Source organism: Nyctereutes procyonoides, unplaced genomic scaffold (assembly GCF_905146905.1).
Source record: "Nyctereutes procyonoides isolate TBG_1078 unplaced genomic scaffold, NYPRO_anot_genome, whole genome shotgun sequence".
NCBI classification, from domain to species: Eukaryota; Metazoa; Chordata; class Mammalia; order Carnivora; family Canidae; genus Nyctereutes; species Nyctereutes procyonoides.
In genome coordinates, this window is record NW_026575146.1 from 77,816,795 (window position 1) to 77,888,215 (window position 71,421).

Below are 71,421 nucleotides of genomic sequence, written 5' to 3' on the forward strand. Positions count from 1 at the left end.
CATACACACCTTTCCCGTGGATGATGGATGCTGCTGTGCATGCCCAGTGTCATGGTTTGGTAGCTCAGACAGCACGCACTATGTGATTTGCAGTTCAGGTCACAATGCCCTTGGTGGCCTGTAGTCCAATATTCAGACTCCCCTGGGACACAGTAATAAGCCAGGAGCTGCCTTCCAAATGGAGGGTAGTTATTTGTAGATGGAGACATACCTTTGCTCCAAAACCTTTGCTCCAAATCATAATGAGTTTCTCATTATGATTATCCTATGATTTCTTTAGGTCACAGAAACTTTCAATGGACATTGGGTCCATTGGATTACGTGGCTTTCGTTAGACTCCTTTCCTACTCAAGGATCTACTCAAACCTGGTAGTCTTGTGGGATCTCGCAGAGATGACTAGGAGTCACAGGTTAAAATGCACTCATCCCTCCACCCCAACAAATCTTAAGTGACCCTTTGTCTAAAGACAACCACACGGGGTGTAGCAAATTGTCTCAGAAGGGATACAGCAGTCCCCCCACCCAGTTTCAGTTCCCTGCAGTAAGCTGTGGTCTGGAACCAGATGATCCCCTCCCCCCCCTTTTTAGAAGTCTTTTCTTTTCTTTTCTTTTCTTTTCTTTTCTTTTCTTTTCTTTCTCTCTCTCTTTCTTTCTTTCTTTCTTTCTTTCTTTCTTTCTTTCTTTCTTTCTTATTTTATTTATTTGAGGAGAGAGAGAGACCATGAGCAGAAGGAGCAGTGGGAGAGGGAGAAGCAGACTCCCTGCAGAGTAGGGAGCCCAACGCGGGGCTCCATCCCAGGACCCTGAAATCATGACCTCAGCCAAAGGCAGACAGTTAACTGACTGAGATACCCAGGTGCCCTGGATGATTCCTCTTCTTACATGTGGGGAAAGGTCAGGACTGGCTGAACGCTGTGTCACCAGGCCTGTGTCCTTCCCCTCCTTACGCCTCATCATGTGGGCATTTTATCATCTCACATCATCACACAAAGAAGGGTGAGTCCCGTACAATAAGATGTTTTGAGGGAGAGAGACCACATTCACCTAACTTTTATTGTGGTATATTGTCATAATTGGTCTATTTTGTTATTAGTCATTGTTATTAACCTCCTACTGCCCCTAACTTGGAAATTAAACTTTATCATACATATGTATGGATAGGAAAGAAGCATAGTACATATAGAGCTTGGTACTACCACAGTTTCAGGCATCCACTGGGGGCTTTAGAATGTCTCCTCCAGGGGCACCTGGGTGGCTTGGTGGTTGACCATCTGCCTTTGGCTCAGATCGTGGTCCTGGGGTCCTGGGATCAAGTCCTTCTCCCTCTGCCAATGCCTCTTCCTGTCTCTCTGTGTATCTCATGAATAAATAAACAAATCTTAAAAAAAAAGAATGTCTCCTGCAGATACAGAGAGGGGCTACTGTTTTGGGACATGCCTTAGAGCTAGGCTCCTATGATTTATACCAACATGAGGGGGGTGCTTGTTTCCCACACTTTGGCATACACATGTCTTATTCCTGAATCATCAAGGAGGCTTGCTACCTCTTTTTCATCCATTTCTCAGAATGGATAATATCCATCCATTATGTTATGATGGATAACATACATCCATCAATGATTTAGCACAGTGCAATGTGCTGTAGAAACTCAGATGAAAAAAAAAAAGAAACTCAGATGATCCAGGTCCCTCTGAACTATATTTTAGGACAGGGTGGGAGTGCTTCTCTGTGGGACCTTTACTGCAGAGATTAACGTCCAGAGCCATCATCCAAAGAACCCCTGCAAGTCCTGAGCATTTGAGCCTTTGACCAGTGCCCAACTTCCCTGCATCAATGGCTCCCTGTCTTTCTGGTCTAGGAGAATAGTCACTGTCTACACCTGTGGTTGTATTGCACAGTCCTTCTCAAATGGACCCCCACCTCCCAGCTTCAAGGCCCATGAGCAGCCCACGATGTATTGATCATCATCATTCATACTTTACAGAGGAGGATGAGGCTATTGGGAGAGGCAAAGTGAATGACCCAAGGCTACATAATCACGGAGCAATGGACCAGCCTGGTAGCAAACAGAGTTTCACATACCTACAACTGTAAGCTTTTTACTAAATAGCTCCATGCCCAGCCTTGCATTTGCCCCTTGGAATATGTGGGACGCACAGGAGAGTTGCCTGAATATCCTGACTCAGGCCTGCGCTGTCAGGCCCCTGCCAACCTCTCCACTCTCAACACCCATCACTTCCCCCTTCCTTCTCTGCAGCCGAGTCACCTGCTTTCTAATCCTTACATAAGCCAGGAGTGGTCCCACCTCAGGGCTTTTGCACCTGCTCTTCGCTCTGTTTGGAATGCCTGCCCGCATAGCTTCCATAACTAGCACTTTCTTTTCATTCAGTCTTAGCTCACAGGTCACCTCCTCTGGGAGGCCTCCCCTGATCCAGTTCAGTCACTTACTTTCACATCACCTGCTCTTCATCCTGTCTATTTTTTTAAAAAATTATTTATTCATGAGACACACACACACACACACACACACACACACAGAGGCAGAGACACAGGCAGAGGGAGAAGCAGGCTTCATGCAGGGAGCCCGACCTGGGACTCGATCCTGGGTTTCCAGGACCACACCCCGGGCTGCAGGCGGCGCTAAACCTCTGTACCACTGGGGCTGCCCAGGAATATCCTGTCTTTGACAGAGATTCATTTTCCACAATCACCTCTCTCCCCAGCCTGGAACTTCAGTTCCCTGGTGGCCTGGTGGTGGTGGGGCACCTGGGTGGCTCAGCTGGTTAAGCATCTGCCTTCAATTCAGGTCATGATCTCAGGGTCCTGGGATCTAGCTCTGTGTCTAGCTCCCTCCTCTGCCTCTGCTCCTGTGCTTTCTCTCTCTTGCTCATGCTTTCTCTCAAATAAATAAAAATAAAGTCTGGGGCCTGGATTGGGCTTGGAGTGGGGAGAACAGAGGAAGAGAAAGCAGGAGGGAACATCAGGGTGGGGAGAGGGAATAAAATGGCAAGCAATGCAAGAAGGAAAGAGATAAATGAGGAGCAAGAATCCATGGCAGGCAGAGGTTAGAGCAGGGAGTTGTCAGTGCCCACAGGGGCCACCACACAATGTCATCACAGGTAGTTGGGCCATATCCCCACCTGGGGCCAGAAGGTGCCAGACTGGTGTGAGGCAACTGCCTTGCCATACTACCCTGAAACAGCATGGGGGTGGACACCTGCCTAGTGGGGCTCAGGAGGAAAGGGGACTCGAGAGCTGGACCAATGGGGCCTGGGGTCTGCGATGTTTCTAACTGCTGGGGGGGGGCGGTCAGGGGGCCTGGACTCCTGGGTCCAGGGAAGGAAGGAGGACCCGATTTCTTATCCAGTGAGACTCAGGCTGGGCCTAGACTTCCTCTATCAAGGCTCTCCCTCCTTCCTTTTTCTGGCAAGATATAAAAGGTCTGGGTACCCGGGAGAAAGCCCAGGAGCAAGAGTTCCAGCTGCCCTCATCATGAGCCCTGCCCTGCAGCTGGCTCTCCTGGGCGTGACCCTCATGCTGCCCCGTGAGTGAGGACCCCAACCTGGGAGGGTGTTTTCCTAGAGGATGGGCTCAGACGGATTTCTCTTCCCATCTCAGGAGTGCAGGCCCTGACCTGTCAGTCGGGGACACATAATTCTTTGAGAGATGTGTTGGAACTGCCCCTTGAGTGGACGGCTGGCCAGGAGTCATGTGAAGATGGCTGGGGTTGCCAAGACACACTGATCCTCATTGAGAATGGTAAGAAGGGCCCTGTGGGCCCCATGCTCGACTTCCACCCTCTTCCAGGAGAGACATCCCTCCCTGTCCAGTCCTACTGTACTCTGTTGTAGGGACTCAGAAGCCCCCCTGTCCCCAGCCAAGGAGCTGTCCTCTCCTCAGCAGGAACAGCCCTTGGGGCACCCAGTCACCTCTCCAGCCTCTCACCCTAGACCACCATGCAGACTTTCCCTCTAGGACCCCGGAGTCCTGATCCCCAGCCCCCTCCTCCCTCAGACCCAGGGGTCCACGCCCCCAGCCCCTCCTCCCTCAGATGCAGGAGTCCAGGCCCTCAGCCCCTCCTCCCTTAGACTCAGGAGTCTAGGGTCTGCCTCTCTTTCTTGGTGCAGGACCCCAAGTGAATGTGGTGATCAGCAAGGGCTGCACTGCGGCGGCGGATCAGGATGTCCTCATCAGGGAGCACAGGGCAGGCCCTGGCCTCTCCATCCTCTCCTACACCCATGTGTGCCGGGAGAAAGACAACTGCAACAGCCTGTCTACCACCCTCCCACTCTGGTCCCTGCCCTCCACCACAGGTATAAGGGGAGGTTGGGAGGTGGAGGCAGAAGGGAAGAGAAGGAGCTGTCAGGGGCAGGGGTGCAGCAGGGCTGAGGAGTGGAAGTGAGCACAGAGGCAGCATCCATTTAGATCCCTCTTCCCTCCTCCCTCCCTGTCCACTCTCCCTGGGACTCCCTCCCTCAGCACCCCTTCTTCTATTGGTCACTGAGCAGCAAACCACACTCATTTCCTACACCTAGCTTAGACTGTAGCATGGCCCTAACCTGGTGCATGCTCTTTTCTTCTTCTTCTCCTCCTCCACCTCCTCCTTTTTCTATTTAGAATTTGATTTGCTCATGTTTTGTTTAGGGTTTTGGCAATTCCTCTTCCAAAGTGAAATTAACCTGTAACTTCTTTTTCTTTAGTTTTATTTGAGTCTGGTTGACACACAATGGGACATTAGTTTCAGGCATACAACACAGTGATTGGACAGCTGTGTCCAACGCTGTGCTCACCACAAATATAGCTCCCGTCTGTTACCACACAGCATTATTACAGGACATGGACTATACTCCTATCCTTGCTGGTATCACAAATCAGGTTTGGGGCAATGTGTTGTGTTTCCTTTACTCTTTGGAATGATTTGTGGACACCAGGGTCTGGTGTTTCAGGGAACCTGCAGGTGAACTCACTGGTTCCTCCCAGGGCACCCCTCCCCAACCTCGCCCCACCCAGTTCCCCAGCCTAGGTGCCCGTCCAAAGTTCTCCTGTCCCTCTCCTCCCCCGTTGCTCTCTCCCTTGCCACCTGTCCCCGATTCCCTGGTGTGCCTGCAAGAGAGGAGCCAAGGAGAGTGCATTTGTGGGAGACGGGGGAGGTTGCTTCTAGGGACCAGCAAAACAGGGATGGGGGTAAGGGAAAACTGGCTTCCATCTGAATCCAGAGCCTTCTCTCACTTCCCCAGGCCCGGGCTCCCTGCGATGTCCAGTCTGCTTGTCTACAGAAGACTGTGAATCTGCAACAGAGCTGACCTGCCCAGCTGGGAGCACACACTGCTACCGTGGGGCAGTCTGGATCAGAGGAGGTGAGCCAGGACAGCAGGTCCCCCATGGGGTGCTGAAATGGTGGAATTGGGGGGGTCTGAAGACCAAGATCTGGTTCTCTGGTGAAGGACAGAAGCTGGGACCTGAGGAAGGTGGGCCTGGCTTCCCAGAGCTGCGCCTCTCCCGAGGGTGAGGTGGTGCCAGCAACGTCTCCTTTACTCCCTCCCTGCTCCCGTCCACAGGGAATATCTTCCAAATTCTGAGAGTCCAAGGATGCACGTCCCAACCAGGCTGCGACCTGCTTAATGGGACTCAGGAAATTGGGTCCATCAAAGTGAGTGAGGACTGCAGGCCTAATGGTGAGTGTCAGGGGCACAAAAAGCACAGCCTGGGGCTGGAGGACCCACTAGCAATCTGAATGTTTATTTAAGCCAGATTCCGGAGCCTTTACAGTCAGTTTAAATTCTAGGAATTTTATGCTGAGAAGGATGGGGACCTTATGGAGTCTTCTGAGCAGAGGAGCTACATGAATCAACTTACCCCTAATGAGGATCCCCCTGGCTGCTGGGGGTGGGGCTGGGAAATCAGGGGGAAGCAGGTGAGGGCCAGTGGTCTTGGCCCTGGGGGAAGCAGTAGAGATGGTGAGAAGCTGGCAGGTCCTGGTGGTATTTTGGGGCTGAAGTCACAGGACTTCCTGATGGGTGCAACCTAAGAGGAAGGCAGTTGCCAAAAAATGATGGCAATATTTTACCAGAGCAGCTGCAAGAGAGGAGATGCCATTGACCAAGATAGGGAAGTGGGGGCAAGGCAGGGGAGGGGGGTGGAGGCGTGAAGTGGGACAAGCCTTGGAGCAGACAACAGAGCGTGGTTGTGTCATCTGTATAGTGGGGAGATGAGCAGGCCTCCCTCTTGGGGCTGGTGGAGGTTGCGTGCTTGTGGATGCCTCCTCACCAGCCTGGGTGCTTCTGCGTCTAGGAAACCATCCCTGCTGGCCACATGAAGGCTGAAGACAAGATCTAGGCTCATGGTTTTCAAATTGACTCCCAAGGGCTCAATACCTTGGCCCCAGGTAGCCGAGGATGGTCAGCACCCACCTCGAGGAGACGGAACACCTGTGTTCTGAGCTCAGCCCTGCCAATTACTTGTGGTGGGACACAGGGCAAGCTCCTAAACCAGTCTCTGCCTCTATTTCCCAACTTGATGGTGGGGTGATGATGATTATGCCACCTACACTGGAGGTTGCTGTGAGGAAATGAGGTAATCCGGGTGAAGGGAGCTCCCTAGGAGGCTTACATGAGCTAGTCCGTGGAAAGCAACCAGTATAGCCAGGCACATAGTAGATGCTCAGTGCACACTAGGCATTTGAGTATTTTGGCCTGGAACATAGGGTTTCCAGTGAAAAGAAATATATGGTGGGGGCGCCTGGGTGGTACAGTGGGTTGAGCATCTGACTCTTGGTTTTAGCTTGGGTCGTGATCTCAGGGTTGTGGATTGAGCCCCACGTCGGGCCCCATGCTTAGCAGCGGGGTATGCTTGTGTTTCTCTCTCTCCCTCTCCTTTAGCCGCTCCCCTCTTTCTCTCCCTCTCAAATAAAGAAACAAATCTTAGAAAAAAAGAAAATATGGGGATCCCTGGGTGGCGCAGCGGTTTGGCGCCTGCCTTTGGCCCAGGGCACGATCCTGGAGATCCGGGATCGAATCCCACGTCGGGCTCCCGGTGCATGGAGCCTGCTTCTCCCTCTGCCTGTGTCTCTGCCTCTCTCTCTCTCTCTCTCTCTCTCTCTCTCTGTGACTATCATAAATAAATAAATAAATAAATAAATAAATAAATAAATAAATAAATAAATAAATAGAAAAAAAGAAAATATGGAAATATATGGTGGCTGACTACCCTCCTCATCCAGATGGGTAAGGGAAGTAGAGTTTGACTCAGGCGAAAGAAGAGCCATTGTACCTGTCACACCCAAAGGGAGGAGGGCTCTTCCTTAAGGATCATTGAGAAAGGCTCTCCAAGGTGTTCAGGCAAAAACAGGGTAAAGAATGGGGATGAGACCCCAACTTCCAAGGTCCCTTCTAAATCTGAGATTGGGGGACTCTGTGGCCAGGTCACCTGGAGAATGACCCAAGAACATGGCCACCTTCTCAAGTATGGTATCCAGAGGGAGAGACATGGCTGATTCCCTGGCTTACATGGACCCATACATACCAACTCCTCCCTAGCTTTTCTGACCTGTCAACGGGGGATCATGTTGCACAGCCATCAACATCTGTCTCAGACACCCATCAAGTGGACTGCAAATAACTACGAGCTTTGTAACATTGGGGAGGTGTGTCAGGAAACACTTCTGCTCATCGACGTAGGTACGTGGGCTGCTCAGGGTCCCAAGTGTCCCCATCCTGGGTCCTGTCCCCTGAATTTCCTGCCACATTCCCCTCATGCCTCACATTCTAAGCTCAGGTCTTCCTCTTTCTGGGGCTTGGTTCCCCCTTCTGGAAATGGGGTGAAATGACAGCAGTAATAGTACCTACCTTGCCAGGTGCTTGTCATAGTCTGTGCGCAAAGGGCTGAAAACACCCAGCACAGAGTAACCTCACTAATTTCATCTGAGATTTACTGAGCATCTGCTGTGTGTCAAGCACTGTCAAAGGCACCATGGACGCCTTGAGTCTGCCTTCCTCCAGCTGTACACGCCAGTGGGGAGGTAGCAAAAAATACAGACAAAACAGAGTAAGGTGCAGATGTGAAGAAAAGAGCCACTCCGAGGGGAAAGAGGTAGGGGGAACTAGGTGAAGGTTGCCAGGCTTGAAAGCGGGTGTCCGGGGAAGCTGCTGGAGCAAGTGACGTTTGAGGGAGAACCGATGGAAGGCAGAGCTGGCTCGGGTCCCCAGCCATCCCCCTACACTCAGTGTGCCCTAGAAATCAGGCATCTGCGCTTACCCTCCACCTGCCTGCTGAGGGTTGGGGAGTCCCTGGCTCTACCTTGATCATAAGATCCCCCTGCCCCAGCCCAGCTTTTGCTCTCTCGCCCCTCAGGACACAAATCAATCATAGTAGGAAGCAAAGGTTGCAGCAAGGGCAGGACGCAGGATGCCCCAACTATCACCATACACTCGGCCCCCCCTGGAGTACTGGTGGCCTCCTATGCCCATTTCTGCTCCTCCAACAGATGCAACAGGGCCAGCAGTACCAGTGTCCTGTTGAACTCTCTCCCTCGTTCAGGTATGGAATCCCAGTGGGTTGGGTGGGACCATGAACACTGAGCCATGGGGAGACACAGGGACCCCAGGGATAGAGGGGGGTGGTTACAGCAAGGAGCAGAGCTATCGACCCTCACCTTCTCTATACTTTTCAGCTGCCCCTGCCCCGGGAGATTTGCAGTGTCCCGTCTGTCTGCAGATCTTTGGATCCTGCCCAGAAAACCCAGAAAAAGTTACATGCCCCAGTGGCACCACTCACTGTTATAGTGGTTACATTACTCTCCGGGAAGGTGAGTGCTGATGGCCGGGTCCCAAGAATGCAGGGTTGGGGGCCTGGATTCACTGGTTCTGAGGTGGGAGGGTTCTTGAGGCCCTGACTCAAGGGTTTGAAGGGGGTGGTGGTAGCTGGGAACTCGATTCCTGGGTCTGAGGGAGGAGGGGATTAAGCAGGGTCTCTAGATCTGAGGGTCCCTGGAGGGATCCTGGATTCCTGGGTCTTCGGACTTTAAGCGTGCTGTCCTTTGACTCACTCTCTAGGTGGGATATATTCTGCATTGGACATTCAGGGCTGCATGACCCAAGGTTCCAGCTCCTTGTTGAATCATGCCAGGACAATTGGGGTCTTCTCTGTGATGGAGGACTCTAAGAAGAGCCGGACCCAGTTCTCCAGACTGGGGAGGTCCCTACACAAATGATGGTGCTTGAGCTATCCCTAGCCCCTGGTGTGGGATGCCTCTCTGCTGACCTCATTTCCCTATGGCTCTTAGCTCCTTGCTGACCCCTAAACTAACCTTCCCTCTGATTTCATGAACAAACAGCCTTGGACACTGAATTTGTTTCCTTGTCCTCTCCATGAATTGCCATCCCCTGGTACATCCAGATACTTCATGGCCTGATAACAACAAGTGGAAGCACCTGGGGGTAGCTGAACTTGCCCTCTGGGTGAGGGGATAGTTAAGCAGTGGTCACAGGTGTCTGATGATAAAGATATCGTCCTTGGGGCTCCTGGGTGGCTCAGTGGTTGAGCATCTGCCTTTGGCTCAGGTTGTGATCCCGGAGTGCTGGGACTGAGTCCTGTGTCAGGCTCCCTAAAGGGAGCCTGCTTCTCCCTCTGCCTATGTCTCTGTCTCTCTCTCTGTGTTTCTCACGAATAAATAAATGAAATCTTAAAAAAAAAAAGACATCGTCCTTTCCCTGAATGCTGAGATTTCTCTGTGAGGGGAGGGCAGGACATGCAGAGATCTGGCATGGGGATAAGAGGAGCCCAGTGAGAGATTTGCCATCTCAGGACCTTCCTTCACTGTTCAGGTGCATGTCCCCATTCCACCTTGGAGGGTAGCAGAGCCTCCAGGATGCTTGGGCTAAAGGTACGTGGACATCACCATGATCTGGGAGGTGGTGTCACACCATCACACCACCAATGAGACCTCTCTCTTAGCAGGGAGGGACTCCTACCCAAGGGGGACTCATCCTACCCGAGAAACTTGACATAGGGTTTGTGAGGAATAGAGAAAGAAGAGATTTTGCACAGTTTCTCGAGGCTGATTTTTTTGGTCTTTGTAACCATTCTGGGCCCAAGAAAGGTGAGGAAAAGTCTTTACTATTATTGGAATCTGTAGGGGGAAGGGTACGCGGGGGAGGTTTTCAGAGGGCTGCCTGGTAGGTGCTCTGATTTCAGGCTGAAAAGGCCACCCAGTCTACACCGTAGGGAGGTTGCTAGGGAATTATCACCCCAGTGTTACTCAGAGTCCTCCCTCTTGTCTACTAGTTGGGGCTCCTCCTGGAACATAGCTGGAGGGCAGGCAGTTGCCCCACCGATGCAGCCCCAAAGATCTGCCACCCACAGCACAGAGCAAGGGGAGGACACCAGGTGTCCCGCCTGGTCCACCCTCTTCCTGCTCACACCCACCCCCTTCCCTTGTCCAGATGAAAACCAGAGTCCTCGGTATAGAAGATACACAATTCCCATCCATTACTTAATCACAGCAACAACATGGCATGCTAGTGATAATGAGTTGGATGCCCACAGTGATGACCAGTTCTTCATATGCCATGGTGAGAGGAAGATGGGGAAGAAAATAATGTAAAAACAAGGCTGCAAAGGTCCTGGATGTGTAGCCAGTGGTAACCAGAACTGGCTCCTTACCCCACCCATTCCATATCATCTTACTACCTGCCAACACCTAGTCTAAGCAATTGTCGTGTGACACAAATCTTCATTCTTATGAGGTGTGGGTGTTTGATGATCTTTATTGAGTGTCTGTAGTTTTGCATGGAGCAGGGCCACTGGCCATGGAAATATGAAGATGTACCCCTTACACCTCACCTGGCTTCCAAACATAGTCCTCCCTGACCCGGTGACCCAACCTCCCTCTGGCGGTCACGCTCCATCTGGTGATTAGCAGGATGCTCCTACTTTTTGCTTTCTGTTATAGCCACGTGGGGAAGCACAAAATGACTGGGCTGAAGTGGCTTCCAGTTGACTAGAATTATGATGGGTTCTTCACCCACCTAATCTCAAGGTCAAAGAGACCAGAAGTGGTTTATTGGGTACAGTAGTGGGAGGGGCTCTCCCTTATTCTCCTGGAGTTTCATGGATTCTTGCATTCTGGCTATAGGGGATGTGGCACAGTAGACTGACTACCGATTTAAGACCTACATTCCTGATGGATACCAGGGTACCATCTCTCATCCAGTGCCATCAGGGGCCATTCTATCACCCTGATAAGCTAACTGTCTCCGTGTAATGGGACACCTGGGAAGATTGGTGAGCTCCATGGCTGCGAGTTAATTACCCCACTTCCTCATGGGACACCGTAACAATACAAAAGACATTTTCTAAGTTCCTAAATGGCACTGTTGACAGAAGCATTGGGTGTCTAAGGAAGGTGAATGGGAACCCACGCATGTGGATTCAGGCATGTGTATATTCCTGTGAGGATAAAGCTCAGTCCTCTTCATGATGGTGCATGCCTTGTGTAGTCCTGCTGTAGAACAACACCATAATGGGCTTAAACTGGCCTCTGCCTCTGTTGGTTTGGGCACTGAGTATAGTCAACAGCCTGGTCAGCCTTGCAGAGTTAGCCCATTTGTTGTAAACCATGTGGAGCTTCCACTCCTGCCCACATCACGCGGCTATTCCTCACTGCATGTGTTCTGGTGGGCATCAGCGTGGGTCATGAACACCTTCACACTCTGTGTCTACCTCCAGAGGACCATCTACATATCCTCCCTGTCTTCATTTTATACTTTTACTTTTTTCTTTTTTTTCTTTATACTTTTATTCTTTCCAAGTCCTTGATCAGGTGGCTCATATGGATCCATGCATAAGTGGACCTAAGGACATCCATCTCTCCCACAAGGTGGACCCCTGAAGTTTCACCACCTGAAGAAATTCCCTACATCGCTCCTTCAGGGCCACATGGATGCAGTGCTAACCCAGTATCTATACATTGCCTGGCACCATCCCATCATACAGATCTGTTCATAAACCTGGTCTGTTGTTTCCCTTCTCTATAAACAGATCACAGGGAATATCCATGAGCCCATAGGTGTAGGTGGAGGGGAAAGCATCAGGAACAGGTGCCATGGGTATCTGAACCATCTGAGGTGTATGCCTGTATCTTCCATTCCCACTTGTCTGATCCCATACACATATTTTCCATGGATGATGGATGTTGCTGTGCACACCCAGCATCACGGTTTGGTAGTTTGCACCCAGTATGTGATATGTATTTCAGGTCACAGTGCCCTTGGTGTTCGTGGCTCGGTGACTTTGTCAGTTTGACCTTCTACAACAAAATACCATGGCTTATCAGCAACTGAAGTTTATTTCTCACAGTTTTGGAAGCTGGGAGTTCAAGATCAGGATGCCCTCTTGTGGGCTACAGATGGGATATTTCTCATTGTAGCTTCACATGGCCAAAGGAAAGCTAACTGGTTCCAAAAGAGTGCTATGATGGTTGATTGACTGATTGAGTTCTATTTTTATTTTTAAAAAAGATTTACTTATTTATTTATGAGAGACAGAGAGAGATTGAGGGAGAGAGGGATAGAGAGAGAGATGCAGAGACACAGGCAGAGGGAGAAGCAGGCCCCATGTAGGGAGCCCGATGTGGGACTCGATCCCAGGACTCCAGGACTACGCCCTGAGCTGAAGGCAGATGCTCAACCACTGAACCACCCAGGTGTCCCTGTTTGATTTTTAAAGATTTTATTTATTCATTCGTGAGACACAGAGAGAGGCAGAGACATAGGCAGAGGGAGAAGCCGTCTCCCAGTGGGGAGCTCGATGCAGGACTTGATCCCAGGACCCCGGTATCATGACCTGAGCCAAAGGCAGATACTCAACCACTGAGACACCCAGGTGCCCCTGTGGTGGTTGATTTAATCTTCAACTTGACTGGGCTCAGGGATGCCCACATAGCTAGTAAAACATTATTTATGGGTTAACTGTGAGGCTGTTTCCAGAAGAGAACAGCATTTGAATTGGTGAACTGAGCAAAGATGGCCCACACCAATGCAAGTGGGCCTCTTCCAATCTGCTGAGGGCCCAAATAGAATAAAAAGGTGGAGGAAGGAGGGATATGCTCTATGCTTCAGCTATAACTTCTGTCTTCTTCTGCCCTCCAACATCAGCCCTTTAATTCTCTGGCCTTTGGATTTGGACTAGGATTTACACCACTGGTTCCTTGGTTCTTAGGCCCAAGGTTTGCATCAGAAGGACACCACCTTGGGACTCTTGGGTGGTTCAGTCAGGCATCCGACTCTTGGTTTCAGCTGAGATCATGATTTCAGGGTTGTGAGACGAAGATGGGCTGCGCACTGAGCACATGGAGCCTGCTTAAAATCTCTTTCTGTCTCCTGCTCCCTCTGCCCCTCCCCCCACTCTCTAAACAAACAAACAAACAAACAAATAAATAAAAGAATGACAACACCTACTTCCCTGGGCCTCCAGCTTGCAGACAGCAGATCATGAGGGTTCTTAGCCCCCATAACTGCATAAACCAATTCTTCATAATAAATTTCGTTCTATATATCTATATACATCCTATTGGTCCTGTTTTTCTGGAGAACCCGGACCACTATGGTGTGAATGGGCTAATCCCATTCACAAGACCTCCACCCTTATGATCTAATTATCTCTCAAAGGCTTCAAGGTCAAACACCTTCATACTAGGATTAGGGTTTCAACATATGAATTGTGGGATGGGACACACATATTTAGTCCAGTGCACCTGGCATCCAGATTCCACCTTGGGCCCAGTGACAAGCCAAGTGGCCCTTTCCAAATAAGTATGTACAGAGGGAGACATGGGTTTTCTCTAAAACCCATAGTTCTGCACTGTGACTCTTCTATTGGAAATTATAAGATGCTCTGTAAAAAGTGTGCTGGGTTTGAGACAGATGCTCTTACTGTCATTAATTTCTAAATATAATCACCTAGAAGTTATTTTAGAAGAATATTTTGCTATTTCCAACTGGAAGACTTTAGTGGGAGAAGGCTAGGTTAATTTCTAGCATAATTCTTTTGTGTTTTTAATGGTTTGTCCTTTTTGTAAGTTATAGCTATTTCCTCTGTAGCTGATCCTTTATTGTCCCTACTATTATGGTATTTAACTGTATCTGCACTTACAAACATGTAATTCTTCTTTTAGTGCCAGAATGAGGATTAGTCAGGTCTGATTTCCCCTTACAGGAGTAAGGTTTTTGCCCAATTGTATTTGTGAAACCAGTCACAAGATTTAAAAAATCGAATACAAGTGACTGATCCACTGGAAAAAAAAAAAAAAAAAAAAAGAACTACTCCAGGGAGTTACTGGAGCTACTCCAGAAGAAAAAGGAATTGGAATTTAGATTTCATTTATTTGCAGAGACTTGAGCCAGATTATGCTCATTTGATTTCTAAATTATTCATGTTGGGTCTAAAGTCAATTTCAACCAACAAAGAACCAACTTTTAAAGCTGTTTAAGTTCTGCAGGCATGAGTTGCAAAAGTAATGGTGAGAGAGACAATTTTCCTTAACCCCTTTCTTGTCTCCCTCATCTTTAAGGAAAAGAGAGAGGCAGAAAGAGAGGAAGAGGGAGAAAGAAACATTAAATATAGGAGCAAAAGAAACTTAGTTATGGAATGGAGAAGGAGAAATAGAAAGAGACAGAATGAAGTTCAGGTTTTATAGTATCTGAAGATCAGCCTCTGTCCTCTGGACACTGACCTCTAATCTGATCCCAGAATCACAAGTTCCTTAACTCTCACCCCATCCAAGCCCATGTTCTGACCATGAATATCTTCTTATAACCAATACCCAACCCGGACAAGGCTGAGCCTTGACCCTGAGCCTAAACCTTCACTGTTATTTATACTGCAGACTTGAACTTTAAAGAACCTAAAAGGGCCATTGCCCCAAGAAATTCCCCAAAGATGGTACTTCTCAGGGTAATGGTGGCTGAGGCAGCCTTCCACTTCCCCATCTGCATCAGCTGTTTCCGCATCGTACACATTCTCTGAAGCCACTCATTGAAAAAAAATCACTTTGTTGGTCTTGCACTCCTTGTACTGCCCCTTCTCTTCTCAGACAAGTGTCTTCCAGTCTCTGGATACCATTATTTTCTTCTACTTGTTCACCTTCCACTCACCTGATCATCTCTCCATCTTCCTCTTTTGTTAAGTTGCCTTTACCAAGGTCACCAACATGCTGCCAGGCATTCCTCAGGCTAGTTTTGTAGCATTTGGCATGACAGACACTTCTTTCCTGCAATCACCCCCGAAAGGGTAAATACAAAAAGAGAAAGTTTTTTTTTTTTTTTTATGATAGTCACAGAGAGAGAGAGAGAGAGAGAGGCAGAGACACAGGCAGAGGGAGAAGCAGGCTCCATGCACCGGGAGCCTGATGTGGGATTCGACCCCGGGTCTCCAGGATCGCGCCCTGGGCCAAAGGCAGGCGCCAAACCGCTGCGCCACCCAGGGATCCCTACAAATTGAGAAAGAAAGGAAAATTAGTTTTCCCTGGTGCAAAAAGGGAAAGAGATCCCCCTTTTTTTCAGAAATATTTTCTTTAGGAAATATGTAATTGTAAGTAAATGCTTTCTCTGTCCCTTTGAGATGTATGTAAATCTTTAAAACATCTAAATAGGCCTATTGCCCCCTTTATAACTCGGGGATGTCTTTCTCAAGGACATGGGAATCCATCTCTTTGAAACAGAATCAGCAAGAAAGATGGTGCCCCCAGATTATTTCTTAGTTTCTTTTTTTTCCTTCAAAGATTTTATTTATTTATTTTAGATAGAGAGAGACAGAAAACAGAGAGAGAGAGAGAGAGAGAGAGAGAGAGCATGAGCAGGGAGAGGGGCAGAGAGAGAAGCAGATTGGGGCTCAATCTTGGGACTCTAGGATCATGACCTGAGTGAAAAGCAGATGCCCACCTGCTGAGCCATCCAGGTGTCCCTTCCCAGTTTCTGGGAAAGGGTAGGAGCCTAACTTAGGTGATGGCACCTCATACTAGCTTTGTAGAACTACCTTCAGTCATAAAGATATGAGAGGTTTAGGGATGCCTGGATGGCTCATTCAGTTAAGCATCTGCCTTGGGCTCAGGTCATGATTCCTGGGTCCTGGGATCGAGCCCTCTGCTGAGCAGGGAGTATGCTTCTCCCTCTTCCTCTCCCCCTGCTCATGCTCTCTCTCTCTCTTAAATAAATAAGTAAAGTCTTAAAAAAGATATGAGTTTACTTTTCCTTGATAAAACCAATTAACTAGCACAGATGGTCACCCCCAATCACCAGGCTAATTTAGGATGAACTATGTGTGACAAATGGTACTGTCAAATGCTCTTACTTGATTAGTGTTCAGACTACAACGTGTATGTAATGAGTAGCATCCGTCTGGCTATGTAAGGGGCTGAGCTTTCTCTGTGCAATTTCTTAGAGGGTCAAATGTGGTGCATATCACATTCTGGTTTAATGCTTATTCAATAATAAAACTCTTATTTCTCTCTCTCTCTCTCTCTGAAAGCCCCCAATAAATAAATAAATAAATAAATAAATAAATAAATAAATAAATAAATAAATAAAATCTTTAAAAAAATCTGATCCAGGCAGGCACTTCTGTGGCTAACCCCCAGATGTTGCTCTTCTGCTGGCCCATCTTGTCCTGCACCTTCCTTCAGCTCCTCCAACTCCTGAGCCAGGTGTGTGTTTAGCTCTATGACAGAGGATGCCAGCTTCACTTGAAGGAGACTCAACATCGCTAGGATGGAGGCAGCAGGATTGGACACAGGCTCCCATCCATCCTGAAGGCTTCCACCTCACATTCAGAGGTTGCAGCTTCCCTTCCTAACACCAGTCTGGAGGCCAGTTATACCAAGTGAGGTGACTACTCAGGAATCACAGTTGTCATCAGGTCTGTCCCTGTAGTACTTTCTGGCCAAGGGTGATACAGTGTTTTTGGCTCATTCTCAGTATGACTCTATTTGGGACAGACTCCATTCAACCTGATGTGCATTAGTCAGGAGCATAGACATGATCAAAGTCTATAATGCCAAGGCTTCTGGAAGGGATGAGGAAGAGGCTGTATCTCTTGCACCCAAAGGTAGGGAGGGGAAGGTGGGGAGGAGCTGCCCACATGGGTAGGTCATTAGATGTCTTTCTCCTTCTTGGATTTTTGCCACTCAGATTGGGATGTTGTCAGGTGAGCTCAGTTTTCCCTTATATCAACTCATTCTCATCAGAATGCAAACATGCTACCAATTCTCTCACTGTATTAAAATAATATATATATATATCCTATCTTGATTCCACTCCTTCCTAAACCTTCCATCCCTTTTTGGCAAAATTCCTTGAAAGGTAGCCTCCATGTTGCTAATCTAATGTCTAATTCTCAGCATTCATCTTACTTGAATTAGACTGGTACATGTTTACCTATCAGCACACATGGCTTTCCTCCTGCTTCTCCAGTTGCTCTCTGGAAGTCTCCACTGTTTTGTCATGTTTGTCATCTTCCCACCCTCTAGACCTGGGAGTCCTTTGAGGGTTGGTTCTCAGCCCTCTCTTCTTTACTTCCCACCCTCACTCACACTTCATGCTAAAATCCCATCTTAAGGCTTTAAATACAATACTACCTACATGCTGATGATTACTACATTTCTATCTGCAGCCAAGACCTCTCAAGCCACATATATCCAAATATCAATTTATCATCACTATTTGGATGTCCAATAAGCTCAGATTTAGCATACCCAAAGTTAAACTCCTAATATCCTTCCTCACCTCTTCCCACCTCCACCCCAAGACTGTTCCTCTTTCCGTCTTCATTTCAGGACAAATGGCTGCTTACTTCCTCCAGCTACTTAGTCTAACAGCTTTGGAGTCATCCCTACTCCTCTGTTTCTCTTGCATTTCACATACTATCTGCCAGAAAAATCCTATTTGACTCCATCTTCAATGTATACCCAGAGTCAGACCACTTGTCACCACTGCCACCAGTGCCACTCTGGTCCAACACACCTGTGTCTCTCACCTGGATTAAATTGCAACAATCTCCTTACTGGTCCCCTCTGCCTCTCTACAGTGTATCTCTACTACACACAGAATAAAAAAAAACCTTTTAAAACACAGGCCATGTCATTCTCAGGCTTGAATCCCTCCAGTGAGTAAGTTGGAGAATAAAGGCTAAAGTTCTTATAGGTCCTACATGCTGCAGACTCTACCAACCCATTCAACTGCATTTCCTACCATTCTCCTCCTTGTTGAAAGATATCCATTAAGCTAGATCTTGTTATGCTTCTTAAACATACTTGACTAATTCCTACCCCAGGGCCTCTGCACTTACTGTTCTCTCTTCCTGTGTTGATGTTTCCTCTAGTCTTTGTATGTCCAGGTGCCACCTTCCATGACCTCATGTAACAAGTCACTTTCTTACACATCTCCCTATGTTTTCAACTTTCTAGTGTGATTTTTGAACATCTAGAAAAGTTGGGAAAATAATACAAAAAATATCTGTATCCTTTCCTTAGTTCCAAAGTGTAACATTTTACCACATTTTTTTCTTTTGTTGAACCATTTTCTGCTTTTTTTGTGATTCTTTTTTTTAACCATTTCATTTTTTGTATATATTTTTTTATTGGAGTTCGATGTGCCAACATATAGTATAACACCCAGTGCTCATCCCGTCAAGTGCCCCCCTTAGTGCCCGTCACCCAGTTGCACCAACCCCCTGCCCACCTCCTTTTCCCCCTTGATCGTTTCACAGAGTTAGGAGTCTCTCATGTTCTGTCTTCCTTTCTGATATTTCCCACTCATTTTCTCTCCTTTCCCCTCTAATCCCTTTCACTATTTTTTTATATTCCCCAAATGAGTGAAACCATATAATGATTGTCCTTTTCCGATTAACTTACTTCACTCAGCATAATATCCTCCAGTTCCATCCACATTGAAGCAAATGGTGGGTATTTGTCGTTTCTAATGGCTGAGTAATATTCCATTGTATGCATAAACCACATCTTCTTTATCCATTCATCTTTCGATGGACACCGAGGCTCCTTCCACAGTTTGGCTATTGTGGACATTGCTGCTAGAAACATCAGGGTGCAGGTGTTCTGGCCTTTCACTGCATCTGTATCTTTGGGGTAAATCCCCAGCAGTGCAATTGCTGGGTCCTAGGGCAGATCTATTTTTAACTCTTTGAGGAACCTCCACACAGTTTTCCAGAGTGGCTGCACCAGTTCACATTCCCACCAACACTGCAAGAGGGTTCCCTTTTCTCCGCATCCTCTCCAACATTTCTGCTTTCCTGCCTTGTTAATTTTCCCCATTCTCACTGGTGTGAGGTGGTATCTCATTGTGGTTTTGATGTGTATTTCCCTGATGGCAAGTGATGCAGAGCATTTTCTCATGTGCTTGTTGGCCGTGTCTATGTCTTCCTCTGTGGAATTTCTGTTCATGTCTTTTGCCCATTTCATGATTGAATTGTTTGTTTCTTTGCTGTTGAGTTTAATAAGTTCTTTGTAGATCTTGGATATTAGCTCTTTATCTGATATGTTATTTGCAAACATCTTCTTCCATTCTGTTGGTTGTCTTTTAGTTTTGTTGATTGTTTCCTTTGCTGTGCAGAAGCTTTTTATCTTAAGTTTCAATAGTTCATTTTTGCTTTTGTTTCCCTTGCCTTCATGGATGTATCTTGGAAGAAGTTACTGTGGCCAAGTTCAAAAAGGGTGTTGCCTGTGTTCTCCTCTAGGATTTTGATGGAATCTTGTCTCACATTTAGATCTTTCATCCATTTTGAGTTTATCTTTGTGTATGGTGAAAAAGAGTGGTCTAGTTTCATTCTTCTGTATGTGGATGTCCAATAAAGCACCATTTATTGAAGAGACTGTCCTTTTTCCAGTGGATAGTCTTTCCTGCTTTGTCGAATATTAGTTGACCATAGAGTTGAGGAACCATTTCTGGGTTCTCTATTCTGTTCCATCCGTCTATGTGTGTTTTTGTGCCAGTACCACACTGTCTTCATAATTCCAACTTTGTAGTACAGCCTGAAATCTGGCATTGTAATGCCCCCGGCTCTGGTTTTCTTTTTCAGTATTCCCTTGGCTATTTGGGGAACTGGGCGGTATTATGCTGAGTGAAGTTAAGTCAATCGGACAATCATCATGTGGTTTCACTCATACGGGGAATATAAAAAATAGTGAAAGGGATTATAGGGGAAAAGAGAGAAAATGAGGGGGAAAAATTAGAGAGGGCGACAGAACATGAGAGACTCCTAACTCTGGGAAAGGAACAAGGGGTAGTGGAAAGGGGAGGTGGGTGGGGGGATGGGGTGACTGGGTGACGGGCGCTGAGGGGGGCACTTGACGGGATGAGCACTGGGTGTTATACTATATGTTGGCAAATCGAATTTCAATAAAAACATACATTAAAAAAAAGAGTCAGAAGTCAGAGGGGAGGAGGGGACCTGGAGTCCTGAGGGGAGGGAGGGGGGGAGAGGAGGGAACCGGCGGAGACCCCGCCCCGGCCCACGTGACCCGGCCCCGCCCCCAGAGGCGGCCCCGCGCGGAGGGGGAAGGACGCGGAGCTGTCGGGCGGGACCGCGGGGCCCGAGCGTCTGCGCGGCGGCAGCTGCTCTCACCCGGGCCGGACGGAGCGGGCAGCGGGCACCATGGAGCCCCCCTCGGCCTCTCCCCGAGCAGGGCGCGGCCCCTGGCAGGAGCTCCTGCTGGCAGGTGAGGGGGCCGATCCCCTGGGAGGGGCGGGAGGACGGGGGAGCGGCGGCCTGGGGCCTCGGGGTGGGGGTGGGGGACGGGACGGGGCTCCGCAGGGGACGGGGCGGCGGGCGGGGCGGGGGAGCCGGCTCAGCGGCGGGACGGCCTCGGGATCTGCAAGTGGGGAGTGAGGGGCTGGGTCCCAAGGGCCGTCTCACCGGGGACTCAGTTTTGCAAGCCGACGGCAACCACACCAGGGACCCCAAACCCTGCCCTTGCCACCACCCTGGGGTCCTGACCGATAAGCGCCAGACTCGGAGGGCCCTGGGGACGCTCAGCCCTGGGTATTTGCAGCCGGGCCACCCGGGGGTACAGCACAGAGCAGACCAGTCCCTGCTCCCTGAGCTCACTTCTCTGGGAGGAAGACAGACCCATAGAGACATCTAGAATGTCGGTTGACCATAAAGTTGAGGGTCCACTTCTGGGTTCTCTATTCTGTTCCATTGTTCTGTGTCTGTTTTTGTGCCAGTACCACACTGTCTTGATGACCACAGCTTTGTAGTACAACCTGAAATCCGGCATTGTGATGCCTCAGCTATGGTTTTCTTTTTTAAAATTCCCCCGGCTATTCGGGGTCTTTTCGGATTCCACACAAATCTTAAGATAATTTGTTCTAAGTCTGAGGAAAGTCCATGGTATTTTGATAGGGATTGCATTAAACGTGTAAATTGCCCTGGGTAACATTGACATTTTCACAATATTAATTCTGCCAATCCATGAGCATGGAATATTTTTCCATCTCTTTGTGTCTTCCTCAATTTCTTTCAGAAGTGTTCTATAGTTTTTAGGGTATAGATCCTTTACCTCTTTGGTTAGGTTTATTCCTAGGTATCTTATGCTTTTGGGTGCAATTGTAAATGGGATTGACTCCTTAAATTCTCTTTCTTCAGTCTCATTGTTAGTGTATAGAAATGCCACTGACTTCTGGGCATTGATTTTGTTTCCTGCCACACTGCCAAATGGCTGTATGAGTTCTAGCGATCTTGGGGTGGAGGCTTTTGGGTTTTCTACGTAGAGTATCATGTCATTGGCAAAGAGGGAGAGTTTGACTTCTTCTTTGCCAATTTGAATGCCTTTTATTTCTTTTGTTGCCTTTATTGCTGAGGCTAGGACTTCCAGTACTATGTTGAATAGCAGTGGTGAGAGTGGACATCCCTGTCTTGTTCCTGATCTTAGGGGAAAGGCTCCCAGTGCTTCCCCATTGAGAATGATATTTGCTGTGGGCTTTTTGTAGATGGCTTTTAAGATGCTGAGGAATGTTCCCTCTATCTCTACACTCTCAAGAGTTTTGATCAGGAATGGCTGCTGTAATTTGTTAAATGCTTTCTCTGCATCTATTGAGAAGATCATATGGTTCTTGTTTTTTCTCTTGCTGATACAATCAATCACATTGATTGCTTTATGAGTGTGAACCAGCCTTGCATCCTGGGATAAATCCCACTTGATCATGGTGAATGTCATGTCAGGTACTGAAAAGGCCCTGAAGGGAACAGAGGAGGGAAAGGTCAGAGTGTGAGGACAGAAGGTCCTCAGAGGAGGCGTCAGGGCAGGCCTCTCCCAGGGACCCCCTGAGTGTGAGCAGGTATCTGAGGTCAGTGATGGACTGAGCCACAGACATCTGAGGAAGAACATACAAAACAAAGGAAATTAAGTTCAAAGGCCCAAAAGCAATGTCATCATGCCACTGACTTGACCAGCATGAGACACAGAGACACCCAGAAACGGGTGCACACTCACACACACACCTGGAGGCTGGGGGATTAGGACCTGCTCCATATCCAGGGCCCCAGCTCTCCATCCCAACACATAGGTCCAAACACTGATCCGTCCCCTTTCTTCCCTCCTAGTCTCACTCTTAATCTCCTGGAACCCGCTCACCACTGCCCAAGTCACTGTGGAGTCCGTGCCTCCCAATGCTGCTGAAGGGAAGGACGCTCTTCTGCGGGTCCTCAATCTGCCTGGGGATACAGCAGGCCTTACCTGGTTCAGAGGGGAAATTGTAGCACCTGTCCATCAAATTGTATTATATGTAGTAGACACACGAGTAATTACCCCGGGGCCTGCACACAGTGGCAGAGAGATAATATACCCCAATGGATCCTTGCTGTTCCAGAACATCACCCTGAAAGACACAGGATCCTACATCTTACAAATCATAAACAGAAAATTTGAAACTGCACTAGTACCTGGACAGCTCCGAGTATTCCGTGAGTAATTCCTCTCTCACCTCTGGTGTCGGGTGGGGGGATTCTACCTCACACACACAGGATTCACAGGCCTGCACTGGGCCTCCATCCCTCTCTGCATTATGTCCCTGTAGTGGTTCAAGCATTTAGGTGGGGACCCACACACACTGGAGACACATTTCCTGAGATACGAATTCCTTTCCTGGAATCCAGACTCTTGTGATCACCTGACAGAGACCCTGCAGGACTCATTCAAGGCCATGCCTGAGGGATCCTCCCCAGACCTCAGCCCAGAAAGCCTCTGCCCAGACCACTGTCTTGGGGCCCCTGATTCTGGTGACTCTGGGAGTCTGTGCCAGTATGGGGTTAGGGCTCCTGTGCAGAGCTGACTGGGAGCAAGGAATTCCCGAAAGCTGAAGCTGGTCTCCAGCCAAGTGCTCAGTGTCAAGAGCCACATGAGGGGAGTGGCAGGACCTGGGCCTTCACCTGAGGCTCAGAATGGACAGCACAGACATAACAGGTCCCCAGTCCATTGGCCAACTGCTGTGGGGGACTGGGGGCCTCCAGAGGAAAGGCAGCTCCTCAGGGAGCAACAGAGCAGTGAGATGCTCCTGGCAGCTCCTCCTCCACCCAGATTCAGGCCCAGGGAGCCCTCTCCTGTGGGGCAAGCAGGAACAGAGGCCATTTGATTGACCAGCTGCTATGGACAAAATTTAAATCAGATATTTCAGGATGTTAAAACTTAATTCACAGGCCTGGCAAGCAGACATCATCTACCGTTCGTTATTCCTCTTGCATTCTGGGGAAACCAAGGCACAGGGAGAAATAGTCACTGAATCGGGGTCACACAAACTGATGAGCAGCACATCAGTCACCCAAGTTCTCTGCAAACCCAGCCCCATTGTCTCCTCCGTCAGTGGGAGGGATGCTGGTCTGGGCAGTGAGACCAAATGGAGGCTCACTCCAGTTTACTCAGAATGACCTGCCTCAGCAATCAGAGGGAGAATGCCCCTGCCCCCCCCCCACCCCAGGGGGCTCATCCTTACCTGCCTGGGCTGAACTTGAAATCAGATTGTTTCCTGATGTGTTGCTGTGGCTCCCACTGGGGTGTAAGGGATGGGACTTGCCTTCTCCTCCCGACTCTGCACCTGAAACCAGCACACGGTCCACGGGTCCACGCGTAACAGACTCAGTTGCTTTTGCTTAGGAGGGAAGGAGTGGATGGTGGGGGATTCTCTCCCGCTGGAGGGCAGGGAGCCTGTGTGGCCAGACCTCCTGGGATCCTGCACCCAGGACCCCTCTCTGAAGAGATGATGGATCATTCATCGCTCACCACCCCTGCTTCCTGCTCATTCTCTGGCTCTTTGCTTGGCGGTTGGACTCGGCTCTGCCATGTAAGGGGTCACTGCCTCATGTCACTCGTTATCAAACGGCCAGGGGGTGCTACGTCTCCATGCCGCGGTGGGGCGGGGGCGCTGAGAAGTGAACTGACCTCTGGGCTTGTTCCTGGTTTCTTCAACAGTAATTATTGCTCGGAACCCATTCTCTAGGGCAGGCCGGCAGGTCTGTGATGAACCAGGAGAGGTCCAGGGCTCTCTGCATTTGTCCCAAATACTGACCAAATACTGCTCTGTAATCCACATTTGAGAGGGCCTGTGCTTTCAGGCACACAGAGCAGGGGCCTTACCTTCTCTCAGTGCTCTGATCTGCATGCATTTGTCTTGAGATACACACTTGCCTTATTCTTTTAAAGACTCAGTTTGGCTGAGAGCTACAGATGCCAACTCTGACTCATGATACCTGTGGAAAGAGGTGCCTGGGGCCTCAGTTGGTTAAGCATCTGCTTTCAGTTCAAGTCATGATCCCAGGGAGCTGGGTTCGAAGCCTGGGTGGGGATCCCTGCTCAGTGGGGAATCTGCATCTCCTTCTTCCTCTGCCTGTTCCTCCCCTTGCTTATGTGCTCTGTCTCTCTCTAATAAATAGAATCTTTTAAAAAAATGTCTGCTGAGGAATCACAGGTACCACACAGGGCAATGTCTCTCTGTTGTCTGCACAGCGGAGTTACATAAACCCAGCATCACAAGCAACAACTCCAGCCCCGTGGAGAATGCGGATTCTGTAGTGTTAATGTGTGAAGTTCAGACTCAGAGCACAAGCTGCCTGTGGTCAGTAAACAGTAAGAGCCTCCCGGACAGTCCCAGGCTGGAGCTGTCCCTGGACAACAGGACTCTCACTGTACATGGTGTCACGAGGAATGACACAGGACCCTATGAGTGTGAAACTCGGAACCCAGTGAGTGCTGATCGTAGTGACCCATTCACCCTGAATGTGCTCTGTAAGTAACTTCTGTTCCTACCTGGTCCAGGCTGTCAGCTCAAGTCAACACAGCCAGAGGCCAAGCCACATCCCTCCTTTTGGGGTCCATGTCCATGACCCTCAGCTGGACACCCAGCCTGGCCATGGCTTCTTGTCCTGCAAATTTGGGCAGGCTCAGCCTGAACAAGACTAGAAGGGGATGGGCTGCTCCTTCCTGAGAGGGTCAGCAGCCTGGGAGGGGAAACAGCTTCATGTCTCAGACCCAGGCTCAGTGAACACAGAGGGCTTCTTGTTGGGACATTTTATAATTTTGTTTTATTTTAAAGATTTTATTTATTTATTTATTTATTTATTTATTTATTTATTTATTTATTCATTCATGAGAGAGAGAGAGAGAGAGAGAGAGAGAGAGAGAGGCAGAGACACAGGCAGGGGGAGAAGCAGGCTCATGCAGGGAGCCTGATGTAGGACTCAATCCTAGGACTCCAGGATCACACCCTGGGCCAAAGGCAGGCGCTAAACCGCTGAGCCACCCAGGGATCCCCTGGTTGGGACATTTAAAAACAAGGTTGGGACCCAGCTTAGAGGGACACTGTGGCTCTTATGCAGACTAGGAGGTTCCCCTTCCCTGGGATTCTATCCTGTGTGGCTTTATTCTGTTTGCTCCAGATGGCCCGGACACACCCACCATTTCCCCTTCAGACTCCTACTACCGTCTAGGGGCAAACCTCAGTCTCTCCTGCCGCACAGCCTCTAACCCACCTGCACAGTATTCTTGGCTTATCAATGGGAGACTCCCGCCATTCACACAGGAGCTCTTTATCCCCAACATCACTGCCAACGATAGCGGATCCTATACCTGCCTCGTCTATAACTCTGGCACCTGCCTCAATAAGACCACAGTCAAGACCATCACCGTCTCTGGTAAGTGCATCCCTGGAGCATCTGTACTGAGCACTGTGGTGAAGGTCTGTGTGCTTTTCAAAAAAGAGCCTATACAAGTTATTTCCCATTTGCTTGACATGGTCAATCCCTAGGTCTGTCCCTCAACTCTCCCATGACATGTCTGCAGGCACTTCCTCCCCTTACTCTCAAATTTTTCATTGCAGACCTTGAGTTCCGCCTGGAACATGGAGAGAAGGGTTCTCAGCTCCAGAGAGCCCTATACACAAAGAGGACTTTGCAAATAGGGAAGAAAGAAGGATCCTCAAGTTCAAGTTGTTTTTTTGTTGTTGAATTGCAGAAGTGCTTTATATATTCTGGATGTTAACCTCTTACCAGATATGAGTTGCAAATGTTTCCTTCCAATCCATTCATTGCTGTCACTTTTTATTTTTTAGTGAACTTTAATGTGACACTATATGACATGAACACAATGTGACATTAGTTTCGGGTGTGCAACATAGTGATCGAACAACTCTATACATTATACTGTGCCACACAATGTAACTCCCACCCATCACCATGCAGCCCCATTAGAATATATTGACTGTATTTCATATCCTGTTCATTCCATAACTAGTGATACCACTCTGACAATTGTGTTTGGATGCACAGAAGTTTTCCATGTTGATGCAATCCCATTCATCTGTTTTTTCTTTTGTTGTCTTTGCTTTGGGTGTCATATCTAAGAAATCATTGGGAAATCCAGTCTCAATAAGTTTTGTGTTTTCTTTTAAGACTTTTACAGTTTAGACTCTTATGTTTAGCTGTCTGATCTTTTTTTATTTCTTTTAAAAAATATTTTATTTAAATTAAATTTGCCAACAGTGCTCATCCCATCAAGTGTCCTCCTTAGTGGCCATCACCCAATTACCCCATATCCCGACCCTCTTCCCCTTCTGCAAACCTTTGTTTGTTTCCCCAGAGTTAGGAGTGTGTCATGGTCTGTCTTCCTCTCTAATTTTTTCCCACTCAGTTTCCCTCCTTTCCCTTATAGTCTCTTTCACTATTTCTTATACCACACATATGATTGAAGCCATAGGATAATTGTCTTTCTCCATTGACTTATTTCACTCAGCATAATACCCTCCAGTTCCATCCACATTGAAACGAATGGTAGGTACTAGTCCTTTTTGATGGCTGAGTAATATTCCATTGTATTCCATTGAAACGAATGGTAGGTACTAGTCCTTTTTGATGGCTGAGTAATATTCCATTGTATCCAAAGATACACCACATCTTCTTTATCCATTCATCTGTTGAAGGATATTGTGGCTTCTTCCACAGTGTGGCTATTGTGGACATTGGTGCTATAAACTTTGGGGTGCAGGTGTCTCGGCTTTTCACTGCATCTGTATCTTTGGGATAAATACTCAGTAGTGCAATTGCTGGGTCATAAGGAAGCTCTATTTGTAACTTCTTGAGGAACCTCCACACAGTTTTCCAGAGTGGCTACACCAGTTCACATTCCCACCAACAGTGCAAGAAGGTTCCCTTTTCCATATCCTCACCAATATTTGTTGTTGTTTCCTGCCTTGTTAATTTTCCCCATTCTCACTGGTGTGAGGTGGTATCTCATTGTGGTTTTGATTTGTATTTCCCTGATGGCACGTGATGTGAAGCATTTTTTCATGTGCTTATTGGCCGTGTGTAGGTCTTCTTTGGAGAAATGGGTGTTCATGTCTTCTGTCCATTTCATGATTGGATTGTTTGTTTCTTGGATGTTGAGTTTGATAAGTTCTTTATAGATCTTGGGTACTAGCCCTTTATCTGATATGTTATTTACAAATATCTTCTCCCATTCTGTAGGTTGTCTTTTAGTTTTGTTGACTGTTTCCTTTGCTGTGCAGAAGCTTTTTATCTTGATGAAGTCCCAATAGTTCATTTTTGCTCTTGTTTCCCTTACCTTCGTGGATATGTCTTGCAGGAAGTTTCTGTGGCCAAATTCAAAAAGGTTGTTGCCTGTGTTCTCCTCTAGGATTTTGATGGAATCTTGTCTCACATTTAGATCTTTCATCCATTTTGAGTTTATCTTTGTGTCTGGTGTAAGAGAATGGTCTAGTTTCATTCTTCTGCATGTGGCTGTCCATTTTTTCCAACACCATTTATTGAAGTGATTGTCCTTTTTCCAGTGAATATTCTTTCCTGCTTTGTCGAAGATGAGTTGACCATAGAGTTGAGGAACCATTTCTGGGTTCTCTCTTCTGTTCCATTGATCTATGTGTCTGTTTTTATGCTAGTACTATACTGTCTTGGTGATCACAGGTTTGTAATAGAGCTTGAAGTCAGGCATTGTGATACCCCCAGTTTTTTTTTCAACATTCATCTGGCTATTTGGGGTCTTTTCTGGTCCCATACAAACTTTAAGATTGTTCCAATTCTGTGAAGAAAGTCCATGGTATTTTGATAGGGATTGCATTAAATATGTAAATTGCTCTGGGTAGCATTGACATTTTCACAATATTTATTCTTCCAATCCACGAAGATGAAATGTTTTCCCATCTTTTTATGTCTTCCTCTATTTCTTTCATAAGTGTTCTGTAGGTTTTAGAGTATAGATCCTTTACCTCTTTGGTTAAGTTTATACCTAGGTATCCTATGGCTTTGGGTGCAATTATAAATGGGATTGATTCCTTAATTTCTCTTTCTTCAGTCTCATTGTTAGTGTATACAAATGCAGCTGATTTTTGTGCACTAATTTTGTATCCTGCCACATTACTGAATGGCTGTATGAATTCTAGCAGTCTTCAGGTGGATGGAATCTTTTGGGTTTTCTATATACAGTATCATGTCATCTGTGAAAAGGGAGACTTTGACTTCTTCTTTGCCAATTTGAATGCCTTTTATTTCTTTTTGTTGCCTGATAGCTGAGGCTAGGACTTCTAGTACTATGTTGAACAACAGTGGTGATAATGGATATCCCTGTCATGTTCCTGATCTTGTGGAAAGGCTCTCAGTTTTTCCCCATGAGAATGATATTTGCTGTGGACTTTTCATAAATGGCTTTTATGATATTGAGAAATGTTCCCTCTATCCCTATGATTTGAAGAGCTTTGATCAGGAATGGATGCTGTATTTTGTCAAATGCTTTCTCTGCGTCTATTGAGAGGATCATATGTTTCTTGTCTTATCTTTTATTGATGTAATCTATCACATTGATTGCTTTATGAATGTTGAACTACCTTTGCATCCCAGGAATAAATCCCAGTTGGTTGTGGTGAATAATCATCTTAATGTACTGTTGGATCCTATTGACTAGTGTCTTGGTGAGAATTTTTACATCCATGTTCATCAGGAAAAGTGGTCTATAATTCTCCTTTTTGGTGGGGTCATTGTCTGGTTTTAGGATCAAGGTAATGCTGGCTTCATAGAATGAGTTTGGAAGTATTCCCTCCTTTTCTATCCTTTGAAATAGCTTTAGTAGAATAGGTATTATTTCTTCTTTAAATGTCTGGTAGAAAAGAAGCATACACATGGCCAACAAACATGAGAAAATGCTCCGCATCACTTGCTATCAGAGAAATACAAATGAAAACCACAATGAGATACCACCTCACACCAGTGAGAATGGGGAAAATTAACAAGACAGGAAACAACAAATGTTGGAAAGGATGTGGAGAAAGGGGAACTCTCTTGCACTGTTGGTGGGAATGTGAACTGGTACAGCCAATCTCGAAAACTGTGTGGAGGTTCCTCAAAGAGTTAAAAATAGAACTGCCCTACAACTCAGCAATTGCACTGCTGGGGATTTACCCCAAAGATACAGATGCAGTGAAAGGCCAGGACACCTGCACCCCGATGTTTATAGCAGCAATGTCCACAATATCCAAACTGTGGAAGAAGCCTCAGTGTCCATTGAAAGATGAATGGATAAAGAAGATGTGGTTATGGAATATTAATCAGCCATTAGAAACAACGAATATCCACCATTTGCTCCGACGTGGATGGAACTGGAGGGTATTATACTGAGTGAAGTAAGTCAATCGGAGAAGGGGAAACGTTATGTGGTTTCATTTATATGGGAAATATAAGAAAGAGTGAAAGGGATTATAGGGGAAAGGAGAGAAAATGAGTGAAAATATCAGAAAGGAAGACAGAACATGAGAGAATCCTAACTCTGGGAAACGAACAAGGGGTAGTGGAAGGGGAGGTGAGCAGGGAGATGGGGTGACTGGGTGACGGGCACTGAGCGGGGCACTTGACGGATTGGACACCGGTGTTATGCTATATGTTGGCAAATTGAACTCCAATAAAAAATACAAAAAAAGTAAATATTTGGTAGAATTCCCCTGGGAAGCCATCTGGCCTTGGAGTTTTGTGTCTTGGGAGGTTTTTGATGACTGCTTCCATTTCCTCACTGGTTATTGGCCTGTTCAAGTTTTTTATTTCTTTCTGTTTCAGTTTTGGTAATTTGTCGGTTTCCAGGAATGCATCCATTTCTTCCAGATTGCCTAATTTGTTGGCCTATAGTTACTCATAATACATTTTAAAAATCATTTGTATTTCCTTGGTATTGGTTGTGATTGCTCCTCTTTCATTCGTGATTTTACTAATTTGAGTCTTTTTTCTTTTTAATAAGTCTTCAGAGGGGTTTGTCTATCTTATTAATTCTTTTGAAGAACCAGCTCCTGATTTTGTTGACAGTTCTTCTGGTCTCTGTTTCATTGAGTTCTCCTCTAATCTTTATTATCTCTCTTCTTTTGCTTGGTTTAGGCTTTATTTGCTGTTCTTTCTCCAGTTCCTTTAGGTGCAAGGTTAGCTTGTGTATTTGAGATTTTTCCAATTTTTTGAGGGAGGCTTGTGTTGCGATGTATTTCAGTCTTTGGACCGCCTTTGTCATATTCCAAAGATTTTGAACACTTATACTTCCATTTTCATTAGTTTCCATAAATCTTTTAAATTCTTCTCTAATTTCCTGGTTGACTAATTCATCTTTTAGTAGGATGCTCTTTAACCTTCAAGTATTTGAGTTCCTTCCAAATTTCTTCCTGTAATTGAGTTCTAGTTTCAAAGCAATGGGGCCTGAAAATATACAGGGGATAATCCCAATCTTTTGGTATCATTTAAGACCTGATTTGTGTCCCAGTATGTGGTCTATTTTGGAGAAAGTTCTATGTGCACTTGAGAAGAATGTGCATTCAGTTGAATTAGTATGGAATGTTCTGTATATATCTGTGAAAGCCATTTAGTCTAGTGTATCACTTAAGGCCCTTGTTTCTTTTTTTGTATATTTTTTTATTGGAGTTCAATTTGCCAACATATAGCATAACACCCAGTGCTCATTCCATCAATGCCCCCTTCAGTGCCCATCCCTTGTTTCTTTGGTGATGTTCATTTTTTTAATGTTTTATTATTATTTATTTATTTATGAGAGAGAGAGAGAGAGAGAGAGAGAGGCAGCACAGGCAGAGGGAGAAGCAGGCTCCATGCACCGGGAGCCCAACGTGGGATTCGATCCCGGGTCTCCAGGATCGTGCCCTGGGCCAAAGGCAGGCGCCAAACCACTGCTCCACCCAGGGATCCCCTCTTTGGTGATGTTCTGCTTAGAAAATCTGTCCTTTGCTGAGAATGCTGTGTTGAAGTCTCCTGCTATTAATATATTATTATCTATATATCTCTTTACTTTGGTTATTAATTGGTAGATATACTTGGCTGCTCCCACATTAGGGGCATAAATATTCATACTTGTTAGGTCTTCTGGTTGGATAGACCTTTTATGTATGATATAATGTCTCTCTTCATCTCTTATTACAGTCTTTGGTTTAAAATCTATTTATCTGATATGAAGATTGCTACCTCAGTTTTCTTTTGAGGACCATTTGAATGGTAAATCGTTCTCCACCACCTCATTTTCAATCTGGAGGTGTTCTTAAGCCTAAAATGAGTCTGTTGTAGACAGCATATAGATGGGTTGCTTTTTAATCCAGTCTGTTACCCTGAGTCTTTTGATTGGATCATTTAGCCCATTCACTTTCAGAGTAACTATTGAAAGAGATGAATTTAGTACCATAGTATTACCTATACAGTCCCTGTTTCTGAGGATTGGTTTTTTTGGGGTGCTTTTTCCTTCACTTATAGGGTCCCCCTTAATATTTCTTGGAGAGCTTGTTTGGTGGTTACATATTCTTTCAGTTTCTGTCTATCCTGGAAACTCTTTGTCTCTCCTTCTATTCTATTGAGCCTTGCTGGGTAAAGTATTTTTTTTTCTTGGATAAAGTATACTTGGCTGCATGTTTTTCTCATTTAGTACCCCGAATATATCATGCCAGCCCATTTCTGGCCTGCCAGGTCTCCATGGATAGGTCTGCTGCTAATATGATATTTCTCCCCATATAAATTAGAATCTCTTGTCTTGAGCTGCTTTTAGGATTTTTTCTTTATCTCTGAAATTTGCAAGCTTCACTATTATATGTCGGGGTGTTGATCAGTTTTTATTGATTTTGGGGGGCTCCTCTCTATCTCATGGATATGAATGCCCACTTCCTTTCCCCGATGAGGGAAGTTCTCAGCTATAATTTGTTCATATATACTTTGTGGTCCCCTCTCTCCACATCTTCTGCAATCCCAATGAGGTGAATATTATTCCTTCTCAAACTATCACTTATTTCCTGAAGCCTCTCCTTGTAGGTTTTTAATTGTTTTTCTCTTTTTCAAAACCTAAACTTCCTTCCTTCTATCAACTTGTCTTCTATGTCACTCTCACTTCTACCTCATTAACCCCAGCAGTTAGAGCATCCACTTTAGATTGCATCTCAGTTAAAGTATTTTTAATTTTGGCCTGATTAGATCGAAATTCTGCAGTAAGAAAATCTCTAGAGTCCTTTATTGCTTTTTTCAAGAGCTACCAATAACTTTATAATTGTATCCCTGAATTGTATCTCTGACATGCTACTTAAATCCATATCCATTAGATCTGTGGCAGAGAGTATTACTTCTGGTTCTTTCTTTTGTGGTCAATTTTTCCTTCTAGTAATTTTGTCCAGTGCAGAATGGCTGTATGAGGGAGCAGCGTCAAAAATAACAACCATAACCTAAAGGAAACACACCCTAGACAATTCCGAAGAGGTCAGGGAGCAGAAGAGAAAAGAAAAAGAAAAGAAAGGAAAAGAAAAGAAACCCCATGAAAGTGAAAAAATTTTAAAATAGTAAAAAATTAAAAAATAAGGGTGGGGAGGAAGTGGTTGGGGAGAGAGAATATAGTCTCAGAGTGGACCAAGAGGGTAATCCTCTTGCTTCGGAGTGTACTTTGTTTTGTATGTTAGAAGGTGCTTGGGGAATCCCCGGGTGATTCAGCAGTTTAGTGCCTGCCTTCAGCCCAGAGTGTGGTCCTGGAGTCCCGGGATCGAGTCCCACATTGGGATCCCTGCGTGGGGCCTGCCTCTCCCTCTGCCTGTGTCTCTGTCTCTGTCTCTGTCTTTCTCTCTCTCTGTCTGTCTTTAATGAATAAATAAATAAAATCTTTAAAAAAAAGAGGTAATAATTTCCAAATTTATATAAAGCAGCAAAAACTTATATAGAGACACAACAGTTACCACAGAAACAAAAACAAGATAAAAGAGGGGGGTGCAGAATGGGAAGGAAGAGAGGATATAATCTCACAGAATGAACCAACATGGTGTTTCACTTGGTTCTGAGTGTGTTTTGGTTTGTATGTTAGAAGGTACTAAATTCCAAAATTATAAAACAAAACAAGGCTAAAAAAAAAACCCAACCCACAACTTATATATCTACAAAAATTAAATTTAATATGTTGAAAGGAATCCAAAAATTAAGAATATATCTATAGCATGTAATTGTAAAAATAATGAAAGTCAAAAAGGAAAAAACTTAAAAGTGAAGAGTTGATAAGATATCGGAGTTATAGCAGGAAAAAAAATATTGGATATTTTTAACTGGAAAGGTAAACAACTTATAAGGGAAAAACCTCAAGTTCTAGAAATTATTTTCCCTCAGTTATGGAGCTTTCCAGTGCTGCTTGGTCAGTAAATTTGCTATTCCCCTGTTCTTCCAGCTGTTCTGGGGGAAGGGCCTGCTGCACTGATTCTCAGGTGTCAAGGACAGAGATGCCCTGCCTTTGGCCTGGCATGAAGCTGATTGTCCTGTGAGGCCTTTGTTTCCCAGAGGCCCTGCCCCTCCCAGGTGAAAGAAAAGAAAGGGCAGTGGCCAGATCTCCAGCCCTGAAGGCAAAAGCTCCCCAGGTGTACCAAGCTGCAGTCTCTCAGTGCATACTGGTTTAGCTCCTCCCGGGAGCATGCATGGGGGCACTGATTTGTAGAAATTTGTAGGGGCCTAGCAGCAGGAGAGCTTTCCCTGTCTTGTGCACTCCTCATTCCTCCTTTCCCAGAGGGAATGGAAGATAGCTAGCTTCTGTATGTTTCCTGGCCCTGGGACAGAAAGTGCTGTGCTGCTGGATTTGTGCCCCTGGAAGGGATGGAGGATAGCCTGTTTCTGTCCACTGCCAGGCAAACTTCCCAGCCTGCCTCTCCCAGATGCCCCAGGAGGATTGCTGCATTCCAGTCCTGTACTGCAATCCGACTGCAGTTTGCACTTTATGGTACCAGTTAAGCTTTCTCCTGGGTGCCCCTATTTTTACTGTGTCTCTAGGAATATTGAGACTTCACTGCTCCTCCTGCGATTCTGCTATATTTCCCCCACTGAGCCCTTTCCAGTCAGGGAAGACTCTCTCAGGGGCAGATTTCTAAAGTTTCCAATTCTGCACTGCACTGTTTTCCTGCAGTGACTTTCCAAGGCTCCCTCCCCCACTGGTTATCTTCTGATATATCCCCTCCATTCCTCTTCTCTGCCTTCCTGCCTTGTAAGAAGTGATCACTTTTCTCTCTAGCATTCTAGCTGTTCTCTTTTTATACCTCAGGTTGAATTCATAGGTGTTCAGGAAGGTTTGAAAGTTATCTAAGTCTAGGGGACCAGATGAAACAAGAACCCCTACTCTTCTGCCATCTTGCCTCCTTCTCATTGTCTCATCACTTGAAGTTAATTTTTGTACATGGTATAAGGTCAGATCCAACTACATTCATTTTCATGGATATCCAGTGTTCCCACACCATTTGTGGAATACATTTTTTCTCCATTGAATGGTCATGACAACCTTATTGAAATCATTGAACCACATATGACAGAGTTTGTTTCTGGGGTGCCTATTCTATTCCATTTGTCTCTATGTCTTTATATCACACTCCTGTTAAGGTGGTTACTGTAACTTTGAAGTCAGGAAGTAGGAATCTTTCCCCTGATGATGTGGTTGCTGGCCATGTGAAGGGAAGAGATTCCTGGTGCTGATATTACAGAGACATCCAGGCGGAGCAGACACATGACTGAGGACCAGAATGTGAGGGATGGTGGAGGGTGAAGCCCTCTCCTTATAGAGCATCACCTGAAAAAAGACACTTATCCTTCTGCAGACAGGAGAGCCATATTCTTGAGTACATTTACAGAGCCTGCTGGGGCTCTCAGATGGATGAGATCTCAGAGGAAGATGTGTGGCCTCAGGCCAATTCTCATTCATCACCTCCTGTGTTTCTCTGCAGAGCCAGTGCCAAAGCCCTCTCTCTGGGTCACCAACATCACAGTCACAGAAAATAGGGACTCTGTGGTCCTGACTTGCTCCACAAGTAATGCGGGGGTCTCTATCCAGTGGTTTTTGAATGGCCAGAATCTAAAGCTCATGGAGAGAAGGAACCTGTCCCAGGGCAACAGCAACCTGACCATACACCCTGTCAAGAGGGAGGATTCTGGGAATTACCAGTGTGAGGTCGCCAACCCCGTCAGTTCCAGTAAAAGTGACCCCATCAAGCTGGATGTGATCTGTGAGTGACCCTTGACCACTCACCCTTCCTTCAGTATATTTTGCTGGGAGGGGATATCAAACAGATGCAGCCTCAGAGAAGGCGAGAACCTCCTTCATAGTGTGTAGGACAATGTGAATAAGATCTCCAGAATTAAATTAATCTTGTCAGCATTTTGGTTCTGATATGTATCAGCTGTTGGACATCAGGCAAGATGCTCAACCTGCTAAATTTCATTGAGCTTATGAGATGAAATCCTGAGATAGTATCATACACAGATTTAGGACTCAATGAAATTTAGAGGTATTTTTCCTTTATTAAGTTTTTGTTACTAGCTGTAATGTCACGTGGACTTGAGATTAAGTGCTGTATTATCAAGTTCCAGCTCTGTGACCTTTACTGATTTGGATAAGCCCTTTAAACGCTCAGATACTCATTTTGCACAGTGGGGATGATACCCAGCCCCTCATGGCAGGAGAAGAAGCAGATGAAATAATATTTCTCTTGTGCCTTGCACAGAGCTGACCTCAAAAGCAGTCAGCTAATGTTATTCTCTTTAATCAGTACTGAATGGACAGGTAAGGGCCTTCCTTTAAGACCAACAATGATGATAAAAAAGGAAGACAGAGAGGAAGAGGTATAATATGAGAGGATGAACAGTCCCAGAGGTGGGGGGACAATGTAAAGATTAGAGAAAGTCCAAGGTTTCACTGTGAGGAACAGAAATGGTGAAGCAGTCGGGGGTGAGGACTCTGTGGTGACAACACACACACACCACCCAGACCTCAGTGGCCTTGCCTTACTCCCTAAGCAGGCCCTTCCCCCACCGCCCCTCTTGGTGTCCCCAGATTCAACTTGGGACTCGTTCCCCTCCCTTTTTCTTCTTATTTCAGATGAAAGAAGCACCACAGGCCTCCCTGTGAGGTCCATCATTGGCACTGCACTTGGGGTTCTGCTTGGAATAGCACTCACGGCTGCCCTGGGGTGTCTCTTGCTCTGCACAAGGACTGGAAGGTACGATGGCATTTCCCACAAACTTATCCTGTCCCACAGCTCACCCCCAGACAGGAAGACCCTGTCCTGACCCATGATTCTGGGCTGGCTCTTCCAGGCCTCCCATCTGCCCCCTGGGTTTTCCCTCTCATTGCATCAGGCTCCCTCCTGACTACCTGCTGACCTGGGTGCTTCATTCACAGCCTCCTTGGTTATAAATTAGGGGCAACTAGGAAACAGCTCCTCAGGGTTGTCCTGGTTCACTTATCAAATCTACAGCAATGCTGTAAGTGATCAATAACAGCACCTCCCCATAGTTTATTTAAGACTATACACCATGTGAGGTGGATTTGTGACCTCAGGATATGAGGGTGGTCCTGGCCAATGCCACCCAAGGGAGACTGGAATAACCTGCCAGGCCAGGCAGGGTCATCCCCCAAAATGGAAGATACGGGAATCAGAGCCTCTGTTGTGTGAGATCAGAGAACCTGGGCTTATCCAGGGAGAGATCCTGTGACATGCTTTATGCCTCTTCCAGGCAGATAGAGATGGAATAAATAAAGACTGTTGTCACATTACAGCATCTTCTGGCCTGAGGGAGTGAGGGTCTGACCACATCAGGGATCCAGCATAGGGCTCCCCACATGTCCTGAACATACACCTGCAGCCTTTCCCCTTCTGCTCAGTCAAACCCTCACGTTTGATTCCTCTCCTGGGTCCTCCATCCCTTTTCAGGACAATTTCTCCTAGATTTCATTGTCTGCGGATCTTCCCCTCTGGGCCTGGGACAGATGTGCTCCCAAGGCCTTTCCTTTCCCCTCTCCTGGGCCCTTGCTTTCCTAATCAGCAGTGGTGGAGAGAGGAATTCTTGAACTCCTGCCTGAATGAGGATTTTCCTTTTCCCCTGCTCTGACACCAAATGCTGTGACTTCACCCTGCACCCCTCACCCATAAGCATGATCTCTTCTAGGGCCAGTGCCTGGCATGATGTCAGAGAGCTCTGGCATCCAGCATCCACTGCCCGTGAGTATTGTTCAACCCTGGTAGTACTGGGAGCCCCATAGATCTGCCCCACAATGTCCACTCCTGGAGTCACCCCCTTGGCTTCTGACTCTTTCTCTGGGGCTTCAGCCAGGGTACCTCCACTACCTATAATCCCTGACCTCTGGAAATCTGATCATTAGTCAGCACCTGGCCATCACTGGGCTCTAAAATGGACCATCAGTCTCTCCCTGGGAGGTTCTCCTTTTGTGGTTCTCTGAGAGCTAAAGACATGTCCCTGACTGGGAAGGTGAGCTCAAGCTTCCTCACAGCCCTGGGTGCTAATTCCTGTCTCTGCTCTCAGGCCATGGTCCAGCCAGCAGCAACACATCCCCGGTAAGCTCACTCCCCCTCTCTCTTTCCACTGGGGACCAGGCTGTGCAGGCTCGATGCAGGGCCACCAATCAATTCCACAGGACAACACAAGCCCTGTGTCCCTCAGTAGCCAGGACAAGGCAAGCCTCATTCCAGCAAAGAATGGATCAACCCTCTCCTGGGGCAGGACCAGCCCCCACCATGTACTGAGTTTTCCCTGTTCCCTGGCCGAGTGTGAACCCTGGAGGTCATCCAGGGGCAGATGGGCACTGAGAGCATCAGCCAGGGGTCAAGAGCTAACAGGATTGGGGCAGAGAATGCAGTGGGGAGTGGGCTGGGACAGGGGTTTGGGTTAGCAGGCTTGGAGAAGGCTGCTCAAGAGGCAGATCTGGTCACTCCTTCTCTGTTATCAGCACCCATTCTCTTCTGTTTAGGACTCACTGTCCAGCCCCATGGCAGCAGTTTCTATCTACCAGGTGAGTAGGGCAATGGATGTTCTGGTTCCTAAATCCCAAGGGGCTGAAGATATGCCTCTAGCCTACCCCTGGCTGTGAATTCAGGTTCAGGAAACAGCAGAGTAAAGCAGAGTAGGGGATGGTAGGGGAAAGAAGGGGCCTGTGGCAGGGACCTGCCACACAGCCAGGCTCCCAGAGAGCAGCCCTATTATGCCTGGAACCTGAAAGTCTCCCAGATATGTTCTAAGAGGGTTACAGGGGTTCAGAGGCTTCTTCTTGTTTTACAGGAATTACAACACCCTGACACAAACATTTACTGCCAGATTAAACCCAAAGCAGAAGTAGCTTCTTAGTTTCCCCATGGTGCTGCTCCTTGCATGGACCCTCCTGAGACCTCAGACCTAAGTGGTATTGGGAGCCGCTATCTGAGCCAGAGAATCAGCAATAAACCTTGAGGATATTCAGGGACATGGATCAATTCTGGTCAAGTTCATCAACCTTCTCTACAAACTGCTGGTGAGCAGCCTGGACCTGGTCATCTGACTGTGGAGTCACTTCCTCCAGTGATATGCACAGCACCCTCACTGCCCTAGGTGGTGGAGACAGAGGCCAGTCCATCTCCACATGCTCCTTGTTAAGAATGAAGAAAAAAAAAAAAAAGAATGGGAGAAAGCAGACACACCTAGAAGATCAAGGCTCCCAAGCCCTGGGAAGGCCTGAGGGTCCTCAGCACCATGGACAGCGTCTCAGCCCTCCTCCTCCCAGGACTTGAGCAGGGAGGAGGCGATGAGGGACTGCTGGAGAGGCTGCCCATTTCTGTTCTGCAGAAGAGAGTGCAGTGAGGCAGAAATAGCATTCTCATGGGACAACCCGATTCTGCTCTCATCTCTCAATCCTAAACACCTTACACATGTGTGGATGTTCCTCTCTGGCACAACTATTCCAGCTCCCTGCATGGCTGATGGCTGCCTCCAGAGTGTGTCCTCAGGGCAGCTGGGAGTCTGCTCCAGCCTCTTGGGAGACCACCTGCCCCCTGAGATTCAAGCCACTCCCTTGCCTACTGAAGGCAGGAATGTTTCATGATGAACTTCTGACCCTTCATGCCTGACCTTGGAAACACCCCTTACCCATCACCCAGCCCCCCTGAGCACAACATCCTGTTTCCTGAGCCCCAGCTGAGCCTCCCAGGCAGCAGGGCTGAGCAGAACCCTGGGATCTTCCCCCAGCTCCTCCTGACTGAGCCCTGTGCCTGGTGTCAGAGTCCTTTGCCCTCTGCCTGCCCTTCTGGGCAGAGCAAACGTTCCACCCAAGGGCAAGTGGAGCCTGAAGATCTCCCAGGGTAGAAGCCAACATTTGAGGGTTCCTGCATCTGCCTGTGACCCCTCAGAGGGAGAGAAAAGACTAGGCCCCTCAGAGCCTTCCCCATCTCCTCCTTCACATAGACATTCTACCCACAGAACCAACTCTGATGTTACGGACCCAGCCCTGCCCTTCTATGGGGCTCAGGTCCATTCTGTCCACTGACAGTGTCCAACATAAGGGCCACCTGGGTGCTCTTCTCTTTGATTTCTTTCTTTCTTTCTTTCTTTCTTTCTTTCTTTCTTTCTTTCTTTCTTTCTTTCTTTCGCTTTTAGTTGGGTTCCCTTTGCTCTTATTTTTCTAGTTCTTGTGGTAAACTTAGATTATCAATTTGAGATATTTCCTCACTTCTGGGTACAAATTCCCCACTCAGGGTGGCTCAGAGGTTTGGTGCCTGCTTTTGGCCCGGGGCGTGATCCTGGAGTCCCTGGATCAGGTCTCACATATGGCTTCCTGCATGGAGCCTGCTTCTCCCTCTGCCTGTGTCTCTGCCTCTCTCTCTCTCTCTCTCTGTGTTTCTCATGAATAAATAAATAAAATGCTTAAAAAAAACACAAATTCCCCACTCAGCACAGGATAAGCTGCATCCCCCAAATAGTGAAGATTCTTTTTGTGTATTTAATTTAATTCTGTGTATTTTTAAAATTTCTTTTGAGACTAGCTTTTTGATCCATAGTTTATTTACGTATATGTATCTTACTTTCCAAATGTTTCGGAGATTTTTCTTTTATTGATTTCTAGTTTGATTACTATTTTTATTTTTTTAAAGATTTTATTTATTTATTCATGGGAGACACACAGAGGCAGAGAAACAGGCAGAGGGAAAAACAGGCTCCCTGTGGGGAGCCCAATGTGGGACTCCATCCCAGGGCCCCAGGATCACAACCTGCGCCAAAGGCGGTTGCTCAACCGCTGAGCCACCCAGGAGCCATGATTACTATTTTTAGAGAACATTCTCTGATTTCAATTATTTTAATTTTGCTTAGGGGTGGAACTCATGGGTGGCTCAGTCAGTTAAGGTCTGCCTTCATCTTAGGTCATGATCCCAGGTTGGGGTAAAGCCTCCCTCCATCAAGTTTCACATGGGCCCCCTCCTCAGTGGAGGGCCTACTTCTCACTCTGCCCCTCCCTCTGCTTGTGCTCCCTCCCTCTCTCTCTCTCTCCATAACAAATAAATAAAATCTTTGAATATATTTGATGGGCACCTGGGTGGCTCAGTCAGTTAAAGGTATGCCTTCAGCTTGGGTCATTTTCCCAGGGTCTTGGGATCATGCCCCACATTGGCCTTCCTGCTCAGTGGGGAGCCTGATACTCCCTCTGCTACTCTTTCCTGTGCTCTCTCACTCTCTCTCTCTAAAAAATAAATAGTCTTAAAATAAATTTGGTTTGGGGCACCTGGCTGCCTTGGTCAGTGGAGCTTGTGTCTCTTGATGTCAGTATCGTTAGTTTGAGCCCCCAAAGGGGTGAAAGAAGTGGTTATTTCAAAACAATGTAAATGGGGTTAGCTTTAGATAGGACACCAAACATAAGCAATGGAGAAGGATGAATTGGATATCTTTTCATTTGGCCATTCTTTTTAGCAGGTCAGCTGGCAACAAATTTTCATATTCTTCCTCCATCTGAAAATTTCCTTATTTCCCCTTTACTCCTGAGGATCATTTGCCAGAGACAGGATTTGTCCTCCACTTAAAAAACAGGCCACTTCCTTCTGGCCTCCATGCCATCAGATATAAAACCTACCGTCACTTGAATCAGTGTTCCTTAATATGCAATGGGTTGTTATTCTGGCTGTTTTTCAAGACATTCTTTTCTCTTGTTTTTAGTTTTCAGAAATTTGCCATGTGTTTTAGTGATGCTTATCATGTTCGGGCTTCACTCAAGCTAAATTTGGACTATTATTTCTTCAGAACTTTTTCAGTCCATACTTTTTTCCTTCTTCAGGTATGCAGTAGCACCAGTGTGAGATCCTTTCTTTTTTAAGATTTATTTATTTATGGGATGCCTGGGTGGCTCAGCAGTTGAGCATCTGTCTTTCACTTAGGGCGTGATCCTGAGGTCCAGGATCAAGTGCCGCATTGGGGTCCCTGCAGGGAGCCTGCTTCTCCTTCTGCCTATGTCTCTGCCTCTCCCTCTATGTCTCTCATGAATAAATAAATAAATATTTTTTTTATTTTTAAGAGTTTTTAAAAATTTATTCATGAGAGACAGAGAGAGACACAGGCAGAGACACAGGCAGAGGGATAAGCAGGCTCCATGCAGGGAGCCCAATGTGGGACTCAACCTGGGGACCCTAGGACCATGCCTTGGACTGAAGTCAGGCGCTAAACCGCTGAGCCACCCAGGGATTCCAATAAATCTTTTTTTAAAGGTTTATTTATTTATTTGAGAGAGAGAGAGAGAGATGCTCCTGAGAATGGGGAGGGCAGAGGGAAAGAATCCTCAAGCAGATTCCCCACTGAGCAGGGAGCCCAGTGCAGGGCTTGACCTCAGGACCCTGACATCATGACCTGAGCCCAAATCAAGAGACCACAAGTCAAGGAGTATTAGCAGACTCCAGAAACTGGAAAAGGCAAGAAAATGGATCTACCTCCAGAAAGGAATGTGGACTTGCAAATATCTTTATTTTAGCTCAGTAAAACCCATATTGGACTTCTGACCTCCCAAAACATAAGATAAGAAATGTCTGTTGCTTTTGAGCTGTGGTGTTTGTGGTTATTTGTTACAGCAGTAACTGGAAGCTAATGTAGACATCATAGTAGATTATATTGTTGTATTAATATCAAATTGGGGGAACTCGAGTATCATTCATTGGATATATAGGAGAAAATCCTGGTTCTAATGAGATATCAGCTGAAGTTAGAATGAAGTATTAAGACACCTATAACTTTCATTTGATTCATCAAAAAATCATATATATATATACATATATATAAAATTAAGGTTTGTATGCATGCTAATGAATATATTTACATCTATACACATAGAATACACATGTGGCATTGGTAAATAAGCATGAAAGATATATGAGAGTTCCCTCTAATAGTCTTGCAACTTTCTCTAAGTTTGATGTTTTGTAATTGGTGGGGCCTAATATTTTAAAAGTACATACAAAGTGTTTCCAAACAATATTGTATGATTTCTAATATTGGATCCAGTGGGTGGAGGAGTAGAAGGGAGATAGGTACAGCAAGGTTCACAGGAGTTGATACTTTGGAGCTGGAGATGGGTACATGGGGGCTCAGGATACTATCAGGATACTATTCTCTCTGATATAATGAACTAGAGTCCATTTGTACACGTTTGTATACAAACTCTCTTTGTATATCTGAGATTTTCCATATGAAAAGATTTTAAGGAAAGAGAATACATTTTCCACTTCATAAGTTTAATCAGTTTCATAGAACTTTCAAGACAAATCGTCTCAAAATCAGACAAGTTCATCCATAGAAAAGAGAGACTATCCCCCAACTCATTCTGAGGTTACTATAACCTTTAAATGGAAAGAGGACCAACAACCAATGTACAAAAAGAGGAAAGTATCAGGCCAGTCATCCTGATGTACAGAGAGGCAAAAATGCTAGACAAGGTATTCTCAAACCAAATTCAACAGTACATAGAATAAGATAGTAGACCAGGACTAAGTTCAGTTTGTCCCAGGAAAACAAAGGTGATTGAACACTAGAAGAGTATAAATGGGGGGGCACCTGGGTGGCTCAGTGGGAGAAGTGGCTGGCTCTTGATTTTGGCTCAGGTCATGAAGTCAGGGCCCTGGGTTAGATCCCCTTATGAGGCTCAGAGTTCAGTCAGGAGTCTCCTTGTTTTTTTTTTTTTTCTCTCTCTCTCCTTTCTTTCTTTCTTTTAAGATCTATTTATTTATTCATGAGAGACGCAAAAAGACAGAAAGAGACAGGCAGTGAGAGAAGCAGGCTCTCTGTGGGGAGCCTGATGGAGGACTCAACCCTAGGACCACAGGATCCTGACGTGAGCCAAAAGCAGTTGCTCAACCACTGAGCCACCCAGGTTTCCTCCTTGTGGATTTCTCTCCCTGTGCTCCTGCCCATCCCTGCTCTCACAAATAAATAAATATATCTTTTTTAAGAAGGCATTTATAACTGGAAGAGAGCTGGAACTTCTTGGATGCTAACAATGTTCTGTTTCCTGATCTAGCTGCCAGATTCATGGGCGTTTTTGAAAACTCAGTAAGCAAAACATTTCACTATGTAATGGTCCTCTACCTCCTCAACTTTTTATAATATAAACTCTTTAAAAGACCACCAGACATGCTGTCATATAGGATGTCCATATTCTGACTTTGTTTCCTTATGGTGTCATCACTTGGTTCTCTAAACCCTATACTTCCCATTTATTGGAAAATGAATACCAAAGCTTAAATAGAATCAAGTTACGTTTTTTCATCAAGAATGCTTCTTGGGTTTTATATTGCATCATATTAAGAGGCCTTTCTTAACTAGTTGTCTAGACTTATGCCAGTGTAACTATTTTAGTGACAAAAATTGATGAGTGGGCATTTTCTAAAGGTTCTATTTAAATTCCAGTTAGTTGGGGCTCCTGAGTGGCTCCGTCAATTGAGCATCTGACCTTTGGTTTCAGATTAGTTCATGATCTGGGGTCATGGGATCAAGGTCTGCATCAGGCCCCAGTGCTCAGTGGGGAGTCAGCTAGAGATCCTCTCCCACTCCCTCTGCCCTGCCCCACCTCAAAAAAAAAATCTTTAGGGATCCCTGGGTGGCGCAGCGGTTTGGTGCTTGCCTTTGGCCCAGGGCGTGATTCTGGAAACCCGGGATCGAATCCCACGTCAGGCTCCCGGTGCATGGAGCCTGCTTCTCCCTCTGCCTGTGTCTCTGCCTCTCTTTCTCTCTCACTGTGTGACTATCATAAATAAATAAAAAAAATTTAGAAAAAAATCTTTAAAATTTAAAGAATAAAATAAAATATATTGCAGTTAGTTAACATATAGTGTAATATTAGTTTCATCTGTACAATATGGTGATTCAACACTTTCTTACAATACCCAGTGCTCATCAGAACAAATGCCCTCCTTAACCCCATCTCCTATTTCACTCATTCCCCCACATATCTCCCTTCTGGCAACCAACAGTTTATTATTTATAGTGAAGACTTTGTTTCCTCATTTGCCTCTCTCTGTGTCTCTCTATTTCCCTATTCTAATTTGCTTTGTTTCTTAAATTCCACAGGAGTGAAATAATATGGTATTTCTCTGTCTCTGACTGACTTATTTCACTTATATAATACATTAAATCTCCATCCACATTGTTTCAAATTACAAGGCTTCATTCCTTTTTGTGGCTCAGTCTTATTCCAATGTGTGTGTGTGTGTGTGTGTGTGTGTGTATCATATCATCTTTATGCATTCACCAACTGACGGACATTTGGGCTGTATCTATAGTTTGACTATTGTAAATAATGCTGCTAGCAACATCAGCATGTGTGTATCAATTTGAATTAGTATTTTATTTCTCTGGGTAAATACCTAGTAGCTAAGTTCCTCGATCACAGGGTAGTTCTATTTTTTAATTTGAGGGACGTTTATACTGACTTCCAGAATGGCTTCCCAATTTACATTCCCAGCAACAGTGCAGGAGTGTAACCCTTTCTGACTAGTGGAATTTTTTTTGTGCAAAGACACAGGTATGCAGAAATAACAAGTATAGAAAAATATAGAGTATGCCACTCCTCAACATAATAAAAGCTGTATATGGCAATTCCCAGTGAACATCATACACAATGATGAAAGGTTGAAAGCTTCCCTACTGGAACGAGAAACAGACAAGGGTGCTCATTCTCACCACATTTATTTGGCATAGTACTGAGAGTCTTAACCAGAGCAATTAGGCAAGAAAATAAATAAAAGATGTTCATGCCAGAAAAGAAGAAGTAAAACTGTCTGTTTGTAGATGACATGATCTTATGTACAGAAAACTCTAAAGGCTCCATGAAAAACTGTCAGAACTAATAAACAGATCAGGAAGCTGCAGGATGCAAAATCAATATACAGATATCAGTGTATTTCTATAAAGATTTATTTATTTATGTATTTATTATTTATTTTATTTTTTCTTTATTTGACAGAGAACAAGCAGGGGGAGTGATAGAGGGAGAGGGAGTAGCAGACTCCCCGTCCAGCAGGGAGCCCCTGGCGGAGCTTGATTCTGGGCTCCTGGGATCATGACCATAGCAAAGTAAGATGCTCAATCAAATGAGTGACCCAGGCTCCCCAGAAGTCAGTGCATTTCTATACACTAACGAATAACATATGGCAAAGTATCTGGAAGATAAATAAAATCATCCCATTTATAATGGCATCAGAAACAATGACATACTTTGTTCTGGAGGTGCCATGAGGGGTGGAGGCAGGCACCTGGAGGCAGGCAATAGTCCTGTCTATAGTGGCAGAGGCAGGTGAGCTCTGCTCTGTGGTGACTAGAGATATAGCCTAGGAGCCAACCCCCAACCCCCACAGATTCTGGGTCAAGGAATAAGCAGAGCACACTCAACTAGAAGAGAGGCAAAGACAAAGACATCGTGGCTTCAGTGTCTACTCACAGAAAACAAGACAAAGTTCTCCATTTGCCACCACCAAGAAAGCAGAGCTTGTTGTTTGGATCATTGCCCAAAGTTACAGTTGCTGATATCTTGGCACTTAGCTTTGGAAAAAACTTCATCATACCTATGAGAATGTCAGAGTAAATTCCATTCCTTGGAAGATCTGTTTTTTATTGGCCCAGGGAATAGCAGGAACTGCCTGTTTATGTGTGAAGATTGGAAAATCAAGCATACATTAAATGAAAAGGGACACTCACAGCCTTTACCTTCCTAAGCTCTGTATCTATGGCTTTTGAAGTTTCCTACTTCCTACACTATCCAAGTGAGTTGGTACACTTTTAAAATTGCAAGTGTACCAGAAAATGATATACTTAGAGTGGAATAATATACTATACATTGTGATAATCTCACCCTATTGGCATGATTTCTGTAGAAGATTCTCAATGACATTGAACAGTAATATTTTCCTGCTGTAGAAAAACATGTCACACCAAAAGAAATTTTGTTGCAACGAACTTGTTTACAGCTAAGTAAAATAATTCAAAGTCTTCTGTGAAAAAAAAGGAAGAAGGAAAAGAAACAAATAGTTTGGACTAAATGTAATCATGGATGAGAAAGAGAAACACAGAAAACTATGAGACACTGATGAAAAAAAATTGGTATACACAGAAAGGAATATTACCTTTCCATGGATTGGAAGAATTAATTGGGTTAAAATATCCATACTACTCAACATGATCTACAGATACAATGTAATCCCCATCAACATGCCAACAGCATTTTTCAGAGAAAGATAAAAAAACAATTCTCAAATTTGTATGGAACCACAAAATACACCAAGTAGCCAAAGCCATCTTGATCAAGAACAAAACTGGAGGCATCACTCTCGCTGATTTCAAACTACATTCCAAAACTACACTCATCAAAGCAGTGTGGCATCATGACAGCAATCCAACCAGGTTTAAGTGTTCACTTGCTCCAAGCATGTGCCCCATTGCTTGCTGACCCAAGTCCCATGATCTGTAGCAGAACTAACCTAATTTCTTTGGGATTTGCAGACCACTGGCCTTGAGGAGTGAAGGACCAAACTTTCCCAGGTGATGAGTCCTGCCTCCATTGGACAACAGCCTCCCTGCGTGCCAGCAAGTCTATTCAGGGTCATGTCCACAGAAACCAGTTCCACCCACCTGCTTCTCCTGCATGCAGGCTCCCTCTCATGCCTTCCACTTGTAATCATCCTCCACTCCCAGTCCTCATGGATAGGGAACACAGTGTTTGAAACAGCAGTCCACCATCTTCCCAGCATTGTGGCTTCCTGAATATAGAAACATTTCCTCACCTCCCATTACTTAACTCGCAAATGTGGATTTTTTGGGTGTGAGCAGCCAAAACTGTGTTCAGAACCAGCTCTCTGTCAGGTAACAGTATTGACGGTGAGACAGAACAATGCAACAGAAAAGAGAGTCCTGCACTAAATCCATGCATATAAGGTCTATGCATCTTGAACAAAGGTGTCAAGAATATATAGTGGGAAAATATAGTCTCTTCAACAAATGATATTGGGGAAAGTGGATAGCTACACGCAAAAGAATGAAATTGCCCACTTACTTTACACATAGACAAATCAGCTCAAAGTGGATCAACGACTTAAATGTAAGACCACAAACTCCTACAAAAAAACAGGAGAAAAGCTTGATGACATTGGTCTTGGTAATGACTTCTTGAATATGACAAAAAAAAACCTTGGGCAGCAGAAATGAAGATCTACAAATAGAATATATTACACTAAGAAGCTTCTGCACAACAATGGGAACCATGAACAAAATAAAAAGGTCACTTACCAAATGGAAGAGAATATTTTCAGACCATGTACAGATAAGGGGTTAACATCTAACATATATAAGGAACGCCTACAATAGCATAGTAAAAATGAAACAAACAAATTATCTGATTTTAAATGGGCTAGCATGTCTCCAAAGGCAGGGGAAACAAAAGTAAAAAAAAAAAAAACTCTTGGGGCTTCAACAAGATAGAAAGCTTCTGCACAGCAAAGGAAACAGTCAACAAATCTCAAAGGCAACCTATGGAATTGGAGAAGATATTTACAAATGACATATCAGATAAAGGGCTAGTTTCCAACATCTATACAGAACTTTCTCTAAAGAAGACATCCAAATGGCCAAGAGACACAAGAAAAACTGCTCCACATCACTTGGCATCAGGGAAATACAAATCAAAACCACAATGAGTTATCACCATACACCAGTCAGAATGGCTAAAATTAACAAGACAGGAAACAGTAAATGTTGATGAGGTTGCAGAGAAAGGGGAACCCTCTTCCGCTGCTGGTGGGAATGCAGGCTGGTACAGCCACTCTGGAAAACAACATGGAGGCTCCTCAAGAAGGTAAAAATAGAGCTACCCTGTGACCTGACAATGGCACTACTAGGTATTTACCCCAAAGATACAAATGTAGTGATTTGAAGGGGGACTTGCACTCCAATGTTCTAACATCAATGTGTACAATATCCCAACTGTGGAAAGAACCAAGATATCCATGGACAGATGGATGGATAAAGAAGATGTGCTATATATATACAATGGAATACTACTCAGCCATCAGAATGGATGAATACTTAGCATTTATATTGATGTGGATGGAAAGGGAGGGTATGATGCTGAGCGAAATGATTCAACCAGAGAAGAACCATTATCGTATGCTTTCACTCACATGTGGAATATAAAAAACTGTGCAGAGGATCATAACAGAAGGGAGTTTTTGGAAAACTGGATGGGAAGTCATCAGAGAAGGAGAAAACCATGAGAGATTCTTAACTATAGAAAACAAGCTGAAAGTTGCTGGGCTGGAGGTGTGTGGGTGGGATGGGGTAAATGGGTGATGAGGATTAGGTAGGGCACGTGATGTGATGATTATTGGATGTTATATGCAACTGATGAATTAATGAACACTACAGGGGTGCCTGGGTGGCTCAGTCAGTTATGTGTCTGCCTTTGTATTAGGGCATGATCCTAGGGTCCTGGAATCCAGCTCTGCATCAGGCTCCCTTCTCAACAGGAACCTGCTTCTCCCTCTCCCTCTCTCCTACTTATGCTTGTTCTCTCTCTCTCCCGGCAAATATATAAAATCTCTTTTTTTAAGATTCATTCATTCATTCATTCATTCATTCATTCATTCATGGAGACACAGAGAGAGGCAGAGACAGTCAGAGGGAGAAGCAGGCTCCCTCAGGGAGCCTGATGTGTGACTCCATCCCAGGACCCTGGGATCAAGACCTGAGCCAAAGGCAGATGCTCATCCTCTGAGCCACACAGGTGTCCATCCTTTTTTTTATTATTTAAAAACAGTACATCTGAAACTAATGATGTAATTAATATATGTTGGCTAATTCAATTTAAATTTTAAAAATGGGACGCCTGGGTGGCTCAGCAGTGGGACGCCTCCCTTCGGCCCAGGGCATGATCCTGGAATCCCGGGTCCGAGTCCCACATCGGGCTCCCTGTAGAGAGCCTGCTTCTCCCTCTGCCCGTCTCTGCCTCTCTCTGTGTATCTCATGAATAAATAAATAAAATATTTTAAAATAAATAAATAAAAATTTAAAAAGACTGATGAATCACAGATCTCTACCTCTGAAGCAACAATTCATTATAATTAATTAATCAATTTTAAATCTTTTTATTTATTTATTTATGACAGTCACAGAGAGAGCGAGAGAGGCAGAGACACAGGCAGAGGGAGAAGCAGGCTCCATGCACCGGGAGCCTGACGTGGGATTCGATCCCGGGTCTCCAGGATTGCGCCCTGGGCCAAAGACCGGCGCTAAACCACTGCGCCACCCAGGGATCCCAATTTAAAATTTTAAAAAGATGGGCAGTCTGGGTGGCTCAATGGTGGGATGCCTCCCTTCAGCCCAGGGCATGATCCTGGAGACCCAGGATCAAGTCCCACATCGTGCTCTCTGCATGGAGCCTGCTTCTCTCTCTGCCTGTGTCTCTGCCTCTCTCTCTCTCTGTGTCTCTCATGAAAAATAAATAAAATCTTTTTAAAAAACTTTAAAAAGAAACTTATAAAATATAAATGGGAGGGCTAAAGACCTGAGCAGACATTTTCCAATGGCCAACAGGTACATGAAAAAGGGTAAATGCAAATCAAAACCACAGTGAGATATTACCACACATCTGTTGGAGTGGCTATAATTTAAGAAAGAAAGAAAAGTGTTAGTGAGGATGTTAAGAAATTGAGAAACTGGAACCCTTGCATACTGTTGGTGGGAAGGCAAGCTGTTGTGGCCACTCTGGAAAACAGTGTGGGGGTTCCTCAATAAATTAAACATAGAACTACAATATGATCGAGCAATCCCACTTCTGGGTATTTCTCCAAAAGAATTGATATCAAGATCTGGAGGAGATATCAGCACACCTGTGCTCATTGCAGCACTATTCTCAACAGTCCAGATAGGGAAACAACCTAAACGTCCATCGACAGATGAATGGTTGAGGATGATGTAATATATGTATAATGGAAGCTATTAAGAGGATAGATCTCCCATGAACTGATAATAAAGTAAAAGAAAGATAAAAGAACATGAAAAATATTTTCCCAGTTGAAACAAAAGCAAACACCACACTCAGATGTCACTTCTCAGACATCAGACTGGCTAAAAAAGTTAAAAGACAAAAAAAAAAAAGTTAAAAGACTGTCCATGCTAAGTGTTGTTGAGGATGAGGGGCAACGGGCACTCTCATACATTGCTAGTGAGAAAGTAAAATAATAATACTTGGGAAAACAGTGTAGCACGTTCTTCAAATATTAATCGTGTGCCTCCACAGTGATCCCCTCACTGCCCTCCTGGGTGAAACTCTACACAAGAGAAATGAAAAGATGCACTCATTTGAAAAACTCCTGCACAAAAATTCCTGGTAAGTCTACTTGTAATAGCTCAGAGTTGGAAACAACATAACTGCATAAACGAGTGAATGAATTTAAAAAACCACAAAGCCTGGATTTCCTGGATGGCTCAGTTGCTTAAGTGTCTGCCTTTGACTCAAGTCATGATCCTGGGGTCCTGGGATTGAGCCCCGTTCCAGGCTCCTTGGTCAGTGGGGAGTCTTCTTCTCCCTCTGCCTACCCCCACACACTTGTGTTCTCTCTCTCTCTTGCTCTCTCTCACTCTGCTCTCTCTCTCTCAAATACATAAATAGTAAAAAACCTTTAAAATTTCCTGCATGGTTCAATGTAATGCAACAAAGCTTAAAAAAGAAAAAAACTGAATATATCCAAGAACTTGTAGCAATAAATGACACTGAGTAAAGAAGTCTGACATTGTATTGTCCCGTCCCACATTGTATTGTATTATTCAACTTTTCAAATTTCTAAAAAATGAAAACCAATCTGTAATGACAAAATAAAATATAAGGCTTCATGGGAAAATAGGGAAGGAGGGTCAAATGGGGCAGAATGAAAAGAATAAAGAGGACATGAGATTTTTGAGAGAAAGGGACACCTTCACTATCTTCAGGTAGGAATGAATTCTCTGGTACAGGGGCATGGCAAAACTTATTACATTGTATACCATAAATATGTTGAGTTTCTTATATGTCAACTCTAACTGGACAAAGTCATTAACAATTTTTGATACATATGGGAAATATTTACAAAATTTAAAAATACAGAACTGGGTAGCAGGACTTTTTCTGCCATATATTTCCCTTCTTGTCCACCAGGGAGCAGCAGAGCTGCTCCACAGACTGGAGCCTTCCTCAAAGAGCCCATGGCCCAGCAGGTTCTGACCCTTCCCAACTTCACCCAGTCACCAGTTCCTGGCTCCCGGGCTCCCCCCACTGCACTCTCTCACCCCCTCTGGCTGGCTGGCCAGGTGTCTGTTTGCTGAGACTGGTTCCTCTGTGGGCAGTTTGTCCCTCCAAAAACTCTGTTCTTCCAGGGGTGAAGGTCCACTCACGCTTCCTGCTTCAGTAAAAGATCACTCTCCCAGGACTGCTTCATGTGACCCCCCCCCAACAGCTGAGACCCCCTTCTATACTCCAAACCCACCAGACACGTTCCCTTCCTGGCCCTTCTCTAGATTATAATTGACTCCTCGGTGCCAAGATCCTGAGTGCCTGTGGCTCTGAAACAGGGTAAACCCCTCAGGTCCCATTTCTGTCCTGTTTTCTGTGTAGTTCCCAGGACCCAGCCCAGGGCCTGACATGTCACAGATGCCCCATAAATACATGCATGAGGGAAATTACACAATGAAAGCATTTCCCCCCCTCAGGTGATACCTAGTCAGAGCCCCTTCCCTGTAGACACAGGGCCATGGCAACAGCATGGGAGGAGGCCAGCAAGTGCTCAAGGCCATCCCTTTAAGACTGTGGGGCCTCTACCCCTCTAGATTCAGGAGGGAGGACAGGGGCCTCCAACAGTTAGAGGCTGGACGCCCGGAAATTCAGAACACTGGTGCCCTTTGCCATCTCCATCTTGTGAATGACTTCTCTCCCCAGAGGGCCTGGGACGACAGCCTGTGTCCTTCCTTTTCTCTCAGAGATCTGACCTGGCACAAATTCTGGATCACACCCCAGGCGGAGTTACCACCGGGGGAGGTCAGAGCCCTACGCTGACTTCAAAAGATGCCCTGTGGCGACTCCTCATCCTGAGGGCTGGTGAGCTGTGGAGACCCCTGCTGTGTCTCCCTGAAGATTTCTCAGCAGCCCACGGTGGCCTGGGGAACCAGGGGACGTTACCAGGCAGATGGCACAGGAAAACCCAGGATCCGCCTTTGTTTCCAGGGACTGAGGGTCTCCTCCCCTATCCAGAGGCAGCCCTGGGATCCCTCAGCTGTCTCTGGGTGGAGACGCTCCAGCTCCTGGTTCCTGTGGGGATGCCTAGAGCAGAGGACAGACAGGGACACAGATGACTTGGAGGCAGTCCCCCCACTCCCTGGGCTGTGATGCGGAGACAGGGGATTGTCTTGTCCAGCCCCCCAGACTCTTGCCTTTTCCCCCAATTCTCCAGAGACTTACTAGGTCATTCCTTGAACTCTCAAGGACAGAGAACTTGCCCTGTGGAGCACATCCCTGGGTGTACAATTCTCCTGACACAGGATCAGGAATCTTCTGGACAGTGCCCTGTCCTCTCCCCCAGCTCACCCTGCCCTGGGATGGACCCAGGTAGTCTAGTACCCATAGGGACCAGGACCTGGGGTGACCTGTCCCTCACTTCTGCCCAGGGCTCAGGGCCACCCACATCCTTAGGAGCCTGGTTAGCATTCGGGGTGCAGCCCCTGGCAGGGCCTCCAGGGGTGACATAGGGACATGCAGACAGTTCCCAGGAACCCAAACCCTGAGGCTGGCTTTGACTAAGGACGTGGAGGAGGAGCCTGGTTTCCATCCCTTTCTCCAACAGACCTCCTGGTCCCTCCCACATGCCTGTTCTGTCCTGCTTAGTCATCTATGCCCTAGGAGCACCCCAATCTCTCAGAAGTCCCTGTGCAGCCCCTACTCTTTGCCTGGCACCAGCCATGGAGGCAGCAGGGTGACTACAAGAGGCTTCCCCAAGCAGAGGACACAGGCTGCCCAGGACACTCAGGAGCACATGGGCAGTCTCTGGGCCACAGTTCAGCCAACAGACACTGAGAGGGAGGGTCTCCTCAGAACCTTCCCTTGAGAACGAGGAAACCCCAACCACCTGACCTCCCACCACCATCTTTTCTTCCCAGGACATGCAGGAAGTCCTCTTCACACCTGGGAACTGATCTCCTGAGACACCTGGGTTCTGGGTCTGTATTCTTAGAGCAGAGGCCAGGCTGCTGACACCCAGGGATGGACACTTGACCCTCACCAGTCATCACCTTGCCTGTCCCTTTCTCACCCCAGAGTCCTCTCTGTGACCTTGCTGCCAGGAGGAAATCCATCCTCCCCAGAGCAGGTGAGATCACTGGAGAGACCCGGGCCCGGCTGGGCTTCTCTGTTCCAAAGGGAAACGATACCCTGGATCTGGGGACCCTGGGCTGTGTGTGTGGTGCCCACAGATTCAAGGCCAGGACACAGCACAGGCCCCTGAGGGAAGGGACAAGGGTCACCCCGGGTCCAGGAGGATCCGCGACCCTGGGAGCTGGTTAGATGTAGGCTCCGGGGTCCACACCACACCTGCGGAGTCAGATCTGCTTTTCCACAGGATCTGCGGACCCTCCCTGCGTGGGCGCAGAGCAGAGGCGGCCCCGGCGCCACGTCCCGGGGTCTCAGCCTGGCTGCGCATCTGCTAAAGCAGCCTGTCCAGGGGTCACCTGGGCCTCCGCACTCTTGATGACGTTCCCCAGGTGATCCCCAGGCCCGGTGGGGGTGACGTCCCGGGACAGGCGCTCTGGAGGCGGCCCCGGGCTCCCGCTCTGCAGGGGGAAGCCCCAGGGCGAGGAGGGAGGGCTGTGGGGGCGCGGACCCTGCACCTCGCCCCGGAGCTGCGGGGCGCGCCCCGGGCCCGACGCCCCGGGCTCGTGCTCGTGCCAAGCAGGCCCCGTGCGCGCGCTCGCGTCTGCCGGGAAATCCCAGCTGGAGACGGGGAGGCCTCAGCAGCTGCGGGGACCCCCACGGGGACAGAGGAAGGGAACCCGGGACCTCCGTCGGGAGGGGGGGGGCCGGCGAGCCCCCGCCCGGCCCACGTGACCCGGCCCCGCCCCCAGAGGCGGCCCCGCGCGGAGGGGGAAGGACGCGGAGCTGTCGGGCGGGACCGCGGGGCCCGAGCGTCTGCGCGGCTGCAGCTGCTCTCACCCGGGCCGGACGGAGCGGGCAGCGGGCACCATGGAGCCCCCCTCGGCCTCGCCCCGAGCAGGGCGCGGCCCCTGGCAGGAGCTCCTGCTGGCAGGTGAGGGGGCCGATCCCCTGGGAGGGGCGGGAGGACGGGGGAGCGGCGGCCTGGGGCCTCGGGGTGGGGGGGGGACGGGACGGGGCTCCGCAGGGGACGGGGCGGCGGGCGGGGCGGGGGAGCCGGCTCAGCGGCGGGACGGCCTCGGGATCTGCAAGTGGGGAGTGAGGGGCTGGGTCCCAAGGGCCGCCTCACCGGGGACTCAGTTTTGCAAGCTGACGGCAACCACACCAGGGACCCCAAACCCTGCCCTTGCCACCACCCTGGGGTCCTGACCGATAAGCGCCAGACTCGGAGGGCCCTGGGGACGCTCAGCCCTGGGTATTTGCAGCCGGGCCACCCCGGGGTACAGCACAGAGCAGACCAGTCCCTGCTCCCTGAGCTCACTTCTCTGGGAGGAAGACAGACCCGCAGAGACATCTAGAATGTCCTGTCGGGTACTGACACACCTCCTGAAGGAAACAGAGCAGGGGAAGGTCAGATAATGAGGACAGAGGGTCCCCAGAGGAGCAGGTTAGGGCAGGCCTCTCCCAAGGACCCCTTGGGTATGAGCAGTTATCTGAGGGCAGTGAGGGAGTGAGCCACACACATCTGAGGAAGAGCATTCCAAAGAGAGAAATAAACCCAGGGGCACATAAGTAACGTGGACATTCTGCTGACTTTATCGGGAGACACACACAGACACCCAGATATGTGTAAATGCTCACACACCCAGAGCCTGGGGGATTGGAATCTGCTCCATCTCCAGGGCCCCAGCTCTCCATCCCAACACATAGGTCCAAACACTGATCCGTCCCCTCTCTTCCCTCCTAGTCTCACTCTTAATCTCCTGGAACCCGCCCACCACTGCCCAAGTCACTGTGGAGTCCGTGCCTCCCAATGCTGCTGAAGGGAAGGACGCTCTTCTGCGGGTCCTCAATCTGCCTGGGGATACAGCAGGCCTTACCTGGTTCAGAGGGGAAATTGTAGCACCTGTCCATCAAATTCTATTATATGTAGTAGACACACGAGTAATTACCCTGGGGCCTGCACACAGTGGCAGAGAGATAATATACCCCAATGGATCCCTGCTGTTCCAGAACATCACCCTGAACGACACAGGATCCTACATCTTACAAATCATAAACAGAAAATTTGAAACTGCACTAGTACGTGGACAGCTCCGAGTATTCCGTGAGTAATTCCTCTCTCACCTCTGGTGTCGAGTGGGGGGAATTCTACTTCACACATACAGGATTCACAGGCCTGCACTGGGCCTCCATCCCTCTCTGCATTATGTCCCTGTAGTGGTTCAAGCATTTAGGTGGGGACCCACACACACTGGAGACACATTTCCTGAGATACGAATTCCTTTCCTGGAATCCAGACTGTGATCACCTGACAAAGACCCTGCAGGACTCATTCAAGGCCATGCCTGAGGGATCCTCCCCAGACCTCAGTTCAGAAAGCGCTTGCCCAGACCACTGTCTTGGGGCCCCTGATTCTGGTGACTCTGGGAGTCTGTGCCAGGATGGGGTTAGGGCTCCTGTACAGAGCACAGAACTGGGAACAAGGATTTGTTAGAGCTGGTCACCAGCCAAGTGCTCAGTCTCAAGAGCCACTTTGGGGGAGGGACAGAGCCTGGGCCTTCACCTGAGGCTCAGCATGGACAGCACAGACATAGCCGGTCCCCAGTCCATTGGCCAGCTTCTGTGGGGGAACTTGGGGGATACTGGAGGAAGAGCAGCACCCCCAGGAAGGAGCAGAGCAGTGACATGCTCCTGGCAGCTCCTCCTCCACCCAGAATCAGGCCCCGGGAGCCCATTCTTATGGAGGTGAGCAGGAACAGAGGCCATTTGACTGACCAGCTCCAGATGGCCCGGACACACCCACTATTTTCCCCTGACTCCTACTACCATCTAGGGGCAAACCTCAGTGTCTCCTGCCACGCAGCCTCTAACCCACCTGCACAGTATTCTTGGCTTATCAGTGGGAGGCCCCAGCCATCCACACAGGAGCTCTTTATCCCCAACATCACTGCCAACGATAGCAGATTCTATACCTGCCTCGTCTATAACTCTGGCACCTGCCTCAATAAGACCACAGTCAAGACTATCACAGTCTCTGGCATCCCTGGAGCATCTGCACTGAGCACTGTGGTGAAGGTCTGTCTGCCTTTCAGAAAAGAGCCTGGAAAAGTTATTTCCCCTTTGCTCCACACGATCAAGTCCCAGATCTCTCCCTCAACTCTCCTACTACATGTCTGCAGGTGTTTCTTCCCCTTGCTCTCAGATTTTATTATTTTTATTTTTTTATTTATTTACGATAGGCACACAGTGAGAGAGAGAGAGGCAGAGACACAGGCAGAGTGAGAAGCAGGCTCCACCGGGAGCCCGACGTGGGATTCGATCCCGGGTCTCCAGGATCGCGCCCTGGGCCAAAGGCAGGCGCCAAACCGCTGCGCCATCCAGGGATCCCGCTCTCAGATTTTTCATTGCAGACTTTGAGTTCAGCCTGGAATGTGGGAAGAGGGGTTCTCAGCTCCAGAAAGCCCGTCGCATAAAAGTAGGCTTTGCAAATGGGGAAGAAAGAAGAGTCATCAGGGTCAAGTTGCTTTTTGCTGTTGTTAAATTGCAGAAGTGCTTTATATATTCTGGATATTAACCTCTTACCAGATATGAGTTGCAAATGTTTCCTTCCAATTTGTGAGTTGCCATCACTTTTTTTTAGTGAACTTTAGTTGACACACAATGTGTCATTAGTTTCAGGTGTACAACATAGTACTACATAGTACAACGTAGATTGAACAACTCTATATGTTATGCTGTTTCCACCCAATGTAATTCGCATCTGCCACCATGCAGCCCCAATAAAATACATTGACTGTTTTTCCTGTGCTGTACATTTCATCCCTATATCCTGTTCATTCCATAAACTAGAGCTACACCACTGCTAACTGTGTTTGGATGCACAGAAGATGGAATCCCATTCATCTATTTGTTGTTGTTGTTGTATTTGCTTTAGTGTCATATCTAAGAAATCATTGGGAAATTCAGTTTCAGTAAGTTTTTACTTTATATTTTCTTCTATAGATTTTTATATAGTCTTCCAAACTAGTGTTTAAATGTTTGATCATTTTAAGTTATTAATTTCTATGCAGGACGTAAGGTCAGGTCCAACTTAATTCATTTGCATGCATATCCAGTGATCCCAGCAACATTTCTTGAATAGAAACATTTCTATTCAAGAACATTTCTCCTTTGAATGGTCATGACAGCCTTATTGAAAATCATTGGACTACATATGTCCGGGTTTGTGTCTGGGGTGCCTATTTTATTCCACTGATCCCTATGTCTGTCTTTAAACCACATCAATATAATGATATTGGCTACTGTGATTCTGCAGTCAGGAAGTAGGAGCCCTCCAACTTTGTTCTTTTTCAAAACAATTTTGGGGAAAAAAAACAAAAAACAAAACAAAACAAAACAATTTTGGTATTTGACGTCCCTGAGATTCCATGTGAATTTTTGGATTTCCTATTTCTGCAAAATATTTCCTTAACAATTTGATAGGGAGGCACCTGGCTGACTCAAATGGTGGAGTATGAGACTCTTGATCTAGGGGTTGTAGGTTTGACCCTCATGTTGGGTGGAGAGATTACTTAAAAAGAAGTCTTAAAAAAAGATTTTGATAGTAATTACATGGGCTCTATGGACCTCTTTAGTCAACATTGCCATCTTAACAGTAGGAAGTCTTATCATCCATGAACATGGGATATCTTTCCATATATTGGTGTCCTCTGTAATTTCTTTCAGCAATGATTTATAGAATTCCATAGACAATATTGACTCATAAATTAATTCCTAAGTATTTTTTCTTTTTTCCTAAGTATTTTATTTTTACTGTTCTTACAAATAGAATTGTTTTCCTAATTCCTTTTTTGGGTACATCACTGTTAGTGTTAGCCACGCAGTCCTTTTTGTATGTTTATTTTGTATCCTGCAATTTTTTACAATTGCTTATTAGCTCAACAGTTTTTTGCATGTCATCTTTAAGGGTTTGTACATATAATTTCATGTCATCTGCAGACAGACATAATTGTGCTTATTCCTTTCCAATTTGATTCCAATCCAACTAATTCTGTTTTTTTTTTCCTCCTAAGTATTTAGGCCTGGACTTCTGTACTGTATTTAATACTGGTGGTGTCAATGGCATGTTTATCCTCTATCTGATCTTAGAATGCTTTCAATGTTTCATCATGGAGTACGAGGCTTGCTAAGAGTGTTTCATAAAAGCCTTCATTATGTTGTAGTAGTTTCCTTCTATTCCCAAGGGTGCAAGTATTCTGTATACAGTGACCACTTCTCTACAGAAGGGATGAGAGTCAATCCACAGATCTGGAAGTGAAAGTCTTCTTCAGAGTGAGAAATCCTGTAGATTGAAAATCCTTTGAATCCTAAGGTTATGCTGAATGGGCAGGCCACTCTCACTCCCTAGTAAATTATAACAGTATGAATGCCTTCCCTATTTTACACAAAGCTGCCTTGGACACAGAGAGGGAAGGGCTGTGAGTCTTCCTCCCCCAACACATATGGAAAGTTATATAAGGAAAGAGACCTGATCTTTAAGTCACAAAAGTTCAAGAAATTTACAGTTTTCCATGGGAAAAAATTCCCCCTGGTGACATGGTTGACCATGTGGGGGAAGAGATTGCTGATGCTGATGTTAGAGAGATGTCCAGGCAGAGCAGACACATGACTGAGGGACAGAAGGAAATGTAAGGGTCAGAGGGGGAGGTACAGCCCTAGTACAGACCATCACCTGACAAAAGACACTCATCTTCTGCAATCATCAGGGCAATATTCTGGGACACCTTTACAGAGTTTTCTGGGACTCTTAGAGTGGCTGTGATCTCAAAGGAAGGAGCATGGCCTCAGGCCCACTCTCATTGCATCTCCTGTATTTCTCCAAAGAGCCACAGGCCCAGGACTCTTGCCAGGGCAGCACAACACAGTCACAGAAGATAAGGACTCTGTGTTCCTGACTTGCTCTGCAAGTAATGCTGGGGTCTCTATCCAGTGGTTCTTGATTGGCCAGAATCTAAAGCTCATGGAGAGAAGGAAGCTGTCCCAGGGCAACCCCACAATGACCATATTCCCTGTCAGGAGGGAGGATTCTGGGAATTACCAGTATGAGGTCTCCAAGGTGGTCAGTTGCAGCAAAAGTGACCCCATCAAGCTAGATGTGATCTGTGAGTGACCCTCGTTCACCATACCTTCCTCCATGTATATTTTGCTGGTAGGGGGTGTGAAATGGATGCAGCCTCAGAGAAGATGGGAGACTCCTCCAGAGCCTCTAGGGAAATGTCCTTAAGATCCCCAGAATTAAACTACTCTTGTTAGCATCTTGGTTCTGATATATATAAGCCGTGGACCTCAAGCAAAATGCTCAATCTCCTGAACCTCCATTTTCTCATCTATAAAACTGGAAAGAACAGCTGGACCTTAGGGCTGTCATGAGAGTTGTTTATATGGGTTCATGAGATGAAATCTTGAGGTAGCATCATACGCAGATTTAGGACTCAATGAAATTAGCAGGTATTTTTCCTTTATTAAGTTTTTGTTACTAGCTGTAATATCATGTGGACTTGAGATTAAGTGTTCTGTTATCAAGTTCCAGCTCTGTCACCTTCATTAATTTAGTTAATCCCTTTACACAATGCAGATGCTCATTTTGCACTGTGGGGATGATACCCAGGCCCTCCCGGGAGGAGAAGCAGTACATGAGATAATACTTCTCTTGTGCCTTTCACAGAGCTGACCTCAAAAGCAGTCAGCTAATGGTATTCTCTTTAATTAGTGTTGAGTGGACAGGTAAGGGCCTCCTTCTAAGGCCATCAATGATGATGAAATGGAGGATGCGGAGGAAGAGGCATAATGTGAAAGGAAATTGAACTGGATGCCAAGGCTGGCCCTGGAGGTGGAAAGATAACTTGAAGATTATAGCATGTCCATGGTTTCACTGTGTGGAACTGAAATAATGCAGTGGCCAAGGGGGTCAGGACACACAGCACCCAGACTTTGGTGGCCTTGCCTTCCTCCCTAAGCAGGTCCTTCCCACACTGTCCCTCCTGGTTTCCCCAGTTTTGACTTTGGATTCCTTCTCCTCCCTTTTTCTTCTTATTTCAGATGAAAGAAGCACCATAGGCCTCCCTGTGGGGTCCATCATTGGCATTGCACTCGTGGTCCTGATTGGAGTAGCACTTGTGGCCACACTGGGGTATCTCCTGATCTGCACAAGGACTGGAAGGTACAATGGCAGAGGCTGATTCTGTCCCACAGCTGACCTCTGGGCGGGAGGGAGAACCCTTCCTGACCTAGAATTCTGGGTTTGGCTCTTCCAGGCCTCCCAACTGCCCCCTGGGTTTTCCCTCTCATTCCTTCAGGCTCCTTCTTCATTAGCTGCAGACCTGGGTGCTTCCTTCACAGCCCTCTCTGTTATAAATTAGAGACAATTAGGGAAAAGCTCCACAGGGTTGTCCTGGATCACTTGGCAAATCTACAGCAGTACAGACAAGAGTAAGTGCTTAGTAAACAGCAACTCTCATGGTTTATATAAGTCCACAGGCCTTTTAGGGGGATTTGTGGCCTCAGGATGTGAGGGTGGTCCTGGCCAATTACACCCAAGGGAGACTGGAAGAGCCTTCCAGGCCAGGTAGGGTCATCGCCCAAAATGGCAGGTGCAGGAACCATAGGTTCTGTTGTGTGAGACAAGAGAACCTGGGCTCATACAGGGAGAGGTCCTGGGATGTCCTTTATGCCTCTTTCAGGCTGATGGACAGAGAATACAGGCTGTTGACACACTACAGCATCTCCTGGCCTGAGGGGGTGAAGGTCTGGCCACAGGAGGGGCCTCAGATTCAGGGATCCAGCATCCTCAGGTCTCCCCACATGTCCTGCATTTACAGCTGCAGACTTGCAGCTCCATTCAGTCAAATCCTTTGTTTGATTCCTCTCCTGGGTCCTCCGTCCCATTTCAGGACACTTTCTCTTAGATCCCATTGCCTGCGGGTCTTCTGCTCTGGGCCTAGGACAGACCTGCTCTAAAGTCCTTTCCTTATCCCCTCTCCTGGGCCCTTACTCTCCTAAACAGCAGTAGTGGAGAGAGAGTTCTCTAAATCCTGCCTGAAATGAGGATTCTCTTTGTCTCCTATTCCAACACCAATGATATGACCTCACCCTGCATCCCACCTCAGTAAGGATGTTTTCTCCTAGGACCAGTGGCTGGTGTAATCTCAGAGAGTTCGGGGGCCCAGCATCCACCCCTTGTGAGTATCTCTTCATCCTGGGTGGGACTGGGAGTCATAAAATCCTGCTGCATTGTGTGAATCCTGCCAGTCACCCACCCTTGGAGCCTCTGATCCTTTTTCTAGGGCTTCTGCACAGAGGTCCTCACTGGTCATACTCCCTGACCTGTGGAAATAGATCATAGGTCACCTGGCCCTCATTGGTCCCTAAAATGGCCAGTGGGTCTCTACCTGGGGGGGCTGTCCTCCTTCTTCCCTGGTTTTCTGAGAGCTAAAGATGTGTCCCTGACTGGGAGGGTGGGCCTAAGCCTCCTCACAGCCCTGGATGCTAACTCCTGTCTCTGCTCACAGGCCATGCTCCAGCCAGCAGCTCCATATCCCCGGTAAGCCCCTCTCCCCCACTCTTTCCACTGGGGATCAGACTGTACAAGCTCAAGGCGGGGCCATCAATCAAATTCCACAGCACAGCGTGGACCCTGCTTCCACCAGAGTAGCCAGGACAAGGCAAACCCTTTTCTGCCAGGAGTGGACCCACTTCAGGGACAGAACCACACCCCACCATGTTCTGAGTTTCCCCTGCTCCCCTGAATTGGCCAAAAGTGAACCCTGGAGTCCATCCAGGGGCAGGGTGGGCATTGGGATCATCAGCCAATGGTCCTGGGGTAACAGAAATGGGGCAGGAAGTGCAGTGGGGAGTGGTCTGGGACAGGGGTTTGGTTATCAGGCTTGGAGAAGGCTGCTCTCAAGGTAGAACTGGTCATTTCTGTAGAGATGACACTCCCACTCTATCTACCAACACCCATTCTCTCCTGTTTAGGATTCCCTGCCCAACCCCACAGCAGAAGTTCCTATCTACCAGGTGAGTGTGGGCAATGGTAGTTTGGGTCCCCATAGCTTTATGGGCCAGAGGATCTGCCCCCAGCCTACCACAGGCTGTGCTCTCAGATTCAGGAAACAGCAGAACAAAGGGAAACAAGAGGTAGTAGGAGGTATAAGGGGCCTGGAAAAGAAACCAGCCACAGAGCCCAGCTCTCAGAGTTGCTGCCCGGGTGGTCCTAGATTCTGAAAGTCACCCAGATATGTTCTCAGAAGTTTACAGGGGTTCATAGGCCTCTTCCTGTTTACAGGAATTACAACATCCTGACACAGACATTTACTGCCAGATTAACCACAAAGCAGAAGTGGCTACTTAGTTTCACCCTGGAACCCTCCTTCCGGGGGCTCGCCTGTGACCCCAGGCCGTAGGTGGGGTCAGGAGCCACTGCCTGAGCCACAGAGCCAGTGCTAAGCCTTGAAGATATTCAGGGATATGGATCAAGGGTCAAGTTCATCATCCTCCTTCACTAAGTACAAACCGCTGGTGAGTAGCCTGAACTTGGTCATCTGACTGTGGAGTAACTTTCTGCAGTGATGTCCATAGCACCCTCACTGCCCTGAGTGTTAGAGACAGAGGCCAGTCCACACTCTCTGCAGCCTTCTTCACCTCCTTCTTGTCATTAATGCTTCTCTGAAGAGTGGAAGAAAGCAGACACACCTAGATCAAGGCTCCCAAGCCCTGGGAAGGCCTGAGGGTCCTCAGCACCACGGACAGCATCTCAGCCCTGCTCCTCCCAGGACTTGAGCAGAGAGGAGGTAGAGACTGCTGGAGAGGCTGCCCATTTCTGTTCTACAGAAGAAAATGCAATTGAGGCAGAATGCGATCACAGGGACAACCCAATTCTGCTCTCATCTCTCAATCCTAAATCTTTTGCACATATGTGGATGTCACGAGTTGGCTCCCTGCATGGCTGATGGATACATCCAGAGGGTGTCCTGGGGGAGGCCGGGAGTCTGCTCCAGCCTCTTGAGGAACCTCCTGGCCCCTGAGGGTCAGGCCATTCCCTTGCCTACTGAAGGCAGGAATGTTTCATAATTAACTTCTGACCCTTAGTGCCTGGCCTTGGAAACACACCCATCACCCATCACCCTGCCCCCCTGAGCACAGTATCCTGTTTCCTGAGCCCCAGCTGAGCCTCCCAGGTAGCAGGGCTGAGCAGAACCCTGGGCTCTTTTCACAGCTCCTCCTGACTGAGCCCTGTGCCTGGTGTTAGAGTCCTTTGCCCTCTGCCTGCCCTTCCAGGCAGAGCAAACATTCCACTCAAGAGCAAGTGGAGCAAGGGCGCTTCTTCAAGGGCAAGAAGATCTCCCAAGATAGAAACCAACATCTGAGGGTTCCTGCACATGCCTGTGGCCCCTCAGAGGGAGAGAAGAGACGAGGGCCCTCACAGGCTCCCCCATCTTCCTCTTTCACATCCACATCCCACCCACAGAACCAACCCTGATGCTACAATCCCAGCCCTGCCTTTCTATGGGGCTCAGGTCCATTCTGTCCACTGACAGTGTCCAACATCAGGGTCACCTGGATGCTCTTCTCTTTATGATTCCTTTCTTTCTTTTCTTTCTTTTTTTCGTTTTTGCTTTCAATTGGGTTCTCTTTGCTTTTATTTTCCTAGTTCTTGTGGTAGGACATGAGATTTTTGATTTGAGATATTTCCTCCATTGTAATGTAAGCATTTCAGGGTATAAATTCCCCTCAACACACAGCATAAGTTGCATCCCATAATGGTGCAGATTTTTTTCAGTGTATCTAATTTAATTCTGTGTATTTTAAAAACTTTCTTTGAGTGTTCTCTTTTGATCTATAGTTTATTTACATATATGTAGCTTACTTTCAAAATGTTTTGGAGATTTTTCTGTTGTCTTTCTTTTATTGATTTCTAGTTTGATTACTGTTTTCAGAGAACATACTCTGATTTCATTTATTTTAAATTTGGTTAGGGGCAGGGCACTGGGTGGTTAAGTCCATTAAACATCTGCCTTGGCAGGGTCATGATCCCAGGGTTGGAATGGAGCCATCAGCCATCACTGAGATCGAGATCCCCTGGGATCAAACCCCCATCTAATCCCCTGCTCAGCAGGGAGCGTATTTCTCTCTCTTCCTCTGCTGCTCCTCCTGCTTCTGCTCTCTCACCCTCTCTCTCAAATAAATAAAATCTTTTAAAAAGTAAATTTGGTTACAGGCAGCTCTCTCCCTCCATGTGTGTTGAATGTGACTCTTGATCTCAGGAACATGTATGTGTTCTAGCCCCTCTTTAGGGATAGAGTTTACTTCAAAATGAAGTAAATTTGGTTAGTTTTAGATAGCATACCAAACATAAGCAACAGAGAATGATGAATTGCACATCTTTTACTTTGACCATTCTTTAATAGCAGGTCAGTGGCAACAAATTTTCATACTCTTCCTGCATCAGAAAATTTCCTTGTTTCCCCTTTACTCCTGAGGATCATTCTGCCAGAAACAGGATCTGTCCTCCACTTGAAAAATGGGCCACTTCCTTCTGGCCTCCAAACTGCCAGGTACAAAACCTACCGTCACTGTTCCTTAATACGCAATGGGTGGTTTCTTGGGCTGATTTTCAAGATTTTCTTTTCTCTTGTCTTTAAGAAGCTTACCACGGGGATCCCTGGGTGGCGCAGCAGTTTGGCGCCTGCCTTTGGCCCAGGGCGCGATCCTGGAGACCCGGGATCGAATCCCATTTCGGGCTCCCGGTGCATGGAGCCTGCTTCTCCCTCTGCCTGTGTCTCTGCCTCTCTCTCTCTCTCTGTGACTATCATAAATAAATAAAAATTAAAAAAGAAGCTTACTATGTGTCTTAGTGACTGCTTATCATGCTTGAGGTTCACTCAGCTTGTTGGACCATTATTTCTTCAGATACTTTTTTCCTAATTTTGGTATTCAGTGGTGCCAATGTGAGATCTTTTCCTTTTTTTTTTAAATTTAAGAATTATTTATTTATTTGAAAAAGAGAGGGGGAGAGATCCCTCCCAATAAGGAGGAGTGGCAGAGGGAGAGAGAGGGAAAAAATCCTCAAGCAGACTCCCTGCTGAGCAAGGAGCCCGATGCAAGACTCCATCCCAGGACCCTGGGATCATGACTTGAGCCAAAGGCAGATACTCAAACACTGAGCCACCCAGGTGCCCCAGGGTTATTTTTTTTCAATTGGGGCATGGAGCTTTATGTTATAGAAGTACACACAAATGTATTTATAAACCATATTCTATAATTTCTAATATTTAATCCAGTGGGTGGAGGTATAGAAGGGAGATAGATACAAGGTTTATCAGGAGTTGATGCTTTGGAGCTGGAGATGGGTACATGGGGGTTCAGGATACCATTCTTTCTGGTATAATGAAGTATACTCCATTTGTATATGTTTGTATACAAACTCTGTTTTCTATCTTTGGGAATTTCTATGTGAAAAGATTCTCAGGAAAGAGGAACAAATTTCCAGTTCAGAAGTTTTATCAGTGAGTTTCACAGAACTTTCAAGAGAAATGGCCTCAAAATTATACAAATTTAACTATAGGATAGAGTAGGAATATCCCCCAACTCATTCAGAGATTAGTATAACTCTTAAATTGAAATAGACCAAACACAAAGGTACAAAAAGAGGAAATTATCAGGCCAGTTATCCTCATGAACAGAGGCAAAAATGCTAAAGCAGGTATTCTCAAACTAAATCTAACAGTACATAGAATAAGGCAGTAGACCAGGACTAAGTTCAGTTTGTCCCAGGAAAGCAAAGGTGATTGAACATTAGAAGTGTGTCAATGGGAGAACATGGGTGGTTCAGTCAGATAAGCAGTCGGCTCTTGATTTTGGCTCAGGTCATGAAGTCAGGGCCCTGGGTTGATCCCTGTGTGAGGTTCTGTGCCTGCTTGAGGATTTCTCTCCCTCTCCTCCTGCCCCTCCCCCTTCTCTCAAATAAATAAATATATATTTTTAAAAAGGAATTTATACATCAAAGAGGGCAGGAACTTCTAGGGTGCTAGCTATGTTTTGTTTCCAGATCTAGCTGTTAGATTCATGGGCATGCTCAGTTTTGGAAAATTCAGTAAGCAAAGCACTTCACTCTGTAACATACTCCTACCCCCTCAACTTTTTTCAATGATCTACACTCTTTGAAAAGACCAGACCAGACATGATGTCTTGTAGAATGTCCACATTCTGACTTGTTTGCTTATGGTGTCATTTTACTTGCTTCTCTAAACCCTGTACTTCCTGTAACTTAGAAAATGAATCTCAAAGCTTAAATATATGTATATAGGCAAGAATGCTTCCTGGTTTTTTATTGCATCATATCAAGAAGCACATTCTAACTAGTTGTCTAGACTTATTCCAGTGTAACTATTTTAGTGACATAAAAATTGATCAGTGGGCATTTTCTAAAGTTTCTATTTAAATTCCAGTTAGTTGGGGCACCAGGGGGGCTCGGTCAGTTGGGCATCTGACCTTTGGTTTTAGGTTGGGTCATGACCTGGAGTTGTGGAATTGAGCTCTGCATCAAGATCCAGTTTATTGGAGTCAGCTGGAGATCCTTTCCCACTTCCTCTGACCCTGAACCCCCAATAATAAATCTCTGATTTAAAGAATAAAATAAAATACATTTCAGTTAGTTAACATACAGTATAATATAAGTTGCATTTGTACAGTACAATGATTCAACACTTCCTTACAATACTTGGTGCTAACCACAACAAGTGCCCTCCTTAACCCCATCTCCTATTTCACTCATCCCGCCACACATACCTCCCTTCTGGGAACCATCGTTTTTTTTCTCTACAGTGAAGAGTTTGTTTCCTGGTTTACCTCCCTCTCTCTCTTTTCCTCTATTCTAATATGTTTTGTTTCTTAAATTCCACAGGAGTGAAATCATATGGTATTTCTCTTTCCCTGACTGATTTATTTCATGTATATAATACATCTAGCGCCATATACATCATTGCAAATGGTAAGATTTCATTCCTTTTTGTGGCTGAGCTGTATTCTTTAAATTTTTTTTAAATTTATTTATTTATGATAGTCAGAGAGAGAGAGAGAGAGAGAGAGAGAGAGGCAGAGACACAGGCAGAGGGAGAAGCAGGCTCCATGCACCGGGAGCCCGATATGGGATTCGATCCCGGGTCTCCAGGATCGTGCCCTGGGCCAAAGGCAGGCGCCAAACCGCTGCGCCACCCAGGGATTCCTGAGCTGTATTCTATTATATATATAAACCACATCGTCTTTGCATTTTATCAACTGATGGACACTTGGGCTGTTTCTATAGTTTGGCTACTGTAAATAATGCTGTTACAAACATCAGAGTGTGTGTATTCCCTTGAATTAGTATTTTTGTATCCTTGGGGTGAATACCTAGTAGTGCAATTGCTGGATCACAGGGTGGTTCTATATTTACCTTTTTGAGGAAATGTTATACTGTTTTACAGAGTGGCTGCCTGCTTTATATTCCCACCAACAGTGCAAGAGTATTGCCCTTTCTGGTCAGTGGGCATTTTTTGTTCAAAGACACACATATCCAGAAATGACAAGTATGGAAAATGTATGGCGTGTTGCTCCTCAACATAATAAAAGCTCTATCTGGCAATCTGAGAGTTAACATTATTCTTAATGGTGGAAAGTTGAAAGCATCCTAACTCGAATCAGAAACAAAATAAGGGTGCTCATTCATATCACTTCTATTTAGCATACTATTGAAAGTTTTAGCCAGAGCAATTAGGCAAGATAAAGAAATAAAAGACATCCATGCCAGAAAAAAAAAGTAAAATTATCTTTGTAGAGGACGTGATCTTCTATAGAGAAAAGTGCAGGGGCTCCATGAAAAACTTCCAGAACTAATAAACAAATCAAGAAGCTGCAGGATTCAAAATCAATATATGGAAATCAGTGCATTTCTATACACTAACAAAGAACACATGGCAAACTATCTGGAAAATAAATAAAATCATCCCATTTACAATGGCATCAGAAACAATGAAATACTTCGTTCTGGAGGTGACATTAGGGGTGGACACAAGGACTGGTGTGTCCTTGTGTCCCGCAGGGACTAGTCCATCTATAGTGGCAGAGGAGGATGAGCTCTGCTCTGTGAGCACAAGAGACTGTCTATGATGCAACCCCCAACCCATACCAACATTGGGTCAAGGAATAAGCAGAGCACACTCAACTAGAATAGAATCATAGACAAAGATACTGTGGCTTCAGTGTCTACTCATGGTAAGCAAGACAAAGATCCCCATTTGCCAACAACTAGAAAGAGTGCCTATTCTTCGGATCATTGCCCAAAGATATACTTGCTGGTATCTTGCCATTTGGCTTTGGAAAGACTTCAAACCTAAGAGAATGGTAGAGTAAATTCCATTCCTGGGAAGATTTGCTCTTTTTTGGCCCATGGAATAACATGACCTTCCTGTTTATGTGTGAATAATGGAACCTCAAGTCTGCATTAAATGAAAAAAGATATTCACAGCCTTCACCTTCCTAAGCTCTGGCTTTTGAAGTTTCTTACACCTTTGAATTGGTACACATTTGAAATTGCAAATATACTTGAAAATAATATACATAGAGTGGAATGGACATGTTGTGATCGTCTGACTCTACTGGCATGTGGAAGATTCTCAATGACATTGAGGTTTTCCTGCTGTGGAAGAACATATTGGGAGCTATTGACACTGAAAAGAAATTTTGTTGCAACTAGTTGTCTACAGCTCAGGAAAAGAATTCAAAGTCTTCTTTGGAGAAAAAGGTGAAATGAAAGAAACAAATAATTTGGAGTAGGGACACCTGGGTGGCTCAGTGGTTGAGTGTCTGCCTTCAGCTCAGGGTGTAGTCTCAGAATCCTGAGATCAAGTCCCACATCAGGCTCCTTGCATGACGCCTGCTTCTCCCTCTGCCAAGTCTCTGCCTCTCTCATGAAAAAATAAATAAAGCCACTATATATATATATATATATATATATATATATATGAAGCAATAAAAAATTTGGACTAAATGTAACCAAGTAGGGGAAAGACCAGTGGACTGGAAACTATGAAACATTAATAAAGAAGAAATGGAAGCACAGGCAAATATATAAAATGATATCTTGTATTCATAGGTTGGATGACTTAATAGTGCTAAAATATCCATACTAATCAACATGATCTACAGATGCAATGCAATCCCTATCAATATGCCAACTGCATATTTCAGAGAAAGAGAAAAAAGCAGTCCTCAAATTTTATGCAACCATCAAATACGCCAAATAGCCAAAGCCAACTTGAAAAAGGACAAAGCTGGAGGCATCACTCTTCCTGATTTCAAACTACATTACAAAACTGCACTTATCAAAGCAGGATGGCACCAGCAGGATAAAAGGGTTCACTTGCTCCAAGCATGTGCCCCCTTGCTTGCAAACCCATGTCCCATGATCTGTAGTATAACTAACCTAATTTCTTTGGGATTTGCAGACCACTGGACTTGAGGAGCAAAGGACCACCTTTTCCCAGGAGATAAGCCCTGCTTATATTGGAAAATAGCCTCTCTGGATGTCAACAAGTTTGTTCAGGGCCATGTCCACATAGACTAGCTGCCTGCCCACCTGCTTCTCCTGCACATAGGCCCCTTTTCTTTCTCATGCCTTTCACTTG

The 71,421-nt window shown here is 46.3% G+C and overlaps 2 protein-coding genes across 2 annotated transcripts; both read left to right on the forward strand.

The window, feature by feature from the left end:
* The first annotated feature begins 3,487 nt into the window (after positions 1-3,487).
* On the forward strand, positions 3,488-41,587 carry CD177 (CD177 molecule). Its single transcript, XM_055311966.1, has 16 exons — positions 3,488-3,544; positions 3,619-3,759; positions 4,128-4,313; positions 5,238-5,357; positions 5,559-5,675; positions 7,536-7,676; positions 8,350-8,535; positions 8,669-8,803; positions 25,004-25,282; positions 25,933-26,187; positions 35,751-36,029; positions 36,902-37,022; positions 37,972-38,024; positions 38,347-38,378; positions 38,792-38,833; positions 39,100-41,587. The coding sequence occupies exons 1-16, from the start codon at positions 3,493-3,495 to the stop codon at positions 39,163-39,165; spliced, it is 2,205 nt and encodes a 734-aa protein (XP_055167941.1). The 5' UTR covers positions 3,488-3,492; the 3' UTR covers positions 39,166-41,587.
* Positions 41,588-55,508: 13,921 nt separating this feature from the next.
* On the forward strand, positions 55,509-63,982 carry LOC129500995 (carcinoembryonic antigen-related cell adhesion molecule 4-like). Its single transcript, XM_055311967.1, has 6 exons — positions 55,509-55,631; positions 56,445-56,804; positions 61,799-61,919; positions 62,885-62,937; positions 63,268-63,299; positions 63,734-63,982. The coding sequence occupies exons 1-6, from the start codon at positions 55,568-55,570 to the stop codon at positions 63,980-63,982; spliced, it is 879 nt and encodes a 292-aa protein (XP_055167942.1). The 5' UTR covers positions 55,509-55,567.
* Positions 63,983-71,421: the final 7,439 nt, after the last annotated feature.

Bases quoted from the DNA above. Each gene is read 5' to 3' on its own strand.
- CD177 (XM_055311966.1), top strand. From the start codon at position 3,493: ATGAGCCCTGCCCTGCAGCTGGCTCTCCTGGGCGTGACCCTCATGCTG. The intron at 36,030-36,901 runs GTGAGTGACCCT...TTCTTATTTCAG, and splicing joins CATCAAGCTGGATGTGATCT to ATGAAAGAAGCACCACAGGC. The intron at 38,834-39,099 runs GTGAGTAGGGCA...CTTGTTTTACAG, and splicing joins CAGCAGTTTCTATCTACCAG to GAATTACAACACCCTGACAC.
- LOC129500995 (XM_055311967.1), top strand. From the start codon at position 55,568: ATGGAGCCCCCCTCGGCCTCGCCCCGAGCAGGGCGCGGCCCCTGGCAG. The intron at 55,632-56,444 runs GTGAGGGGGCCG...CTTCCCTCCTAG, and splicing joins GCAGGAGCTCCTGCTGGCAG to TCTCACTCTTAATCTCCTGG. The intron at 63,300-63,733 runs GTAAGCCCCTCT...TCTCCTGTTTAG, and splicing joins CCAGCAGCTCCATATCCCCG to GATTCCCTGCCCAACCCCAC.